Genomic DNA, 60948 nt, shown 5'->3' with positions numbered 1-60948 from the left:
TAGTGGTTGTCAACCCAACAATCTCCACGATTATCTTTAAAGTTTTAAATCATACTTAGTTAAGCATATTTTACTAAAAAAACTACCTAACTCTTCATGATCTCAATCAAAAACTTAATAATCTCCACAACCCCTATACTAGTAATCTTCTAAATAATACAATCTAACATTCAGTACAATTCTCTGTTTAAATTGATTTTAACTAATCAATGACTTGATTAGTAAATAATACAAGTAAAAGGCAGAAACAATAAACGACCAAATTATATTTACAATGAAATACTACATTTTGCATTAGGACAGTGGAAATAAATAAAACTTACTGAAGGAACTTAGAATAAGCTCTATACAAAAAAAAAGACGTATTACAAGTACTATTTACATATTCACATAAAATGTTGGTAGTTGGGCAGCGGGATGAAAAACAATTCTATAGTTGACTAATAAGAAATCAAAATCCATATTTAGCTCGATTTGAAGCCTTATTACGTCTTGCTTCCGCCCAACGTTTTTCTAATTCCATTTCATTTTCTTGAGCCTATTTGAATAGAATTGTAAAGAGAGTAAAGACTTAGGTGATAAAGTAGAATTTTGAAAAAAAACACGATGAAGTTTTCGAGTTGCAATGTTTCTTTTAACTTCACCATATGTCTAATATATGTAGGCTATTGCAAGTCATTAAATATAAATATCTTTTATGCTGTATTTATGCATTTGCACACAAAATGCGCTGGTACGGCCGAGAGTGGAGAGAGTCAACTCTCCCTCTCTAAATGTGTTCATATGGCTACGTGCATACAACCACTTTCAGGGAAGTCCTACTCACTTCCTTCTCGCGGCATTAATATTGTTTAGAAGGTTGACAGGACGAAAAGCGAATGTCCGTCGCTTTAACCGGGTCGGTGGACACGGAGAGTTAACCTACGGGAGTTGGAAAACCCTGACTTCAAACCAATGGTGCACATGGGCTCCAGGATTCTGAAAGAATGAATGGCGTATGAACCAATTGTTGGTCACCGGTTACCATGGGACTGAATCTCCGGACGTTATTTCACTCAATGCTTTGTGGGTCAGACCTTTATGTCAAAGGCTTGGGGTGTGGCCCCCTAAGAAAACCATCTGCTTCGGTTTGGGCACCTGGGCAGTATCCCAGCCCTCACACAAATTGAAAGATTTATGTGGCGCAAATCTATTTGGTGCCTCCTTGTACTCATGTTTGTGTTTAAATAAGTAAATAAATAAATAATAACGACTGAAGATGAGGAAAGTTCGCTTTATTTTTCGAAATACTCCCATATAGCCACGCATTTATAACCACCGTCTTCACGTGATGGTATTACATAAGAAAGAAGATAGAAAGCGAAAATTCAGTGTTTAAACCACGTTGGTGGATATGGAGCGTCTACCTAGGGGATTTGGAGAACTTTAATTCCATAACAATTGTGTATGTGTTCTATGATTCTGGTGAGACGTGAGACGTATGAACCCATTTCGGTCACCGGTGATCATGGTACTGCATCTCCTGACTTTGTTTCACTACCATATGGATTAGGACTAGAGAAAAATAACCTTAAGAAAACCACGTGCCTCACCTTGGGCGCCTGAGTAGTACCCCAAGCCATAAACAAGTCTTATTTTGTGCGGTACATACTACTTTCGATGCTGTGTTTTAACAACATTTCTGACTGACACTGGATAAAGTGGGTTCGAAATTTCATGGGAAGTATAGTTCCTTCAATGTATTCGTTATTGATAAGTGGCAACTAGCATGAAGCCTAAGTCTATAGCATCCAGCTGATACACTCCAAACAATTCACAGTCTATGTCCAAACAAACGTATATATTAACTACAAAAATAGTAATTAACAATTTCACCAAAATATATGACAAATAACCAAGTAACAACATACGAAATAATGCTGTTAAAAGAAAAAAATCATACTTGATGAGCTAGCCAAGTGATTTGATGCTTTCTATGTGCTAATTTGCCAGGATCATCATCTGTAGACTTTGGTCTATACTGTGAATCATCACTTGTAACAGATTTAATCAGTTCTAATTGAGCACCAGCTGTTAAATCAGATTGATTAATTGATATCACTTCTGTATTTGTTGATTGTAATAATTCATTTACAGCAATATTGTTAGATTTTGTACCAGGCATAACAAGACGTGCACGTTTACGCTAAAATCAAAGTAGAAAATTTATTACAATAACCTAATAGTAATTAAGACGTAATGTAAATAATCCCAATTATCAGTTAGAATTGAATAACATTCAGATCTATATATTTCACATAGAAATCGAAAATGAATATGATATGCCTGTTTTTACTCAGTAACTTTGTCTGATATGTTTATGTATGTTACATAATAATGAAAGTGTGTGGAAATAACTAGTTCCTGTATAGACTCATCAGCCCGATATACTTGCATCCCAAAGTTGATGTTCGTTCCGAGACTCGAACTAAGTACCTTTCGCTTCAAACGTTAACGCGCTCCTGGATTTAATTCTTAACCGCATTCCATCTAATCTATATAAACTAGTGTCGTAGTAGCTATATAGAAGCAATCCGCACATATACATATATCTTAGCTAAGACTGATTAAACTTCAGTCAAAATATCAACAATGGGACAATCCAAACAATCACAAATTAAAACAACTAGTTCTGGCTTCCAATACCTCTTAATTATTGAATAATTGTTAAGATGCGTTTCAACGGGTCTCCGGAAGTACGACACTGTTGTACTGAAATATGACTATTTTTTACAAGTATATTATTATTAAGTTCTGAACTGTGTAAGAACACTATCTCTAAAAGTATATACACATGAATACCTGCCTTAAATTTTGAGACACAAAGTAACAGTCCTAAATGTTGATATGAATCTCTAGTTTTTTAGACACTAATTCGTTTACTATGGGTCTGTTATTTGGAAATCCAGTTCGGGAGCCTATTTATTCCATCTAATCCGTCAAATGAATGTTTTTTTACCAATTACACGTTTTATACTAGGATTTGAGTTACTGATTTTGTAAGAGCTAACGACACCACTAGACTGTGCAAATCCAAAGTTGGAGTAGGTTTTGAACACGTGACTTATTGGTTGAAAGAATAATTTAACCACTACTTCTTACGCGTAAAGTAACTTTATATTTCACCTTTCGACGTTTGGAGGACAAATGCAATAGATCATTTCAGGATTCAAAGTAACCAAAACAGTGAACGGAAACTACTTATAAAATACATAGTAGTGTATAAACAAGCATAAATATTTACCCGATATAACAGACGATGAGAGCCCTGTATCAAAGTTGTCACACAATTCATATTAGTGAAATGAGAATGCAGTAACAGAAGGGAAGTTGAGCAAAGTGGAAATCACAAGACTAATAGCATTTTCAAAAAGTTTGCAAAATGTGAAAGAAAACAAGTGAAAACGTAAAATCAATCGCAAATGCTTAGAGTACGACGAGTTGATGTACTCCAGCTACTAAAATTCATTCAAAATGGAATCCCTGAAAATCTCGAAACGTCATTTATTGACCTATAGCCAAAAGGCTTACAGCTTTTTCATACGCCTAATGAACAAGTAATCCTATTCCAGTTAATATTAGCCACAATATTACCAAATACCCTTTTCTTTTTTACTTAAAACTCTTCTAAACACAGTTACAGATGCAGAATGTGGGGAGAAAACTCTAACGAAAACTACAATACCGTATACAACAGCTCTATTTGCTTTGAGCCTACCACTCCAACTACTCTAAACGACCGATTTACTTAAGAAGACTTCCTGGATGAGAACGTCGAGAATTGAGTCTGCAAGTCAATTCAACTACATATCAACTCGGTTACATAGTCCCTTTACTCGATTAATTTTTACTGGACAAAAAATCATAGTGAAATAACAAGGAAAATGCATTGAGAATCAAATAACTAATTACAACTGATAATTGATGAATGGAATTCACAACAATATGTTGAAGCTGATTGGACGAAAATTCTTGTATCTGAAAAAAAACTAAAGGAATGGCAACTGCCAGGATCAATTTATGGACTATTACTGGATAACTACTAAGTAGCTAGATTATATATACACATATGTATCAATTCATTTTATCATGAGTTTCCGTTCGACCCATTAACTACCATTATATGATTTACTATCCTTAATCTGTTGCCAGCTTGTTATTTGCAGTCTTCCCTACCCACAACCACGCTTTGGGTTGATCATATATAGTTCGTAATTTTTATTTTATGGTATTATGTGGTTGGATAAATCCGTATATAAACGACGTATGTTTAAAATACAATATTTGTATGGTGCAGGTTAATTACTGTGTTCTGGGTTCAACAGCTATGAGAGGGAGAAAAGCTACCGAATCGAGGACCAATAAAGACTTAACAAAGGGTCAAGGCTACTGGTGCTATCTGGCGTATTATTGTTCATCCTAAGAACATAAACTTAGTGGGCGGATATAAGTCATAATAAAAATCACCTCAAGCCGATATACAAATTGTAAGACTCAATTTCTCTCTCGTACTTTGTATTTTGGGGATATAGCAACTCCAACAAGCATATACTTTCAAATACAAGTGAAACTGATTGATATTCACAAGTCACCTTATTAGTGCTTAAATGACCATAACATGTTAATCATGGATGCAAACTGCGTGGTAGTAGAAATACACTAAAATTTTCTTTGGAGAACTAATGATTTGTAAGAACCATGTAGAAAAATCATTTTTAATTAGATAGTGGCGAATTGGGTAATATGTTACACAAGATAACCGAATCGTTGACAGCAAATTTCTACTGATCAATCGATTAAATAATGCACTGATTTATCAATCTATATACTAAGTGATTTATTTAGTCATCAACTAATTGACTACCACACTTAACTAACACCTATTATCCTCGTTTTACTGCTACCCACAGATTGGATGAATTTAGATGCTCACAGCCATCAGTGACCTTGATCACAATTAGAGAGCCGCCCACTGTTTATGTTCTATATGGATTTCGAATAAACGGTGAAGTTGTCGACATGTTCGACTACTTCACTCCCTATCCTTAGTTCAGGTGTTGACGCAGGCCAATCGTGTAGCAACAATTTACATTTAGAAGGGGCGAAACGCATCCCAAACATTGTGGTATTGTTGCTCAGTGCTACCAGAAGACTGTACTTTATCAGCGTCTTCACCAAACAGGACTATGTTATCCGCGTATTCCAAGTCAGCAATATCCTATTGGGAATGTATGAACACAAGTTTAACAAAATAAAACAGATATACGGGATAGAAGTTCTAGTAACGCACATCGTTTATAAGTAGTGTCAAAGTGTAAGCAATGATTTTGTGTAAATTATAAGGTTTGGAATTTTCAAAACGGATTGAACCCTTGACTCTAGGGTAATCTTATTCGCTTAATCGTAAAACAGACATATTTACAAAAAGACGGCTGGTTTCGAAGATCGAATTAGATCAAATTATCACCTTGAATAAATTCGTTGATTGCACCTTTATACTAAACTTGTGTCTTAATTAAGTTATCCAAATGAAACATTTATCTTCATAATGACCTGTAGACTACGATAATTGTTCCAAAATTAGAAACAATGCCAATAATGGTTAATATCAGCGAATTCGGAAAGTTAATATGATTATTATTAGCTGGAAGATTATAAGACCATTTAAAAAGAATTTAAAATACCTCTGGACCTGGAACGAAATTCTCTTCTGTCCAAAAGACCTTTTCTTCAACATCCTCTTTGTCATCTTCTTCTTGTTCAGCGATTTCTTTTTTAACAGAAGACATTTGACGTAGAATTTCCGGATCACTTATAGTAACCCTTGGTAAACACTCTTCCCATGATTTTGCAGTGAGTCGACTAGTAGTTGAGTTTTCATCATGTGACAACTTAACTGTTATGAATGAATTACTATCATCATTGTTTACAGTTAATGGTTTGCTAGACAACTCAGCTTTTTTTCGAGTTGCTTGTAGTGCCGATAGTGCGGCTGCTCTTTCTGAAGCGACAGCTTCATGATTATTAGGTGTAGGTTTGTAAAATGAAAAGAAACTAACTTCTTCAGCATCTTCATCAGCTATCTCTAAAGTGTCTTTATCAGAATCTTGTTTGCTGGTTATGTCAGCATCCCAAACGTCATCGTCATCGTTGTTATTCTGAAAGCCTGGTTTCTGTCCAACATTTTCAGGTTTGGTTTTCATAGTCAATGTCTCTTTAACAGTATGACTTGTATTCTTTTTAGATATTAGTTGATGTGGTATCATTGGTCTGTTCCCTTCTCGGACAATAAGTGCACGTGTTGGTGGAAGGACAGAAAGAAGGCTAACTTTATCTGTTCCAGGTTTAGAATTTCGATAGGACTGCAAATAGAATACAATCATAAATGACTTAGACATTTATAACTCTCAATAAAATCAAAACCATGTAGAAATCTAATTGAAGAAGCAACGTCATGAAATTTAGTCTAATTTATACCACTTATAGCCATGTCAATGGGCTAGCTATTACCAAAAGTTTAATCGTGACTAGTAATTGATGGGAGCTCGAATAATTTTAATATATTGTGAGTCTTGTGTAAATTCAAGTAGTGTGTCTCTTTGGTGTAAAAGCACAGCTTATCGACAATGATTATCGATGTGTAAATACTAATCTCAGGGTATCACCTCATTAACCAATGAAATAAGTTGACTCTTAGGGGATATAAAGCCATTTACTATAACAAGACAATTCTAAGCTTAGACCTGACAAACTGCAATAAACTTATTTATACATGTAAAATAAGCCATGATATAGTCTCTAAATCTATACGCTTCCTTTCTTCAATATATCGCCTTCTAGTTATGTGCTGAACTACAATATGTTTATGAAAAATAGGGATTGAAAATACGAGACATTCATAGACCATAGGTATTTAAACATGGATGTCTTCTTAACTTGGCTCGTATACATTGAAGTAATTGGGCGTCAAACGTTGATACCATGCTCTAGGTAAATTAGCTAAACCACTTGATAGAATTGTGAACTTTCACAAATTTGAGTAGTAAGGCGTACTAAAAATTCTACGGGTTTAGTGATAGTTATATTTTACCGGATGGGACAAGACTGGGCTGGAAAAAATCAAGTGACCAAATAAGGATATAGTTATTCATTCTATTTTTGATATTAAACGATCTACTGAGTATATCTAAACAGCTTTAGTATGTCATTAGAAATCAGGAGTATTAGGTAATATACTTTAAGATATATTCATATAATTAATAGGGGCAGGATTAAGCATATGACTCATCCAATGTCATTTTTTAACCGCAACGTTTTTAAGGTCACGTAGTAGTGAGTTCGACATAAGTCGCAAGTGCTGGTGCCGTTAAAAATGCAACGGGAAACGAGTTAGAGAGAATCAGGATAGGTCTTCTCGTATCGAACAGAAAGCAAGTATAAGCACTGTTTGTAGACTCATAAACTAATTCTTCATTCTTCTAGAGGCATGAATAACACAAAGTACATAAACTTACAGAAAGCTATTTACTATAATGCTATTGGTTTAGTTAGGGTTTATCGAGGATTTTTATCAGAACCAGCTACATCACATGGTTTCTCAAGTGCATTTCCATGGTAGCCGATGACCGTTAATTGGTCCATACGCCATTTGTTTGCTCATGATCCTGGAGCTCATGTGCACCACTGGTTTAGAACCAGGGTTTTCCAACTTCCCTAGGTGAATCCTCCATATTCACAAACCCGCTTAAAGAACCGGACATCGCTTTTCGTCCACTCAATTTCGTAAATAACGCCCCCGCTACGAGAAGGTAGTGAGTAGGACTTTCCTGGCAGTGGCTGTATACGCGTGGCCATATAAGAGCGTTTCGAGAGGGAGCTGACTCTCCTCACCGTCGGTCGTACCAGGGCATTTAGGGGTGAAGGTAAATAGACAACAAAGTAAACTATCTCACTAATGATCGCTTTAAGAACAAATATATTAATGAAGCAGTATTACTGTGGTTTCTTGCAATATGAAATATACACTTAAGTTTTACGCCTGATTTACCGAATAATGGGTTAAGATTTCAGAATAATGTACACCTCTCTTCCGAATTAGGATCCTATTGCCATTCTCAAATGTATTTTCACTGCAAAATGAAGAGTCAATAACCCACATTTTTAAAACACGTGGCAGGCGGTATACTTTTCTCCATAGTTTTAACACCAGATAATAACGATTCGGATAATAGCCTTCTTGAAGCCAACATTTTGTCAAGGATTTGTCAAGTTTTAATAGAAAATACCATAACGTTAAGCTAAACCATAAGCACAAATCGTTAAATACTAGGACTAACACATCAAACTTAGAAACAAGCCTTACTTGTGTGGTAGGATTACGAACATCCAATGTGATTATTAACTTGTCTAATCACGTGGTTGTGATGTTTTATTTGGGAAACAACAAATCAAAGTAAAGTGATATATTAGATTAATCGAAGGTGGGAACTTTTGAGACCTATCTCAATTAGGTACTCATCTATAAATAAACAACAATAAACTTGAGCTATGTTGGGGAACAAAGATTCACCACATATAACGAAGTTTTAAAGCCATTAAGTAGATGCTAAGAACTGCTCTGTTTCAATGTGTCAGCGAATTTACTCTTTACTGAGACGTTCCCTCAAAAGTCTACCACTTGGGGAAAAAGTAGACTTTTCCCTAAAATTATCAAGATTTTCACCATTACCCCCCCTGTTCTGATTGCCTGGGTAAGACATTGTTTAAAGCAAAATGGACTTTGTTGTTTTACAACCTGACTGTAAGGTGCTTGATCTCTGGGCTTCGTAAGATTCCCTAATAATAAACTAAGAAAACTACTACCTATTTTGTCTGGCCAAGTATTCGATGTCTAATGTTGGGCGAAAAAAAAACAAAGCTCTAGAGACATTGTAACCAACATTCTTAGGTGAAACAAAATCACATAACTCATAGATTCATTAAAACTGCCACAAAGCAACATCTCATGTGACTACACAAAATAAACATAACACAACGGATGGCATCAAAATTCATTTGGAGGAAAACTGGCACGTAACGTACGTACCTTGTTATTCTTAGCTGAACGACTGCTTTCATCGTCACTGTCATCTGACGAATCCAACTGCAAATAAATTAAAAGTATGCACGATATTGTACAGTAAATATGTACTTACCGCTTCCAAATCGGGGACGGAAAGCAAAACCTTACCGTCTTTTGTTTTGACAATAGGAATGTTTGGGACAAGGTTAGGTAGCTTAGCACTTTTAGGGACTCTCATTTTAAACTCAGGTTCAACTCGATCTTTCAATATGCTGTTAGCTGTTGTAGTACTCTCATTGCTGACAACTAAATCCTCTTCATCATCTTGTTGATAAAACCGTGACTTTTACACTAAACCTACCATTAGATTCCTCCCCCGAACTCCCATAGGAAACCAAAGCCATCACACGGACCTGTGACGTAAATTTCAAAAATGACGGGAGTTTTTTATATCTAAAATGATGCAAATGGTTGTGGCTGAAGCTTTAGCTTAATGGGATTCCGTATCCAGTAGCCGTGAGTAACCGATACCTTAAGATACGGACCTACGTAAGGTTAATGGTGAAAAAGAGAAATGATATCAAATCGTAGCGAAATATTGTCCTGAGTCCCTAATAATATGTCAAGCTTACTCCTGGGAAGTGAGGGGGAGGACGCTATATTCCCATTTTCTAAATGAGGTATATATAAAACTGTAAAGGATTAAGTGGAAAGTTCTCCTATCAAACTGACTAAAGATGCGCTTCATCATTATCAGTGCAAGGTTTGCTTGAAAAGCATTTTTGTCGCAGCTAGTGTAAGACGTTAGACTTTATGGTACCACGATCCCTCGATCATTTTTAACTTAAGACACTTCTAGAGGAGAGTTGTACGCATAGTCTACGACGTGTCTCAGATTACCTCACACTTTGAAGTGTTAAAAGTAAGTCTGTCGTTACTTGTCCAACATTGAGGTCGAACCAAATCCTCCTTAATTGCTGCCTTAGTTGCGAACTTCTCTCTGAAGTTCCACGTCATCAGCGAAAAGTAATAAATCGGATCATACTTCCTGAGGAAAGTCATTTATATAAATTAAAAGGAGAAGAGATCCTAGTACTGAGTCTTGGGTGGCCCCACAAGGACATTCTGTAGCCTAAGGAAATGTGAACGTTCATTTCTGTTTAAAGCAACCCAGTTCATTAACGGTGACCCGATGCCTACGATTTTGAGCTTATTGATGAGAAATATATGACTGACCGTGTCAAAAGCTTCTAAGAAGTGGAACTTTGTGACATCAACTTTCCCCTTGAGATCATAAATGGTTGTTTATCTACCAACCGCATTCACTAGGTTGGTTTATAGTAGTAACTCTTCGTGAAAACGTGTTGTTGGGATGAAGAAAGTTTATGGATAATGAGCAGTCACACAGACCGTCGTGTATCTAGCACTCTAAGCTTATAGTGTAACGGCAGAAGTGCTACTGTCCGGCAGTCTGAAGGTTCACTGAGTTTGCCTCCTCTGAAAATTAGTGTAATGTGAGCCAAGTTCCAATTTTCTGGGGCTGTGCCTCAGCTCAGAAAATCTGCGAGTCACACATAGAACGGTGTGCCAAGATTGCAGACGATTTTTTCAGTATAGCAGAATGAATCGAAAGACATATATTTATTTTGTAACATTTAACTTGTATATATTAATATTATTATTGATTGTTATTAACTTTGTTCATACCTTTTGCGTTTATATATTGTCTGGTCCACCACAATTTCAATGCTGTCTCTGATAAACCGTTCCAACGTACAGGATCACTTCTCAGACTGAATTCAGGTTGTATGTAAAGCTCTCATCGACGTATTTTGCATGTGACTGTTGAAATGTCTGAAAATATTAGTCTCCCAGGAGCTTTCTGGCATCTCTGTTGATCGTGCCATCAGGTCCTAACAACTAGGAAACTCCAGCTCAGAATTTTGAATAGATGTTGAATGACGGGATAACCTTTTCGGGTTGGAGAAAAATTTATAGATTTGCTTTATCTGGTACTGAAGTCTATCCTATTTTATCGGTTTTTAGCACTGATTCCTTGCTTGTTTGAACTTTTTTATGTGCCGTCTTTACTAGTTCCTTTGTATTCTGCTCGTTAGTATCTCTCTAGTCTTATCTTTTGAAGAGTGTGACTCGTTATGACTGCACGTTGCTCATAATTTTTAGTGGCCGTTTACGAAACGGATTAATTTGTAGCACGTACGATCGTATGCAGTAAAATATCATGGTGAATGCTCACATCAAGTCGATGTTGGAGATCCAAATCCACTTGCTGTAGATCGCTTTGTAAAGCTGACATACCCAGCCGCTTGAAATACCAACGCTCTCCATCGATGTCCAGGAGAGATCATTATTACTACGGAGTAAGTAGATAATCTGATATTCTTCTGTGTTATAGAAGAGCATCATTTAATAATTTACGACGTTGAGTTTCAAACCATAATTTTCTGTGCATTTTTGAGGTAATGCTAAATATCTTTTGTTTCTTGTGAATCTTCTCCACACCTTGTGGCTCTCTGAAAAGCGCAGGTGAACCTGGGCATTCTAGTAGGTCTTTGATATATATGAGAAGCAGCTGAGAGCCCAGGATGGTTTCTTGCAAAACACTAGACACTGAAGCCCTTCAATTTGAATGGAATAGTGGTGAACGATAATTCTCAATATCACGAATGTCAAACATAAGAGATAATATCATAAAACAACTCTTTACTACTGGGTGTAAATTTAGAGCGACTGTTTTTACTGTTTTAATTCTCAATTTTCTTATGGCTGACCGTAATAATGTTTCAGGACAACATTTGGGGTCACCGTAATTGCAGATTCCATTGAGCTTGAGAAACTACGGACATGAATGGTCAACAAAAAGTCTGTCATATTGATCGGACTATAGTAATACAGATTTAACACATTGCTATGTGGAAATACCTTACTATCATTACTAGACAGTACGATAGCGAAAATTTTATCAAGATAACACGTCACTTACTCTGCTTAGTGAAGACCATTATTTACAATGACCACCATACCTTTATCAATATTCCTGAGCAACTAGTTTCGGGATTTTTTTTCTCTCGTCACTTGGGTATAGCACTAGGGAGAGAAATCTGGGGTTTAGATGTGATCCTGATTGTCTAATGATGTACTGGGTCCAGGTGTTTGAGTCGTGAGAATGTGTATTAGCCTGATACCCATTATCTAATGTCAATTTGATGTTTTGGCAGCTTTCTTTAAAATTTGGGGTTCTTCACCTATTATCAGTGGCAGAATTTCTAAGAGTCCTCTTCGTTTGCAAGGTTAAAAGCTATAAAGAACGATAGAATGCGGAGGTATTAGGGGGTAAGTCAGAAATTAGAATATGCAGGAAATTAGGATGCATATTAACAATATATCATAGTTGTTAATCCATTGCTTCAGTTCTTGAAGAATAGTCCTACATTTCACTTAAGCCCTATTTTAATTAGCTCTTATGAGAAGTAGATCACACTTGGCTGTGCGTCTTTTGGTAGTCAGAACCGTGGAGGCTTTTTTTCAGATCCTCATGATAGTCCAGACATAAAAACATGCTTTTTAAGCGACCCAAGCTAAGTCGTAAGCTGTAAACTTCGATCACGTTGCTACTTGTCGAACTGTTGCAAAGAGCGAACAACTAACCACAACGTTAATCAGCTTACAGTTTAACACCCTCATTCATAAGGCCCTTATAGTGGGACACTTACCATTTTCTGAAATTTAACCTTCTCTTTTTGTAGGAACGTGTATGGGTTTTAAGAGACCATTTATACATTTGGAATGCCACTGATCATACTCAAATGTCTGTGAATATACGTTTATGTTGTTTCGCCTGAGTAGCCAACGCTAGTGTTTAAGGCATCTATTTGCAGATAGCACTGGTAAGACTTTTTCTAGATAATAAAATGTTGATGACAACGGATGGAGTAGTCACTACATAGTATTTTAAGAGTGAGGACGTTTATGATCTTGTTCTGGGTCATGAATCAATAAAGACAAATCAGGTAACCTTAAAATATGTTAATTAGTTGTAATTAACCATGATTTCTAGTTTCAAATATATTGGCTTGATCGTGGCCCCTAAAAGCTAGCCGAATAAAATTCCATGAGAACTTAAACCTGGATCCCCTCTTTGGTATACCTTACAGCAAAAATCAGTCATTTTGTATTGTGATAAGCTGTGGCTTGGATGTTGTTTACTGACTCATTCATGAGAGTACAAGTCGTATTGGCTTTGAGGATAAATTAATTTCACTTATTATCAATGATTATGATTCAGATACAAGATCCATTTTAGTCTGCAGTGCTTCCTGATAGTCTGATGGTTTAACATGGCTAAATCTCACAAGTTTAATACGGACAACAAAAGCTGGTATTTGGATGCGTTTAATAGATGCATAGTTTTTTTAGGTAGCCAGTGGAATTTTTGATGAATGGCTACGATGATTTGGTTAGATCGTGAAAATAATGCCGCGGAAGCCACTTGAAGTAGTTGGTGTTTACACCATACCACATATATAAGACAATACACCCCACTCATTAGACATTTGGTGTTATTTTCACCTGTCTCTAGACATTCAGTTAACGAAATACGAATGGACATTTTAACTGTCATATGCTTCCTGATATGAGCGACTGCCCTCGGTTTTATTGTAGTTCATCCCTCGTCGCCAAAAAGGTTGATTCTACGGTGCACGAAAAATGCTAATAATATGACATGTTGACTCTCCTAGTCCGACATCACCTCGATGACCTCTTAACAATAACGGGAACCATCCAGCTTCCACTACCAAAGTGAAACATCACGTCATTTCTAAGGACACGAACTGCGTCCCTCTTTGTTGGTTGATGACCATCATAACATATATGACAATCATAACCATACTAATATTGAAACTCTAAGCAATAAGTTCTAGCTGTCTTGATCAAATGCTCTCTTCCTAGTTGTTTTAACTGCAGAGTGCAGATACTCATTCACTGGCAAACACCGGATTTGTAGAAAAGTTGCTTAGATCCACATAGGGTTGCATGCGACGACGGTTAAATGCAAAGTTCCATTTTTCAGCGTCTTTCAGGTCCTATTCTTGTGTGGCATATACTCCCTTATTTTTATTATTTTTCTCCTTCGAAATAAAAATGTTGTGTATTCTCTTCTTCAGTTGTCCTACTTTCTACCATTTAATCTAGTGAGAAACATGCACAGTAATGTCTTCGTCACCAGTAATTACACCATAACTACAAGGACGACTAGTAGAGGTTTTGATTTGGGGTTTGATAATATGTCAACAATCTCTATATATGACGGAAGTGTTATGAGAAATCTCGAAATGACACTAGATGGTAGGCCTCAGAATAATGTATACGTGAATCACTAGCCCCAAACGCCAAAATTAAGTATCCAGTTAAGTAATCAGGGTCACATTACCACCAAAATTTCCACTCCTGGTAAGATTGGCAGTCAGCAAATAAATGATAGGAAAGGTCGTCCCAAATTGTCAGTAACGCAGCCTCAGTGGGAGAAAGGACACAATAACGATGGTCGTGTTGCACGTTGTCATTCGTTAAATTCATAAACCAAGAATTCGAATGATATTTCTGCAGTGGTTGAATCCATTGTCTCTGTGATACTGCAGCATGTGCGCACAGATTTAGAAAAATTTACCGATCTAACTACAAAATGAAGTGTAAGACTCCGTCGAAAATAACCGTATCAAGCTATACTGGTATGCCCGATTCGTTCAACACAGGCCCAACTATACACGCGACCATAAAAGCCACAACCCAAGCCCGTATATTAAAGAAATTACCAACTGCTTCAAACACCCCAGTAGTTGTTAAAGGTAAGGCGCAGCGGGTGGCAATTACGCAAGAAAGTTGCATCACCATAGCTCCCAAAACGCTAGAAAACTGGGAATAACGACGCAGAGCGAAAATCTCTGGTTTTGTTTCGTGGTTCAGCGTCGGGAGTAGCTTACCGGGAAGTAGAGCAGCCTTTCAAAAGGAACAATGGGGCAAGTATTGTACAATGATGAAACTAGTACCACATCAGAAAAAGTGTGGTGTCTGAAAAGAGGTCACAATTCAGCGAAAAGTAAACCTACCCCATTCAGAGTAACTCTAAATTCAGCAAACTTCACAGAATAAATCGTAGAGGCATATCAGAAACCATCGATAAAACGGTCTCCTCAAATCTGAGCTGCACACAAGACGTGTTTCGTAAGGGATACCTCTAGAAGATCAGCAAACACCCATGAACTAACGGGCATGGTGGTGATCGGAGTTGATAGATGGTAGTCGGAATGAGGCTCACGAACACCATGTCACATAGTGGCTGTGAATTCAAAAAACGAGGAGGACCTAACTGAGGCCCTTCAGACCTGATACAGCCGGAAGAATTTTGAATAATACCAGTTCACGTAATATTCTTTAACTTGGCAGTAGCTTCAGACACAATATAGCAAGCACTCCTCATATAGAAGGTTTGAAAGATGAGTTTCACTAACTCGTTCCCTTCTTGCCCACAAAACTACCTGGAGAATAGGATTTACCGTACCAAGGTAAATAGAGTGCACGCGAGCTAGATGATCTTGATATTAGAATTTTCACGGAGGACCATCTTAGGTTCGCTCCTATTCCTGATTCTTACCAACAACCTTCTAGATAGATGTAGCTCGGAAGAACCAGTTTATACAAATGATAAGAAGATCTTGAGACAGTCAACCTGTAATTGCTTCTTACTCCTCTTAAGACGTGCAAACTGCCTTATCTTAAAGTCTGCAATATTCTCACGTCCCCTTTCTCTAGAAGAGGCATAAATCTCTTAGACCAATTATTGAGACGGGCAGCTAGGTGACTGATTAGTCTAAAACATAAATCATACAAAAGCAGACTCGAACACTTGGGATTATTCTCGCTGAGCTATTCAGGAATAATAGGTAATACAACGTACTAAGTACATCAAATCACCACAACATGTGAATCCTACCCTAACTTCACCACCACACTCCTCGAAGCAACATGCCAAAGAGAAAAAACCCAGGTGCGCCCCTACATTTTCTCATTAAGAGTTGCCCCTACTCGGGATAGCTTCAAGAGGAAATCTGACAAACACATGCTCATCAATGGATTACAATCTCCTGCTTCGACCAGCTGTGCCTGATGCAGGTTTCGCAACTTACCCAATATTACCATCATCGTATATCAGTAAGTTGTAGGATAGAAGTTAATCTTCCAATAGTGTTCTTATTTTATTTTGAATATCAGGGAAGCGAATGTGGGAAGCTGGACCTTAGATCAAAAAAAAGTTAAATACTAATTTCATTTTATTATCACACTGTCATTAAGTTATTGGTCAAAGGAAGCTGACAGAAGTTCATTGATTTCATACATTCAAACTAAGTGAATTATTCACTAATCCCATTAAATAATACAATTATTTTCATAAACAAAACCCCAGCAACAACTCCATAACTGACTTGTAATAAGAAAGATCATTTAAACAATCATTTACTACAAAACACTAGGTATACGTATATATTAATAAAACCAATATTACTGATATTATCAATAATAGTACTATTGTTATTAGTAGTAGTAGTTGTAGTAGTAGTAATGGTAGTAGTAGTAGTATAGACTAATAAATTAAAGACGTGAAGTAAATGGTATACTGTAGTTTTCTAATACCAGTTTTATTAAAAAGTTTTCTTTTTCTCAAAATCAGTCAATTGTTCGTTAAGAAAAAACAAAACAAAACAAAAAGGATCGAACAGAAAATTGACTAACTGAATGAATGTATAATAATCACAGGTTTAATTCATTGAGCCTATAAAATAATATATTCTTTCCTTTAACTCCCCTCCCTTTCCTGTCTCTTCACCCCTCTCTCTCAAATACACCAATAAAACACAATCAAACAAACTATTCAACATTCAATCTGTCAAATTCACAATGACACTATAATGAGGTAATTAACAAGAGAAAAAATTTTTTTTCTTTCTTGGTTTACTTTGCTGGTCGGATAATTTTCTTTGATGTAAAAAAGAAAAACGGCAACAACAACCATAGCAACCAAAAAACAAGAGAAACAAAAGAGTAAAGTGAAAATATAAAATTCCCTGAGACTAATATGCTGCCCCCCTTTCAACATGTATTACATAATTGAAAAAATTGAATAATCAATAAATTTTTTTTCTTTTTGTAAATAGTGAATATTAAATAAAACTCTGAATTCTTTTTTTCTCTTTTTTTCTTGAAATAAAAAAAAACTTGTGAAAAGACTTAACACCGAAATCAAAATTGATTTTGGTTTATCACACACATTCATTCATTCATTTATTAAAGTATTTTATATGAAGAAGACTAAATGGATAAAGAAATAAACAATGAAAAATGAAGTGTGACGGGGGAGGGGGCTCTTTTTTTTCCTTTTTTCCCTTTTCTCTTTTTTTCTTCGTCTTCTTCCTCTTATTTAAATGTATGTAAAAAGTTTTGTTGATGTGTAGTTTTTGCTTGATAAGGTCAAAAAAGAAATAAAGTTTTACTGGGTTTATGTCATGACAGTCTTTCTTTTTTAGTAAGTACATTAGATACCCGTATAGAACCTTTGAAGGGGATAAGAATGAGTTCCTTTCATGATTAGTATTTACTTTGACACAATATACATTTCATGAATAGAATGTTAAATAGGATTAGAAATATAAAATATGAATTAATGCAATACTTCACAAATGCATAATAGATTTCTTTGCTTCAATATCATTTATTCTACAGTGTTTATGACTTCATCAGCTAAAAATAATTCATGAAGATACCATGGTAACTGATTATTATTATCAGTAGTATTATTATTAGTAGTAGTACCAGATGTTTGTGAAAATAAATCTTGTGCACACATTGTAACTGAACGTAATTCAGTTAATGTCATAATAATTCTTGGCCAACATTGTGAACTAGGTATTGGATAAGTATTAGATTGTTTTATTTGACCACGTGTACGATTCACATAACGATTAAATGTTTCTAAAAGATTATTTTGATTATTCTCTATAGTTTCTACATCCAATAAATCATTACGATCTAATTGTTATACAAAAATATGAAGGAAAAAAAGATATTTAATTTAATTGATAATGAGAAGTATACAGATATTGAGTAACAATGAGTATATTAAAAAACGGCTATGAGAAACCTAACCAAAATATAACATTGGTATACGAAGTATCAGCAACAGTATACTATGGGAGAGAACAAATTAGATTCCAGTGGAGGAAAGAAATTAGGAAGAAGCGTTGGAAGTGGATAGGCCACACATTGAAGAAAGTACCCAACTGCGTCACAAGCAGGCTCTCACACGGACTCCTCAAGACCTACGGCAAACAAGAAGGTCAAAGGACATATTACGCTGAGAAATGGAGACAGACATGAGAAGAATGAAGAACAATTGGATAGAACTAGAAAGGAAGACCGAGGAAAGAGTTGGTTGGAGAATGCTGGTCAGCGGCCTATGCTCCATTGGGAGTAACAAGCGTAAGTAAGTAAGTAAGTAATACGAAATCAACGATTATTGGTCTTGGCCACGTAAGTAGATGTATATAACCTGGTGGTTGAAGGCATTGAGCAAAGTGGCTTAGAATGGATGACAACAATGCGGATACATTTATTCTTTATCCTTTTTTACCCTGAGTTTCATTATTCCTTCATACGTATCTTCTTTTCACTCCGTCTTTTAAAGCAGTGTTCTTAATGTATGGCAGTTCTTAAAAATGATAACTGCTGTGCTGTTTTAGTTCCTATGTTACTCATGCATTTAAACTCATATCGCAGCGTTAATGTGGTACAGCATTTTGTGCTAACATCCGTTTATGACAAGCCCTGCTTTGAACAACACCAACTGGCTGACAGATAAGATTTTAGCTAGATGGAACGAACTTGCCATTATATAATTAATTTACATTATCTTAATTCAATCATTGTTCTTACTCTATTCAAAACTAATTAAACATGTGTTTGGTGTGATGGATTAGTGATTAAATCAATTGGATTTATAACCATTGAATGAAAACATTGACGACTATTCGTTTTACACTACCTGCCTTGATAAGTGAAATACATTACTAAGTCTGGATGAATCATATGATGTTCCGAGACCACATGGTAGGTAAGAGATATAAGTGTGGAAGGGGACGGATAACTAACATGAGTAAGTGATTGTACAGCTAACAAAAGACAATAATAATGATAAAAATCACTGCAGAACTAGTCGAAATTGATGTTTTAATCCCAATGTTGTGTGTAATAGTGTAAATTAAATGTTTTTAGCCTCATCTTTACTGCAAATGTTAATCTTTATCTCATATGGATTGATCGCTTAGTGAGTGTCAGGGTTCGAGTTCCAAATATCAACTCCAAATTCTGAAACCTATCCCACCTATCTCACTTTGAATAGCTGCGTAATATCATGATATATGCTACTTATGTCTGAAGACATAAGTACTATGCAACACCAATCGGAAGTGAAAAAAATATGGCAGCAGAAGGCTAAGAAGATTGTAAGGAGAGAAAGGAATTGTGAACTGGAAGAATCATACAGAATGGAGAGGACAAATGATTCAATTTTACAAATGAAGTATTCAGTGTATGGTTTTGTATCAAAACACAACCGGTTGTTCTCACATGTGTTCTCGTTCACAACAATGTCACTAACTGTAATGTTGTGGTTCGAAATATTTAAGACTATAAATTATACTACTAATAATTTGAGAAAGTAGAAAAATGACTACTTGAAATAAAACCACTATATATATATATATACCTTGCACAATTTTTAACATACCAATTCAACAGAAAATATAAAAGGATACACTGTTAAGCAAATATGGATAGTGGCTAGCAGTGGAGTCCAGATCGCGCGTTTCATCCTATTTAGGACTCGTCAGGTGGATGTACCCGCATCTATGAGTTCACTTTGGGACTCGAATCCAGTACCATTCGCTTCAAATGCCATCGCGTTACCCACTCAGCTACAGAGTCATGATAGACATTTGCTTTTCGAGTCCTAGAGTGCACGTCAACTCTGAGATGCAAGCACATCCTGATGACGAGTCCCGAATAGGACGAAACGCGCGTCAAACTGGATTCCACTGCTAGCCACTATCTATCTTTGCTTATAATGCTTGTGAATCAAGGCAATACCGAGGCAATACACACAGTATGCACATATGCCAATACACGACTGACCAATTGCAGTCTTAAACTTCATTCGGAAGATTCAAGCAAAACAATACTAAGGTCACTGTTAATTCCCCCCTCTGTCAAGTTGATTAAGCTATACACAATACTATGCCAAGTAATATAAACGATATTAGATAAATAACCGTCATATGTTACTTACAAATGGATATATCAATTTACATGTAAAATGTATATACATTGGAAAGGCATAAAGATGAAATTATAATCAGAGAAGAGTTTTTGTGGATATTATAGTAATTTCAGTGGTTGAGATCATGAATCATTTGAGGCTAGATCACCATGGGAAACCTGAAAGCACTGCATGGGCGTTTCGTCCTAGTATGGGTCTCCTCAGCAATGTGTGTCTACGATCCCACCCCGCGAGATTCGAACCCAGAACTTATCAGTCTCGTGCGCGAACGCTTAACTTCTAGACCACTGATCCGGCATCCAACGGTGTTAAAGTCCTAACTCCAACCAATCCACGAAGTTGCGCCACTGTCCACCGTTGTTATCAATGAGTTACTATCTGACAACAGACCCAGTTGAACTCCACTGGTCTTGAGAGTTTTAATATTCATCTTGCAAAACAGTTATACCTTTGAAGTAAAAGTTGTTTATGAAGTTCAGTAGTAAACCACTTATTAAACATGGGACACAATATGAATTTAAAGAACTTATTCAAAGCCATTAATAAACAACCCAAATTCCAAATTATTAAAATTAATGGAAACTGTGGCAACTAGAAGGCTTATACTTGACCTTTGGGTTAATAGTTAACATTTGAATGCCTTGGTAACATCTTGACCTTTTTTTGTTCAGTTAAACGTAATCATAATTTAGTGATTTGACCTAATATTTCCAAACTTTTTTCTATTCACCAATAAAAATTTCTAGAACTATCATCCTAACTAACTATTTAAGGACCTGCCTTCCTTCAAGTCCTAAGTTTTCTTTCACACTGCGTACAATTTATTTACTATTTTGATTGAAATCATGAACCGATGGATGTTAGACCACCATGTCTAACACCGTTGGATGCCGACTAGCCCAGAGGTTAATCGTTAATGCACGAGACTGACAGCCCTGGGTCCGAATCCCGCGAGGCAGGATCGTCGATGCTCATTGCCAAAGAGTCCCACAATAGGACGAAACGACCATACAGTGCTTCCAGGTTTTCCATGATGATCTAACTTCAATTTTAACCATTGAAATTACTATAATATCCACAAAAACCCCTCTTGAGATAGTTTATTATTCGTTAGATTAATCAATATAATTGATTATCCTAATCCTTAAAAGAAATTAATATCTCTGTCTAACTAAACAATCCTAAAATGATACAAACATTTGATAATAATGTAAAATTAACCAATGAATATATAGATGATTCAAAACATTGAACTCATTGATAACTTAACATTGATCAAAAAGGAATGTCCTTAAATTGACCTCGTTTTTTTAAAGCTAAAAATGGAATTGACAGAAAGAAAGAAAGAAATAATAATCTAAATACATCAATTTACAATGATCTAAATGGAAACATTCATCCGAAAATTTGATAAATTACAAACTAAGCATTTTACTTACCAGGAGACATTAATAAAATAGCTGCCATCATAGCTATATCAGTTTGATCAATGTTTAAACGTGCCATTTTTAATGCTACACCACGAATTAATTGTGCATATTTCTCATCAGATATACCAAGTTTTGGATAATGATGATTAGGTATATGTGGTATGGTTGTATTATATTGATTAGATAAATTTGATGATGATGTTGCTGTTGTTATGGAACCTCGAATCAATAATGCATTATCAACTAATCCTTGAACTTTAGCTGATTTACTGATATAATAAGCTGCTCTTAAAGTGATCAGATCAATACAACAACCACATAATAAACGGATTTGATCATCTACTTCAAGCTTTCATAATAAGTAAATAAAAGGAAAGGTTTTAATTTTTTTTTTGTAATTTGGTTTACTACTGAAAATCATTTGATTGTAAGTAGTAAAGAAATTGAGAGTGAGAAAATTTTTTTATCTCAAATTTCGCCACATTTCAATGATAATTAAGGTTTTTGTTAAGTAGTTAGTGATAAATAATTCCTTAAAATGAATAGTTCATCATGTGATCAACACTAGATGTCAGTATCGTTAGTTTTCATGGACTGTATTAGACAGAACGACATAGTCATTAAATAGATATCATACTAGTATCCGATCGTATAGGTCTTGTCATTGATATACATCCACACTTACTTATGCATATGGCGTCCCATCTGAACGAAAAGCATGTTTAGATAAAATGATGGTTAGAGGTAGTCAACAGGAAACCTGGACCTAGGTTTCATGCTACTTGGCATTTGTCAACAAGGTGCACTTGTAATCACGAGGGAACTGATGCTCCCTGACGGATTCGATTTTGTGTCACCCAGCCTCATAGTCAGAGACGTTACCACTGAGCTATCCGGGTCACGGCCGATTAAGCATTAACTCTTTTGTTAGGCACTTAGATATGAGCCAAACTTGAAATGTGACGGCTAATGATACTACCCAGTTGCCCAAATCTGAATAGGTAGTGTGAACTACGAGCCTGATAATTAATAGATTAGATACTCAGAGTTGGGCTTATATCACAAATTAAGGTTAAGAGTGATAGAGTTAGAAGGGTCACAGTACTTTTATCTACACAAACACTCTCGAGTATGTACTGAATCAAGTGCTTTAAGAAACAATCCTCATCACTGCTAGATACTCCATGTAATTTAACTGACACACACTATGTTACACTCACTTTATGGTTGTACATAAAGATTTTCTTATTAATTTTAAGCATTTTATGAACTAGATATTTAGTTCTTAATATAGAATATTTTATCCTTTAAAGAATTTTGAATTTCCCGAGAAAAACTTAAGAGGAGACATCTTAAATCTGATTGGTTCATTCATTTTTTCCCAATCAGGGTATTGAATTCAAATTTTCTGTTACAATAACAGTAAACAAATATCAATAACAAAAAATTCTAAGCATAATTCGACATATAAAGTTAATAATGAATTAGACAAAAAAGTTGGATCTATCTTTCTTGTCTGATCTTTCCTTAGTTATCTATGTAACATAATCCATAAACTGAGACTTATGACATTCAATTTTAATATACTTATTTATTTATTTAGTTGAACACATAAATATTGGTAAAAGGAGGCATCGAATACATATGCATCACATAAATCATTCGATTTGTGTGAGGGCTATGATACTGCTCGTGTGCCCAAACCGAAACAGGTGGTTTTCTTAGTAAGTCACAAACGGATCCTTTGACCTAAAGGTCTAATCCACAAGACAGTGAAACAACATTGGGTAATGCAATCCCATGGTAGCCGGTGACGAACAACAGGTATGTATGCCATTTGTTCCTTCATGATCCAGGAGCCCATGTGCACCATTAGTTTGGAATCAAGGATTTACAACTCCCCTATATGGATCCTACATATCCACCAACTTCGTCAAAGCACCAGACATTCACTTTTCGTCCTCTCGATTTCGTAAACAACACCCTTGGTGAGAGAATGTAGTGAGTAGAACTTTCCTGACAGTGGTTATATGCACGTGCATATGTGAGAATATTTGGAGATGGAAAGCTGACTCCCTCCTCTCGGTCGTACCAGGGCATTTGGGGGCAACTAGTATTGTGGTTATGGATTACTGGTGAGTCCTATATATGAAAGATGATTTATGCCGTTATCGATATTATAAACTGAATTTTGGTCAGTTTATATTGGCATATCAGTATCCTGTGTGGTTTGCCTCAATATAGCCATTTTGTCACATGTTATTTTGGATAGATATAGTTTAGTTAGCACTAGAATCCAGGACCTGTGTTTCTTCTATTTGGGATTCATTAACTAGATATAACTGTATCCATCTATTCAAAATAACTCTTGACAAATTGTCTAGACCGAAGTAATCCACACGAGACACACATAAACCAATAGAGACTGATCACATTTCCATCCTAAATATTAACAAATAGTTCAATCAAACTTTTACTAATAATTACATGAATACCATAGTCATTGAACAAGTTAATGGCTATCTAGACCTAGTAATTCATTGAATAACGCATTGCATGTTTAATGAAAAATATACTTGGTTCGAATCTCAACGCTAAAATCAACAATGGAATGCAGATACATCCAAATGCTGAATCTCAAAGAGGCCAAAAAGTATATCCTGGATTCTATTGCTAACTACAACCCATCTGTGATCATAAACAGTTGGATACTTTTCTCTGATTTTCATTGATTCTTTTGCTGATGTCAATACGAATGAAATCAGTAAATCATATTCATTTAACGACACACTTTCTAAAAGTAGGTTCATGTTGTATTTATTTATTTAAACACATAAATATTGGTACAAGGAGGCATCTAATACATATACACCACATAAATCATTCAATTTGTGTGAGGGATGGAATATTGCCTGGGTGCCCAGACAGAAACAGGTGGTTTTCTTAGAGGGCCACAAATGGAGTCTTCAACTTAAGGGTCTAATCCACAAGGCAGTGGAACAACATTGGGAGATGCAGTCTCATGGTAGCCGGTGACCTGTAATTGGTTCATATGCCATTTGTTCCTTCAGGATACTGGGGCCCATGTGCACCATTGATTTGGAATCAGGATTTCCCAATTCCCTTACGTGGATCCCCGGTTAAAGCGTTGAACATTCACTTTTCTTTTGTTTCAATTTCGTAAACAACAGTAATGCCGCGAGAATGCAGTGAGTAGGACTTCCCTGGTAGTGGTTATATGCACGTGGCCATGTGAGAGCATTTGGAGTGGGAGAGATCTGACTCACTATAATCTTGGACGTACCAGAGCATTTGAGGGTGTTTTAATATACGAAAATAAACTGAAACTGGGATGGAAATATTTCCAGTCACTTCTAGTTCATAGTCAACTATAATGTCTTGATTATATTGCAAAAGTATTTGGAAAAGAAAAGAATTTAATCTTCGAATATCATCCATATTGAACAACGGTTTCAATATAGATGATCCAATGTTAGAAGTAGATACTTTATTGAATCGAAATAATGAATATTTTGAAATAGGTTAGAATATGTTTGGTTGATCAGTTTCACAATAAAACTCAATTTGAAATTGTGCTTCCAATTTCATTACAATGAAACGAGTACAATATTAAGGGATAGCATTTATTAGTGAACGAAATCATTGTACAAACTATTAATTTGATAAATAACTAATACATCTATATCTACAGAGCTTAATCCTAAAAATGACAGATACTCAGTCAGTTACAATGTACGACCAGGCACATATATACATCGGTCCAAGTTACCAAACCTCATTAGCACAAAACCAAATTCATAGAAGTAGTCACTTCGATGGTAGTAATGTATAAAAGAAATATTGTGTATAAGGATATAGTACAGGAAAAAAGAATTAGTTCGTAGAAAAAAAGATATAAATTAGTTCTAATCTCACAGTTTAAGAAAAAACAGAGTGTATACACCGACTCCATTGTGACCAATTCTGAGACATGTCACCCAAAGCCTCCAACTATTGGTTACGAATGTCATGCGGACCTCAATCAAGTAGTCTGCATCTACCAACACGGCTCATACCAGAATTTGGTGACTTTATGGATTGATGCCACGTTTTCGTTTGACCGCCTCTAACTTTCTTCCGTCTATCTACAACACTAGTCAACATTGCGCACCGTGGTAATCGGTGGTTGCGTATGCGTAATGCGTGGCCCAACCATCTTAGTCGATTTACAACGTCATCAACTGATTTACCATCATTCCCTAATACTCTAACTCTAACCTCACTATTACTTACGCGGTGATCCCAGAAGATTCACGTAATATCTCTAGGAAATTTGTAAGCAAATACTAGTAACTTACGAGCATCCTCCTCCTCCTGAATGGCCACGTTTCACAGCCATAAAATAGAACAGAACGAACTACTGCGCAGTATACTCGGCCCCTAATTGACAGGTGGATAGCTCGCCTTCGTCATAGGTGACGTAAGCTGGCAAAAGCCAAACGAACTTTCTGAATAGGTGCAGAGATTTTGTTAGAAACCAACCCGTTAAGACTGATCAGGCTTACAAGATAAGTGAAGTTGTCGATGTGTTCGACTACTTCACTTCCAATCCTTAGTTCAGGTGTTGATGCAGGCCAGTCGTGAAGCAACAATTTACATTTAGAAGGGGAGAAACACATTCCAGACATCCTGGAATTGTTGCTCAGCGCTACCGAAAGACTCTGCAATTTTATCTGCGAATTTGATTCCTGAAAATTCAGTATACGAGAACGTTATTTCCATCAGTGTGTCTATGATGAAGTTTAACAAAAATGGAGATAGCGGACTACCTTGACGGACACAATTTGAGGTTGCAAAATCAGATGACAGTTCGCTATAAGTTCTGACTCGTCTGGTATTGTTTGAGTAAAGAGCCTAGGTGATACTAATTTATATTCCGTCGGTAGCATCGATTCCTTCAAGATTACAGATATTTCTTACTGATGAGTATCAATTAACAAAAAGCCTAGGTTTAGGGCTTCTTTTCAACTATCTTCAGTCATCTACTATTTTAATGAACACAATTTTAAAAACCTATTAATAAGTTGAGATACGAAGGTGAATTCATTTTTCCTGTAAGTTGGTGCAACACTTTAGAGCATTACTTGTATTCCTAATGACCCATCTTGACATTGGTTTTATTCTCAGTGTAACATTTTGTTCAGTACAATATTGAGGGTGGCGTATGTACCAATTACTGATCACCAGCTACCATTGGATTGCATCTCCTTACGATGCTCCACTGCCTTGTGGATCAGACCTTTATGTCGAAAGCTGTGGGTGTGACCCCCTAAGAAAACCATCTGTTTCAGTCTGGGCACCCGGGCAGTATCACAGCCCACAAACAAATCAAGTGACTTGTGTGGCACATATACTATCGGTGCCCCTTTTTACCAATATTTATGTGTTCAGATAAATAAAATAAAAAGCGTAAAATTAGTATATAAATAAGTGTCCTTGGTTTATTGATGAAGTGGTTTTAGACTTATTTTGAGGATGTATTTTTGAAGAGTCAATAAATATTGATTTGTACCAGTAATTATGTTTTCATTTCACGACGTGGGAATTTTAGGGGTTCCTATCTCCAAGTATAAGAAGTGGGATCATGGATACAACATAACCGACACACATATAACGGAGGCAATACATCAGACATAAAACCTTTGCAATACTCTCAAATATCATTCTATAAGGTTCAACATTCAAGTAAATTTCTTCTGACAATCAATTAAAACTTACTGTATCAAATCCTTGAATTTGTTTAGCAAATTTCACTAAACGTGTTATTGCTGGTTCAATAAGATAAGCTAAATCATGAAATGTTGTCATATAAAATGATCTAGCATGCTGAATATCTTCTTGTTCAACTTCATCTAACTAAAACAATAGAGATAATTAAGAATTAAACAATAAATAATAGTGATAATAAAAGAATATTTAAAATTAATATAACTATAAGCAAAGGTAGAGATAGTGACTAGAAGTGGAATCCAGGACCCACGTTTCATCTTATTTGAGACTCGTCAGCTGGATGTACCTGCGTCTTAGAGTTATTAACCAAATTCTTCTATTTTCTATAAGTACTGTAGTGAACGAGATCACATGTAAGGATAATCGAATGTAATTCAATACGAAATTATAGAACATCTTAGTCAAATTTGAGAACTATACAGTACATACTTTATTTGCAAAATATCAATCGATTGTTTCAAACTTGACTGTTTCTTCGTTTCCATAACAATCACTTTCTGTTCTCAATCTCTTTTCTTTGATTTTCTTAACCTTCTACTTCTAGACATTTCACTTTCAATTGATGATACATACTACTTATATCTGCCGGCATCAGTAGCATAAAGCATAGTACTCTAATATTATGTTTTATCATATTTTTACGTTATTTGATGGTGTTTGTTATTTCCCAAATGAATTCATGAATGTTTATATTTACATTAGGCTATTTCAAACTATATTGAAAGCTTACACGCATGAATAAGTGGCTTAGGAAAAACTTAGTGTATTCTGAACTAATGGTTGCGAATAGAACTATACTTTTGGTTACGTTTACATATTGTTAGTCACACTCTAGTGGGGGTGGGGCAGTTTATGTAAAGAACTTCCGGAGAAACTGAAACAAATACCTGTAGTCACAGCAAACTTTATGATTCAAAGAGGACTAGACCATTTTCTTTTACTTAAGCTTTCATAATAGTGATACTAGTTCATATTTCTGAAGAGTTATCACATCATCATCATAACACTAAGAATGCATTACATCTATTTAAAAAAACGGAATAGATTTATTTTGGTTTATAATTGAGACGATTATTAAACGGTTAAGGTGTCCAACATCCAGTCACTACGTCCTAGCTTCGAACCTTGTCAGATCTACTTCGGTTTGGGCAACTGACACAGTATCATTAACTTTTCCCTAAGCTTACAGTATGGCTGACACTCAAGTGCCTGATAAATGAACTGATATTTTTAACAACAACAACAACAACGAAAACTTTTTAAATACTGAATTAGATTAATGGTATACTTTGTGAACTTTAATCCATAGATTATGGTCAGTAATAAGAAAACCCTAGGATACAATTATAGTTAATATTGTACATTTAACGTACAATTGATTATATCCACAACATATGGTTATATAGATTTGATTATTATTTTAAATGAATTATGATTTATAACTTGTTAGTATAATCAGATATACTATAAGGTTTCAAACAATGAGAACAGTCTATTGTCAATTTAGATTAATCTAAAATAACATTCACAAGACATAAAGTCACATGTTTAACTAACCTAAAAATACATTATTAACTGTATAAGTAGATCAGTCAGTCAGTTAGTCAGCTACAACGTAGGACCAAGCACATATAGGCATCGGTCCAAGTTAACACACCTCATTGCCCCCAAATGCCCTGGTATGGCCGAGAGTGGGGTGGACCCGCCCTCCCACTCGAAATGCTCTCACACGGCCACGCGTATACAGCCTCTGCCAGGAAAGTCCTACTCACTGCCTTCTCGCTGCATTACTGTTGTTTACGAAAATGAGAGAACGTAAAGCGAATGTCCGGCGCTTTAACCGGATTCCAAACCAATGTTACACATGGGCTCCAGTATCCTGAAGGAACAAATGGCGTATGAACCAATCGTTGGTCACCGGCTACAATGGGACTGCATCTCCTTACGATGCTTCACTGCCTTGTGGATCAGACCTTTAGGTTGAAGACTAGGGGTATGGCCCCCTAAGAAAACCATCTGTTTCAGTCTGGGCACCCGGGCAGTTTCACAGCCCACACACACACACAAATATGGTGTGGCGCATATATATTTGGTGCCCACTTGTACCAATATATATGTGTTGAAATAAATAAATGAATGAATAAACCACACCTCATTATCACAACAAGATGAGCACCAAATTCATAGAAGTAGTCACTTCAATGGTGGCAATATATAAAAGAAAGATTGTGTATAAGGATACAGTACAGGAAGAAAGAATTAGTTCACAGAAAGATATGAAGCGATTTTAATCTCATCGTTTGAGGGAAGATAGAGAGTTTATACACCTACGCCATTATAATTGATTCCCAGCTATGTCACCCAAAGTCTCCAACTATTGGTTTTGATAGTCGCATCGCACCCCAACCAAGTAGTCTGCATCTACCAAAATGGCTCAGACCAAAAGTTAGTGACTTTATGGATTGATGCCACGTTTTCATTTGACCGCCTCTAACTTTCTTCCAACCATCTCCAACACCGGTTGGCATCGCGCTTCGTGGTAATTGGTGTTCAAGCATACTCAACACGTGGTTCAACCATCTCAGTCAATGGAGATTTATAACCTCATCAACTGATTTACCATCATTCCCTAATACCCTAACTCTAACCTCACTATTACTTATCCGGTGGTCCCAGCATATCCAAGTAATATCTATAAGACATCTGTATAAGTAGATAATAAGTTCCAATTTAAAATCTTATGTTAGATAATTGGAGATGTTGACGTATTATCTAAGCTAAAGTCAAGAAAGATCACGAAGCTACCTAAGTCGGTCAGTCAGTCAGTCACAACGTAGAACCTGAATTTATGAACATCGGTTCTAGTTTCTATACTTGATTAGCACAGTAAATAAAGGTCAAACTCTATAATAGTAGAGGTAGTAACAATATCAGTGATAATGGGAAAGATTAATCATCGAAGGTGTAAACTTAAGTTGAAGAACCAGTGAAAATCAGAAAGTACTGTCCAGCTGTTTTATTCTAGTGTGTAACTCCTCAGAAGTGAAAATCCATGACTACAGCTAGGATCGAACTCAGGACCTTCAGGTATTACAGGTAGCTAGTTTCCTATATAAGTTTATATCAGGCCTTAATCTTTAGACCACTGAACTGGTATGGTCTGTATGTCTAACTTCAATCGATTCATCATACTTTCCAACTATCTAACATAGCTGAACTCTAATAGTCACATTTTCTCACTAAAACTATTGAGATTTTCTGTCAGAATTAACTACTACTGCTACACACTACTAATGAGTTCCGTACTAGAATGAAACGGCTGTATAGTACTTACTTATTTTCAATAGTTGGTTCATGATCTCAATAACATAACTCTATAAACCTTTCAAATTGAAATAAATGAATTGTTATTTAGATAACTAACCCAATGATTAGGAGTCAATTTCTTTTATCATTAAGTGGTAATTTGTTTTAATTGTTATTCGTTTTATTATTATTATTATTATCGTAATACTATCATAGTAAGCTAATTTAGTCAACCTAACAGCACATTACCTTGTATTACATACAGTCGTCAGTTAACCCTAATTACTTATTCAAAAAACTAAATAAATGTTGAAGATTGAATCTGTGTTTTATGTGATTGCCACAACGCTCAATGCTGACTAGTGTTGGAGACGGCTGGAAGAAAGTTAAAGGCGGTCAAATGAAAACGTGGCATCAATCTATAAAGTCACTAACTTTTGGTCTGAGCCATGTTGGTAGATTGGGGTCCGCGTCACTATCGTAACCAATGGTTAAAGGCTCTGGATGACATGGCTGGGAATCGATCATAATGGCGTAGGTGTATAAACTCTCTATCTTTCCTTAAACGATGAGATGAAAATCGCTTTATATCTTTCTTTCAACAAACTAATTCTTTCCCCCTGTATTATATCTCTATATGCAGTCTTTCTTTTATACATTACTATCACTGAAGTAACTACTTCTATGAATTTGGTGTTCATCTTGTTGTGATAATGAGGTGTGGTAACTTGGACCGATGCCTGTATGTGCCTGGTCCTATGTTGTAGCTGACTGACTGACTGTATTTTCTGTGACTAGTATCGAATAGTTGAATGATCATAAGTCAATAAAACAGTTTACTTTATGGAATTTATTCAGGAGTTAAGGGTCATAATTTCACATTGAATCCTATCAACAGTGGTTAAATAAGAGACAGATAGTAGTATTTCAGTAAACAAGAAGTTAGGTAGGGACAATCAATTTATTATTTCATACAAAATTATAGAGTTTGTTCATAAAATGTGAAAACTATACAGTTCAATATGTCACTTGTAAATTCTCCATCAATTGTCTCAAAGTTCATTGTTCCTTCATTACTGTAATAATTACTCTGTGTTCCCGTTCTCTTCGATTGAATCTTCCCAACCTTCTACTACTAGGTATTCCACTACTTATTGGTGTTACATAATACTTATATCTGTCGATATAAGTAGTTTACACCATAGTATTACAATTCTTTATACAAGGATCTGTGTATTAAGTTTGAGTTTACACTATGATTAATGAACTTATAGATTACATATAGTTGATTTTACAAGTACAGATTTATGTACTTAACTCTTCGGGTACATTTTTTTCGCATAAAAACTAATTATATTACTCGGCTATTCACATCAAAGCAAGCGGGGATAGGGTTCGAACCAGTGATCTATTGATTGAAAATCTAGTCATTTAACCAACTGATTTTCAATCTTGGTAACCAATTAGTTGGTTGATTCATCTTTTCCGCATCAAACGAAAAACAGAAAAGCAGGCAATTCCACTTTACATCATTACCATAAAAATCATTATAATTATTACCAATACTACTACTACTACTACTACTACCACTACTACTACTACTACTACTATTATTATTATTATTATTATTATTATTATTATTACTACTACTACTACTACTATTACTACTACTACTACTACTATTACTACTACTATTACTATTACTATTATTACTACTACTACTACTACTACTACTACTACTACTACTACTACTACTACTACTACTACTACTACTACTACTACTACTACTACTACTACTACTACTACTAACATTAATTAAATTTACCTTTGTGAGAAATCCGGTCACATGTGAATCCACAATACTTTTAATTACAAATTCACCTGAATTCAATTGAGAATTATCACCTGATTGAGTAATATCTTTATTATTTGTACCAGATAATTGATTTTGCATTGTTTTATTATCAGGCTTAAAAAAGATACATGAAAAGATTTATGTAAATTTCTTATTTAACAATAAATAATGATACTTATAATTGATAGATATAATAATACATATTACATTACTTTCATTAAGGAAATAGCATGTAACCAATGTATGGGGAGAGATATAATGGCCAGATAGAATGTAGCGACAAGATGATAAACACATGGGATTGGTCGGGATTTACATTTTATTTTTAGGGAATGAAATACACACATATAGTGGAGATATGTGACTTAAATTTCTAAGGGATATATATCAGAAGGGGTTTTGTGGAGATTTTAATAATTTCAATAGTTGAAATCATCACAAAACCCCTTCTGATAATAATCATCTGCTCACTAGTGACTGACTTCAAGAGACACTCCTGGAGTTCTAGTAAGAAGCTGTGACCAGTGGAGTTCAACCAGGTCTGTTGTGAGGTATCAACTCACTGAAGACAATGGTGTACGGTGGCTCAATTTCGTTGAAGTTAGATATTAACACCGTTGGATGCTGGCTCAGTGATCTAATCGTTAAGTGTTCTCGCGCGAGACTGATATTTTCTGGGTTCGAATCTCGCTAGCGGGTTCGTGGATGAGCACTACTAAGGAGTCCCATACTAGGACGAAACGGCCGTCCAGTGCTTCCAGGTTTTCCATGGTGGTCTAGCATCAATTGACTCATGGTTTCAACTATATATATATATATATGTTTCCCCACTCAGGTGGTTGGTTGGGTTGCGCTTAGAAAGTTGGTATGAGTCGGAGACAACAGAATACAACAGACAGATGACCAAACGTACCTATAGAGAACCTAGTTCAATCAAATTTCAGACATGTTTCATTTATGACTATACGTATGTAAGACAGGGATACTAGCTAGCTTCTCAAATTTATAAAAACGAAGTAGGGTTGGAATTATCAACTAAGTGGTTACAAATCAAGTGCTTTGATCTCTAATCCACCTAACCGTTAAAGATACATCATTTCGAAGTGATCACATTTGACTAACGTATAGAAACAGACAATTAACAGAATTGAAATAACAATAAAAATATAAGACGTGAGCGAAGAAAAGAACGAACGTAAACGATAATTAATAAGACACTTGAGACTGAAGAGAAATTTCATGTGATGAATCGTGAACAATTCTGATGAATATAATATCCAGCTTCTTCATTCAGTTATTGCTTTCATCGCTAAGATATTACTTAGATAGTCTAAACCTGTCAAATTCTTCAGCTGTGTTGCATAACTAAGCACCAATATATACCTATCCTAAAGTAACACTTCGAGTATGAAGAGAAGGAGATATATTGCAAACACTATAAAATTACTAATCAAGGCTCTTAGAAAACTACATTTTGTTAGCATCTTCTTAAAAAAATGTGTTGTTTGATGAAATAGCCTCCTTTTAGGGCATCAATACTTAGAGTTCTAAATGGAAATGTATATATGTGTGGCCATGTGAGAGCATTTGAAGAAGGAGAGCGGACTCTCCCCACCCTCGGCCGTACATCCAGATCCTATAACCTAACTATTCTAATCTAAATTGATCTAATTGATAATTTGTTAACAACATCATCTTTAAACACTTCCGGAACTCATTCATTATGAACTGATCGGAATTTAGCTATACTATTTGTTCTCTACTCCGTTAAGCGTAGAGGGCACAATCATGCTCTCTAATTCAAGTTGGTTGTTTCTCTATTAGTTTTCCCAAATAGATTTCAAGGATAGATAATCCTCTACCAATCATATTCAGAGCTGGTGGATAGAGATGAGACACTTCTATTCTCGCTGTTGATTTAATTTCAGGGACTGACAGGTTATCTGTTTGCTGGATTTTTATATAAAATCCTTCATTACTGCATATTTATTCACGGTTTAACCCGCCTACTTTAGAGTTAATGTCAACCATCACAATTCCTACATTTCATCTTCTTGGGTTCGGAGTAATTTAAATGTCTAGTGGTACAGTATGCCTTTTGTTATGTCACATAAACACCAGTTTATATCTTAATTTCTCTAAGTTCACGATGATTAGACGATATGCTGACTTGAGATCATGAACCGATTGATGTTAGACCACCATTGAAAACCTGGGAGCACTGGAAGGCCGTTTCGTCCTAATATGGGACTCCTCAGCAGTGAGCATCCATGATCACGCTCGCCGGATTCGAACCCGGGGCCATCAGTCTCGCGCGCGAACACTTAACCTACTGGACCACTGAGCCGGCATCCAATGGTGTTAATGTCTAACCTCAACCAATCCGCGAAGTTGCTGTCCAGTGCTTTCAGGTTTTCAATGGTGGTCTAACATCAATCGGTTAATGATCTCAATAAAAAAACTCAACCATCTCCACAACCCCTAAACTGATATATGCTGACTTATTTGATATTTCGGTCTACATAACCTTTAAAGTGAAATCCAGGATACATATTTCATCCCATTTAAAACTCACCATCTAAATATGACTGTATCTTAATATTGGTATTCACACTGGAATCTGAACCCAGTACCTTTTCGTTTCAAACATCCAAGGCTTAACCCATTGAGTTACCAACAAACAAACAAAAAAAACTTAAGATTTACTTAAAACTCTTTTAGAACTCCATTCTTTTGAGACAAATCAATTAAACTTACTGAATCTTTATCAAAATATGTAGATTCATATGCATTACATACTGAATTCATTAGATTTTGATCATCAGTTGTCCATACAAATAACTCATCTGTTGCATTTAAAACATCATCGTTTTTTAAATTTAATTGTAATTGATCTTCAGTGTTTTTTGTCAAAGTTACCGATGATGATGATGAAGATAATGATAATGATGATGCTGACGACGATGACAAGGAACAAGATGATGATGATGAAGAAGAGGAAGATGATGATGATGATGATGACGACGACGACGTTGATGATGAATAGTCAGTAATAGAAAATGGATTAATAATAGAAGGTGTATTTATAGAAGTAATTGGTACAGTAAATTTTCTTTCATCTAATTTAGCAATTTTCATTTCACTAACATCATCATTATTCTTTGTTAAATTATTCTTTATAAGTGGATCATAATGTAAGATATTTATGGGATTAGTTTGTTTCATCACTAAATTAAGATCATGATTTTGATGTGACATTGATGACGGTTGTTGTTGTTGTTGTTGCTGCTGTTGTTGTTGCTGATGGTTATGATGTTGATGTTGATGATCAGGGTGATGATGATGTTGTTGATGATGATTTCGTTGATGTTGATCATATGATAAAGTATCATTCATTAAACTAACTGGACAATATTGTGTAATATTATTTCCATTAGTTATTAATGATTGTGTAAATTGTTCATTATTCCAATTGGAATCAGTTACAATTGGTTGAATAAAATTATTCTGATGTTGTTGTAATGGTAATTGATGATGTTGATGTATTGTAGTTAAAGGATGATGAAATGTATTGTCAATTGTTTCATTAATAGTTGAATTATTTGTCCAATATATTTGATTGGATTCATCTAATGGAATATTAGATGATATATTCACTAATGAATTTGAATGAAGTGTATTATTTGACATTAAATCGGTTGTTGATACTTGAAGTGAATGACCAGAAGGATGTTGAGGATGATGAGGATGATGTTGTTGTTGATGGTGATGTTGATGTTGATGATGATGATGTGGTGGTGGTGGATGATGATTAGTACTTACGTAATGACCATGTTGATTTATAGGAGAACTTCCATCTGAATAGATAAGATTATTTCTTGTTGGTGATGTTTGTAATAATGGAAGCATAGCACAATTTGGATCATATATTGTTGGCTGAATTGATGTCGAATTATGCTGATCAAGATTATTAGTAGAAGATTGTACTGTTGGACTAAGATTTGTAGATACATGTAGCTGAGTTGAATTACCATCAGTTGGTGATAAATTAGTAAAATTCATTACACCTGTTTGAGCTGTTATCGATGGATAATTATGTAATACTGAACGTGGTTGATTAGTGGTTACCATTGGTGGTTTAATTTGTGATTGTCTAATTTGTGCTGGAATTACATTCTGTTGAGATATTAAAGGAGAACGATGAAGTGGTGAAACAGCAGTTGAAAGAGGTGTTGGAGGAAGGTAACTAGTTTGTTTAGGTGGACTTGGACCAGAATTCATTTGACTTTGTTGTATTGCATTGTCAGATTCAGCACGTTTACGTGCACGATTTGCTTCAATTAAACGACGTTTTGCTAAACGTTTTTCTTCATCCAAAACCACTTTTTAGAAAAAAAGAAATTCAGAAGTCAATCTATTGGTTAGTGTTTCATTCTAAAGTACATTTATTTAAAGAAACTTGAAACTTTGTTATTGTTATAAACACTCTTATCATTTGACTCATCAGGACCTACTTCGGTTTGGGCACCCGGGCAGTATCACAGCACTCACACATATCAAATGAGATCTGAGTGGCGCATATGTATTTGGTGCCTCCTTGTACTAATATCTATGTGTTAAAATAAATAAATAATGATTTATCAGGAATCAATCTATCAGGAGATTCTTTTATCAACCTAGAATACTCAAATGATGTAACTTTGTTTGGCAAAGACTTTCAAGAACTTCATTTTTTTTAACTGCCTTAAGCAACAATATTAGCATGTTTGAGATTCATTTCTCTTCATTTAAATGTAAAATTTTGCATCAAGACTAATGTGTACCAATGCCTTAACTAGTAATAGGGACTGAAGCAGTTGAGCACATCGACCACTTTATTTATCCTAGGGGTTTCCTCAGTCCTGATGGATAGGTGTCTGACGAAATTTCGTCAGGAATTCAGAAATCCCTTTTAGTTTTCGCCAACTTAAGCAATTTGTGATATAGGTGAGATATCCGTCTGTCAACTAAAGGATGACTCTATTGCCCAACAACTTGCCCTGTTTATCTTTATGAGTGTGAAACATGGTCTTTAAAAATAGAGGACCTTTTTAGATTATCAGTGCTCAATTATAGATGTCCTCATATATTTTGGGATCATTGTGTTAGCAATTCTGAGTTTAAACACAGAGTGCAAGGTAAGGATGACAAATTAATTGATGAGTGGATTGTTATTGACTGAGATAGTTGGGATATGTATTACGTATGTCCAACCACCTCGACGCGTGATCATTTTCTATGTAGCAGTATAGGAGACTAAACCAGGTTGCGGCATCAGTCCATGAAAACGCTGACTGTTGGGATGAGCCATGTAGTCAGGTGCGAACTATTTGATTAGGATCTGCATGATTATTGTAACTAATGGTTAGAGGCTTTCAGTGACATGTTTCAAAATCGTTCTGAATGGCATAGGTTCATTCCCATTAGATCTTCGGTTTCTAAAATCCTCATACATTTCTTTTTATTATTCTATTAATTTATATTTTCTTCTTGAATCATATATTTGACTCCTAGTCTTCTCTATTAACATTAATACTGTTGCTATCTCTACTACTAAGGGATTTTCCCTGACAATTTTATCTTCTTGTACTAATGGTGTATAGCAACGTGAACCTATGTGCTCATTTGCCAGAATCTACATTGAGTCTAAATGACCAACATCTGTCTTTATATCATAATTTTGGATCATTCAGCATCACCAATCGCTGACGTTCACTATTTTAGGAATCACATTCTGCTTCCTATACCTTAAGTCGACTGGAGATCTAGCTGATTAACTCGATGAATATTTTCACGTTTTATTCCACTCTACTCTGTCTTTGATTAATAAAGTATGTTGATTAAGTTACAGTTTTGCTATACGTTCTAGTTACTTCAATCACCAAAATTTAGTCACCTTATCAACGTAGTGACCTACTTTATGTTATATTTAACAATGGGATATTATCTATCAAAAACTTAACAACTACATACAAAGTCATTTACTAGGCTGAGAAATTATGCTACTGTAGTCGACGAGAACATAAGTGGGGACAGTTGAATGCATTCGAATACAAAATTACAGAATATCATGATAAAATCTGAGAACCATACAGTAAATTTATCATTTGCAAAATGTCAATCAATCGTCTCAGTCTTCATTGTTCTTTCGTTACAACACCAATTAATCTTTATTCTCGTTCTCTTTTCTTCGGTTTTCTTAACCTTCTGTATCCAGATATCAGCAGCACACACCACAGTACTACTCATTGATTAGAGCTTTAACAAGTGAAAAGAGACATTAACTGATAACCCGTTGGTTAGAACATTCCCTCCTAACCTAAAGAAGCTTATTTTCAGAATGTTATATATAAATGTTAATAAAAATAAGTGTTAAACCAAGAAGAACTGAGATAGTTGCTCGTTTACAGAAATATATTAGTAATAGAATTTGAACTTTCAAGCTTCATTTCTCCTTTGTTTCATATGTGAAACAAAATCATGGCCCTTTGACCAAAAATTTCTATCAGAGTTATCAGTTTATAAAAAGATATGATTACTTGTCGGATGTAAAGTAGTATAAGTCTTAATTTGGAATTTCATAGCAAAGTGAACTCTTTGAGTAGTTGAGATTATGAGACCACCATAGAAAACCTGAGAGCACTGTATGACCGTTTCGTCCTGTTGCAGAACTCGTCAGCAGTGAGCATCCACAATCCCGTTCAAGGGATTCAAGCTCAGGACCTTCGGTTTCGCTTGCGAACGCTTAACCTCTAGACCAGTGAGCCAGCGTCCAATAAAGTTAATGTTTAAATTCAACTAATCCACGAAATTGAGTGTCACACTCACCACTGTCTTCGGTGAGTTACTATCTCACAACAGACCAGATTGGATTCCACTGGTCACTGGTTCTTACTAGAACTCCAGAAAATATCTCTTGAAGCCAGTCACTAATGATACTAATAATAATACTAATCAACACTGTTGATAGGTTTCTTCAAGTGAATGAAAGATAAGTTAACTGAAAGAAGACTCTATTCACAGTGAATATGATACAGAGAGACCCATCAAGCATTCATTTCATCTCATCTAATGAATACTTATTTATATCAGATAAATGAAATTCAATGAGGTATTTGTAACAAAACACAAGTTTCATCCATTTATTCCAGTTGTACCACATCAAAATACTCGAAGACTGACCCAATACTAAATACATAACTTTAAGATACAGTTAACTCAAATGTGAATATAGTTTAGACTAACTAAGGTTATATCATATATTACAGCCAAAAATCACTATCAATTAGTGGCAACGTAGATACTGAGACATATGTAGATTGGTCCTATTTACCATATACCATTAGCACAGAGAGATGTCAGACAAAATCCCAGAATAGTAGAGGTAGTAACAATGTCAGAAGTAGTGGGAACGATTAAGCATCGAAGATATGACTTGAAAAGCGTACGAATTAGCGAAATAAAAATAAGAGAAGAGTTATGAAGAACTTCAAGTCTCAGGATTCGAAGGAACACAATGAATAGATACACCACAGACAATGAAGATATTTTAGATCCATATCATCTAAAGTTCCTAACCATTGGTTCCGATAATCATGAGGACCCCAACCAATTAGTTTACACCTATTAACATGACTCATTCCAATTGTCAGCGACTTCATGAACTGATGAAATTTATTGGTTCGACCACCGCTAACTTTCTTACAACCTACCCCCACACATAAATAATATTGGTTATTAGAGTAGGTGATATTTTGGGATGCATAATACATGTCCGAACCGCCTGATTTGTGAAGATTTACTACTGCATCAGTCGATTTGTCATCCTTACACTGTGCCCTTTTCTTAACCCAGTATATGTATAGATTACTGATAATTAGAAAAAGTTTACCAATGAATCATTATTAATGGGGTATAATTGAAACCTAATGATATTGCGACAATACTCGTTCATACGAAAAACAGTTTACTCAAGTACAACAGCGTGAAAGGATCAGCAATAGGGACAAGAAAAGCTTAGCCTCTAGAAAACACTACGGGTTGTAGAGACTGCTGAATGTTATTGAGAACACGGACAGTCATGCTCACTAGTGACTAGCTCCCACAGGAAATTTCCGTAGTTCTAGTGAGGAGCATTGAACAGTGGATTTCAAGTGTTAGATGTGAAGAGACTTTCCATCGAAGGGAGCAGATGATTGCGCGCTATTACTGATTGACTAAATTTACACTTGTACACAGTTGAATCTCGGATCAGTGGTATGAATGTTAAGCGACTGCACATGAGATCGGAGGTCCTGTGTTCGATCTCAGGTAGAGGATTATGAATGGATATTGCTAGGAAGTTTGATACTCAGTTATTCACTCAATTCCACCTCTCAGTATTAGTCTAATTTAATTCGGTTTATGGTTTAAATAACAGACTTAAATAATAATAGTAGCAATCGGTTCAAAGTAAAGTCCAAGACCATAGTTACACAAACAAAATAATTATTTTCAACTTACAATCTTTGGCCATACCACCTTTAATACACCGATCAAAACGACATTTTTGACAACTATTTCGATTTTGTTTATCCGATACAGAACATCGTCCATTATATTTACAAGTATAAACTAGTTTCTTCTGTACTGAACGTCGAAAAAATCCTTTACAACCTTCACATGTCATAGCACGATAATGAAATCCAGTTGCATTATCACCACATACAACACAAGGTTCAGGACCATTAGCTGGATCCATATAACTAGGAATATATGGATCTTCTGGTAAACAGAAAAAGAAATACATTAAAATGGATAAATAAACAATTACTAATTTATTTTCACAGAAAGGGGTTTTTGTGGGTATTATAGTAATTTTAATAGTCAATTGAGCCAATTGAAGCTAGACCACCATGGAAAACTTGGAAGTACTAGGCGTCCATTTCGTCCTACTGTAGGACTCCTCAGCAGTGTACACCCAATTGTGTTTTATATCATTTTAGCGACTAGAATTTAAAGAATTCCGACGTTTTATCCAGCTATGTTGTCTGAACTTATTTAAAGTTATAATAGTCAAAATCAAAATTATCAAAGATTGTAGAACCTTTAATAATCAAATCTGTATTAAAAGCTTATCAGTAGTTGTAATCTCATTACAAAGAAAAGAGATGGACAGATGAAATGAACTTTTCTTTATTCAGTGTAAATAACTATCTTAAAGGGATATAAAAGAAGATTGTTAAAATGAAAGAAAGACTAATTTGGATTGTATACTGAACCAAACCAAAACGTGGCATCAGTGCTTAAAGTCACTAACTTCTAGTTTGAGCCATGTTGGTAGATGCAGACTACTTGGTTGGGGTCCGCGTGAGACTATCGTAACCAATGGTTGGAGACTCTTGATGACATGGCTCAGAATCGATCACAATGGCGTCGGCGTGTACACCCACTGTCTCCCCTTAAACGATGAGATTAAACTCACTTCATATCTTTCTTTCTACGAACTAATTCTTTCTTCCTGTACTATATCCTTATTGCAATCTTTCTTTTATATATTACCACCTCTGAAGTAACTACTTTTATGAATCCGGCGTTTATCTTGTTGTTGTGTTAAGGAGGTATGGTAACTTGGACCGATGCATATATATGCCTGGTCCTACGTTGTAGCTGACTGACTGACTGATACTGAGAGCATGGAAGAACGTTGTTGTCACCTCATACCATACAGAAACATCAGAGGAAATGAACATGATTCTAAATAAACACAGTATAAGAGTCTATTTCCGTGCAAACGATACCATATGATCGACATTAGCTAAAGTTATGGATAAAATTTTAAGTGAAGAATAATAAGATTTTATCTATGAGATCAAATTTCATGGATGTAACGGTGAAACAGTGTTTGAAACATGTTCATTAATCCTCGATTGATCTCAAGAAACTTGAGTATAGATTGACAATAGTGTTACGTTCGTTAAAAACAGAATATAAGATCAACTTTGAAAGGATTAAAATACTTCAAGAAAAAGGTTTAACACGTACGAAGAAAGATCCTAGAGCCATGTGCACCATGCGTTTGGAATCAAGGTTTTCCAACCAATCTAGGTGGATCCTCTATATTCACCAACCCAGTTAAAGCGCCGAACATTTACTTTTCGTTCTCTCAATTTCGTAAACAACACCCTCGTCACGAGAAGACAATGAGTAGAAGTTCCCTGATAGTTGCTATATACGCGTGGTCATATGAGAGCATTTGGAGAGGGAGACTGGACTCTACCCACTCCCTGCCGTAACAAGGCATTTACAAATTAGTTGAAAGTAATTTTTACATGTAATGTCTTCTAAATAATCAGGACTTAACTTCAGTCAAGTTATTGGAGAATATTAATTTAAATTAATAACATGTACACAAGCACAAAAGTTTACGTAAAAAACAGTATTTTTTATTTGGTAGCCTGAATTTTACCTAAAATGGTAGTAATCTTAGGAAGCACTAAAGCATTCTAATGATAAGTAAGCAGGAGAAAACTAGGAACTTCAGTAATTTATTTTAATAAACAGAGTTGAATAGCGGGTAGCGATCCAATCCAGGACGTGCGTCTCGTCCTATACGGGACTCATCAACAGGATGTATCTGGCCTTTAGAGTTTATGGTCTCATCGAAACTCTAACCCAATAACTCTCGTTTCAAACGCTTAATAGATTATCCACTGAGCTACTAAGTTCAAATAACTAAGGATTTGTCCAACCAGATGAATTTTCCTTAAATTTGTATTGGTTGTCTGAATCAAAACTGAAGTGCAGGTACGCTTAGCCGACGAGTTCCAAATTGGTTTGGATTCCATTGCTATTTGATGGCAATATAGAGGCAATCAATGCAGGATGCATATGTCCTAAAAGGGACTGATCAATTTCACTCCATAATATCAACGGGACAATTCACAAAGCCAATATAAATGTATTTCAGTAATCTATGTTAAATGAATTAGGATTCATGTTTATGCATAGAAATCACTGAATTATTTAGTGTGAAATGTATTCAAAATTGTTGACTTCTCATATGAGAGTCAAAGTTTCATGGATCACATTATGGAGTGGTCTTAGTTAGATAACCGTTGAAAACCAGTAGGCACTAAACAACTCTTTTTAAATATGTGACACCGCAGCAGTAAACATCCATGACCAATGGAAATTGAAGCTAGAACCTTCAGGTCTCAAAGCAAGAACTTTATTTTAATCCAATTTGCAATATTAGGCAACTATCTTCTAATGCCACAGATGGCTAACTGCACCACACATAACATGGTTAGACTCCACTGGTTACAGCTTCAAACTAGAACTTCGAAACTCACTACTGGATGTTGGCTCAGCGATTTACAGGTTAAGCGATAATGGCCCATTCCTGACGAATCTCATTTTAAGGTGAAATAAGGGCCTTCGCATTTCGCGGTAAACGCTTAACTATTAAAAGCGGGTTGGTATTCGGTTGTGCAATTGTAACTTTAATCAGTGTGGTGATTATTTAATACCACTGGTAGCAAATGTTTCATTTCTAACGTACTTGAGCTCTACGTTTCACAACACACTAATAGGACTTCGCAAACATCTTGAAATAAGTCACTATTGAGCTGATCAAATACTTTTCTTAAATTTTCAAAGGTGGATAATCAGTCTCACTTTATTATTATTATCATCGAATTCTCTGATAAACATTCGTTCGAGACGAGTACTAAATGATATCATTTGAATCGGGTTTAGTTGCTTTGAAATTCATACTCGGTTTCCAATCACACTTGGTACATGAGAACTAGTGATAATCGTTGAGAAGGACTTCGAAAGTACGACTTAGTTGAACACCTTGACCACCTCAATTACCAGTTTACCAAGTAGTTGGTGTTATAAGTTGGGTGAATGATTCTTAGTAATTAGAACACAATAATCTTTTAGTTATTTGGTCAAAGGGGTCTTTCTACCTAACTCAAATCATCAAGTCTCACATAAAAATATGGTTGAATATGGTTTAATCAACGAAACGCGTTTTATATGTGAAGTCTTTATGATCGAAGAGGTGGGTATTGATGGTTAATCTTCAAAGAAACATTATTTAATCATGGACATATATTTACATTAAGATTATTAATCTCAATTAAACAATAAATGTCAGTATGGGCTTGTGGATTGGTTGAAGTTAGTCACTAACAACGTTGAATGCAGGCGCAGTGGTCTAGAAGTTAAGCGTTCGTGCGCGAGACCGAAGGTCCTGGGTTCGGACCCTGTGTGCAGGACCATGGATGCGCAATGTTGAAGAGTCTCATACTAGAACGAAGTGGTTGTCTAGTGCTTCCAGGTTTTCAATGGTGGTGTAACATCTATCGATTCATGGTCTCAAAACAATAAATAGTCTTAATTTTAATGTTAATATTTGAATATGCCTTAACTTTTGATTATACCGTATGATATAGGGAATTTCTGAGGGCAAACAAGAATAAAGATTTTCATAGTTAAGATCATGAGTCAAATGAATCTAGACCACCATGAAAAACCTGGAAGCAATGGACGGCCAGTTCGTCCTATTTTGGGACTCCTCAGCAGTGCGCATCCACAATCCCACCTCACAAGATTCGAACCCAGGACCTTTCGGTTCTACTCAATACATTATAATTATAGTATATTTATTTTTCCAAAGCATTTGAACGTTCAGCATTGAAGATTAATTTAAATACAAATGTTTTATGCCCCTAACTGATATCTCAATAAAATAAAACCATACTGCGAATTGATTATTTAAAGTGAATTTATTATATCTGTAGTGAACGGGAGCACCAGTAGGAACAGCCAAATGTGTTTAAACACAAAGTTACAGAATCTTTTAGTAAAATCTGAGAACTATACAGTAAATTTCGCACTTGTAAAATGTCAGTCGATTGTCTCAGACTTCATTGTTTCGTTGTTTCCCCACTAATCACCCTCTGTTCTCGTTCTCTTTACCTCGATTTTCTTAACCTTGTGCTACCAGACATTTCACTTTCGATTGATGCTACATACTACTTATATCTGTCTACATCAGTAGCATACACCACATATCTACTTCATTTTCCATGTCCAGTAAGTGGCGTGCAATTGTACTACGATTATTATTTGTACACTAGAGATAATAGTTCGTTGGAATCTATACAATAAAGCATATAGATGCATGTGTTTAAATTAACCTATGTAAATTCTTACATATAACTAGAGGCAAGACAAAAAGAGTAGTTTCCTACTATTAAATATATTGTGGAACTAGTTGTGCCAAGGGAAATCTACTTTTAAGTTTCCTCTTAAGTTGTTTTTCAATCAATCTTTCTAGCATTTTAAAGATGATTACATAACACCTGGGTGAATAAACACTTCGTTACGAATTTATTTAATTTAGGCCCCCAAGTGCCCTGGTACGACCGAGAGTGGGGAGAGTCAACTCTCTCAAAAGGCTCTCAAGTGGCCATGTGCATACAACCACTGTCAGGGAAGCCCTACTTACTGCATTCTCTCACCAAGGGTGTTTTTTACGAAATCGAGGGGACAAAAAACGAATGTCCGGCGACTTAACCGGGCCGGTGGACACAGTGAGTCCACCTAGGGGAGTTGGAAAACCCTCATTCCAAACCAATGGTGCACATGGGCTCCAGTATCCTGAAGGAACAAATGGAGTATGAACCAATCGTTGGTCACCGGCTACAATGGGACTGCATCTCCTCACGATGCTCCACTGCCTTGTGGGTCAGATGCTTATGTCAAAGCCTCGGTGTGCGGCCCCCTAAGAAAACCACCTGTTTCGGTTTGGACACCTGGGTAGTATCTCATCCCTTACACAAATCAAATGAGATTTATGTGGCGCATATGTATTTGGTGCCTCCTTGTACCAATATCTATGTGTTCAAATAAATAAATAAATAATATTCAGTTTAGACATTCTTTCATTATTTCACAATTTTTTCTAAGATGCTGAAGAAGATTTATAGCTCAAGTAGATGATTTTGATGGTGCTTTGTTCTCTGAACTAATCAAACCATTCAGCTCAGAGAACAAAACTCTACCAAAAAACAGTTTTTTCTCAACATCTTTGTCGAGTATAACGGTTTAGTTATTTTTCCGAATGATTTCTTTTCATCATCATCCGTTTGTGAAATTGATTATTGTAATATACCCTCATTTCAAGAGTAGTCAGTGTTTTGCGCACTAGAGTCGTTGACTATGGTGACACTTGAGGGGGAAACCGAAAGACGAAGTTTAGTGTTAAAAGTCAGTGTAGGAGGAATAATAGGAACTGAAGAGGGAGGTTGATTATGAGTAGATTAAAATTTGAATGAACACATGTGTACATCATTAATGAATCTTAGTGTTATTGGTATTTATTACAGTTATGATCAGATAGAGGTTTTGTGGATAATATAGTAATTTAATAGTTGAGTTCATGAATCATTTGAAGCTAGACCACTATGGAAAATCTGAAAGCACTAAATGGCAGATTTGTCCTAGTATGGGACTCCTCAGCAATACACATTCACGACCCCCCCCCACGAGATTCGAACCCAAGATTGATTTGCATGAAAATACAGTATGAAAATGAAAATATCACATAATGCGAATTTGGGATTACATAAACTTAACTGTAAGCCACAATTATTGTTCTTGTGGTGGTTTTATAGATTTAAAGAAGTTGGATGATCTTGGAACTTTTTCAGTCAACTGTTTTAAATTATTTGTACGAAAGTTTGTGGAGATTGTTGAGTCAGTCATTTAGTCAGTCAGTCAGTCAGTCACAACGTAAAATCTGTACTGATGTACATCAGTTCAAGTTGTCATAGTCTATTAGCAAAGAGAAAAGGAATTGTCAGATCAAATACCATATTAGTAGAAGTAGTAACAGTTCCAGAAGTAATAAGAAAGATTAGTCATCAAAGATAGGACTCGAAAAAGGTACGAATTGACGAAATAAAAATAAGAGAAGAGTTATAAATAATTTCGAGTCTCAGGATTCGAAGGAACACAAAGAATAGATACACCTGAAACATTGTAGATATTTAGATCTATATCATTCAAAGTTCCTAACCATTAGTTTTAGAAATCATGAACACCTCAACAGGTATATTTCTAGCCAAAAGTAATTTCGACAAGTGTTCCAGTGAACATTACTGAAATAGTAAATATTACTAATCACTGTGTTTTTGTTTACGATTATAGTATTATTAGAATGATAATAATAATAATAATAATAATAATAATAATAATAATAAGCAGTATCCTTAGTTATGTACAACTGTTTGTTCATTCATTGCCCATTAAGTTTCAACGGGATCCATTTTGTCGACTATCATGAATATTTCATTTTTATGTTAGTATGAAGTTCACATAGTTCACAAACTTATACATGCATCAAACCAAGTTTCTTTTGTAATTGTGTAACACTTCATTGATTAAATCTCTGAATGAAACTGAGTGAAGCGGGATCGAATTCACCAGATAATATCAGTTCTTCTAAAGATTACAAGTATACCATGTTGACGAGTGCTAAATAACACGGAACGTAAGTCAATAGTAGAATCTTGTCGACTACCTTCAATCATAGCCTTACATCTGAATATAGTAAATGTAGCATCGAGCTAATCTCATTTGATATGTGTGTGAGATGAAATGAGATTTGTGTGGCGCATATGTATTTGGTGCCTCCTTGTACCAATATATATATGTTCAAATAGATAAATTACTAAATAAATATCGAGTTAATTAGACTAGTGAACACATTACAGCTTGATTAATATAATCTGATCAGCACTAAAAAGGACTTGACATACATGACTATCCAGTGATCAGTTAACTGTTAAGTTAATAATAACGTTTGATTATTATATAATAATATACAAACAAAACAACAACAAAATCTATTGACTTACTTTTACGTTGTCGTGGTACTTTAGTAGCTCCATTCCCTGTAGTACTTGATACATTTCCTGATGAAGATGATGAAGAGGATCCATGTAATGAATTCAATGTATTTGGATAATTCATTGTACAATTAGTAATTGATGTTGTTTGAGAAACAATAGGTGAATTAATAATAGGACATAATATTGATGAACCAACTGAATTTGAATAATAACCAGGTATTGTTTCTCTAAGTAATGTAATTCCATTCCAATATGATTGTGGATCATTGATTCTTCGACCTGATGATGATGATGATGACGATGACGACGATGATGAAGATGATGATGACGAAGATGATGATGATGATGATGATGATGGTGATGAAGAAGAAGCTGACGATGAAGAGGAAGACGATGGTATTGGTATTAAATTTACTAATTCAGTAACTGAAGGATTATTATTACTACTTGTCTGACACTGATTATTATTATAATTTCCAATAAATGTTTGTTGCATATCAATGGTTTGTTGTCGTACAGATAATTGAGATAAACTTGTAGTAGCAGTAGTCGTAGTAGCAGTCGTAGAAGTAGTAGTAACTAATGCCCAATTACTTGATAAGTTTAAAGTAATCGGTACATTCATATCAATTCATTTTGATGATGATGATGATGTATACATCATTACACTGTTTGTAACTTGGAGAACATTTAACAATATTCAATTCATTTCAATAAAGTAATATCATACATTATATACATTGTATAATAAGTAACATATTAATAAAGGTTAAATAATGATAAGATTTACATTACTATTAGTTTTGGACATGTTTTAATAAATATTGAAATAAGCTAAGACTGATTATGGCTAGAATCAGGTCATGACCTAACTTCAATGAATATATATATATATATAGCTAGATAGTTAGATAGATAGATAAATAGAGAGATAGATAGATGGATATACAACTAATTGTTGATTGGTTCACATTATAAAAACTCATTTAAATGTGCGGTTAATTTTTGTAATAAAAGAAGAAAAAAAAGAAAAAAAATTTTTTTATCTACTCTTTATTTTCTTTTTATTTCAATGAAAAAAATTTTTCATAACTATTTTATTAGAAAACTTTATTCTGATTGGTTCATTTTTTTCTTTTTGTTTTTGGTTGAAAGGGGTCAACTAGGGGTCAATATATAGTGATCAATCAATAGAACAGGTGTGTAATCTTCATTCTGTTATGACCACAACAACAACGAGAACAACAACAACAAAAAGAAAAATATTCTTGAATAAATCTGCACAAAGTTTTATATTGACTTGATGTTGTTTTATTGGTATCTTCCCATTGTTATTTAGATCTGCAATTGATCAGTCTCTTATTGGCATATGTGCATCTTGTGAGGATTGCCTCGATCTATAGTCTTAAGTCATAAGCGTTTTAAGCGAAGATCGATAGTGACTAGTAGTGGAATCTAGGTTGACAAGCGTTTCGGTCTATTTGGGACTCATCGCCTGGATGTACCTGCATCACAGAATTGATGTTCACTTCGGAACTCCAACCCAGAACCGTTTGCTTCAATCGTCATCATGTTATCCACTTATCTACTAATTACTGATAGCCACCTGGTTGTGCAATGGGGTGAAGTTTAAATCCATTTGGTGTTGTTTTACTTGTATCTTTCCATTGTTATTTTGGTCTGCAATTGATTAGTCTTTTGTTGATAGATGTGCATCCTGTATGGATTATTGCGATATTGCCTGTATTCTACTGCTAGCCACTAACCATGTTTGCGTATAAAGCTTGTGAATTAAGGCAATATCACACAGGATTCATATATGCCAATAAGAGACTGATCAATTGCAGTTCTAAATAACAATGGGAAGAAAACAATATCAAGTAGATTTAAACTTCACCCCATAGCACAAGCAGGTGACTATCAGACTCAGTAGGTAAGTGGATAACACGATGTCATTTGAAGTGAACGACATTTAGTTCGAGATCCAGAATGAACATCAACTTTGAGATGCATGAACATCCATCTGACGAGTCCCAAATAGGCCGAAACATGTTTCAGACTAGATTCCACTGCTAGCCACTATCCGAACTTTTATATTGTATAAAGAAAATTGAGATATTTTTCTTTCCGTAGATTCGTACTAAGAAAGAGATTGGAATATTCTCAATGATAACATTCACACTGTTGGATGACAGCTCAGTGGTCTTGTGGCTAAGCATTCGCGCACAAGACTGATAGGTGCTGAGTTCGAATCTCACGTGGTGAGATCGTGGATGCGCACTGCTGAGGATTTCCAAAATAGGACGAAATGGCCGTCCAATGCTTTCAGGTTTTCCATGGTGGTCTAGTTATAATCGACTCGTGAATTCAATTACTCGGTAAAAAAAATTGTTAACTTGAGGTTAGGAGAGCTGCCTCGTCCTGTTGTGAAGCTTATTAGCAGTATGTTTGTACAATAACTCCTTGGGATCGAACCCAATACCTTCTCGTAATGTGGCGAGATTATCTTTCTTATGAAGTGGTATTTTCTGGAGAATTGCTGAAAATTCAGAAGTACTAAAAAGAAGTGTTTTACGTTATTTGGAGCCACTTGGCAATCTGCACCCGTGGTAATACACTAGATCGAAATCATATAATTAATATTTCACATTCAACATGCTATCACCAGGCAATTGAGTCAGAGTCCAACCTTCACATTGCCAACTTTATTTTAATTCGCGATAATATTACTTACGCCTGTTACCCCTCATAGAGGAGCATAGACCGCTCACCAGCATCCTCCATCCAACTCTGCCCTGGGCAATCCTTTCTTATTCATCCTTCTCATGTCTGCTTAAAGTACCGACTCAATGTGTTATTTCGTCTTCCGCTTGTCATTTTCCCTTCAGGATGCAGTTTGGTGATTTCCGTAATTTATGTCCTGTCCACTTCCATCGTCTTTTCCTAATTTCCTCTCCAGCTGGAAGTTGAGTTGTTCTCTCCCGCAGCAGGTTGTTGCTGATCGTAACCGGTCAGCGAACATTGACTATCTCGTGTAGACAATTTTTTTATAAATATGGTTGAAATAATTCTTGAAGTTTCAACTCCATACATTAGAACTTTTTTGGCGTTCATATTGAAGGTTGTGTCTTTGGTGTTGGTTGAGAGTTGTTTTGAATTCCATATATTCTTGAACTTTAAAAATGCTGTTGTTGCTTTGCCAATCTTTGTCTTTACATTTGTATTAGATCCTTCTTGTTCATTGACGATACTTCCCAGATACGTGAACGTTTTCACCTCTTCCAGAGTTTCTTCATCAAATGTGATTGATTTGATGCTCTCTGTGTTGTATTTGAAGATCTCGCTTTTTTCTTTGTGATAATATAGCATGACAATAATTCAGTATCATCGGTTATTTATAATCCAATGCTACCTAACATTTCATTATTATTCTTCAAATAATCTTCAAATTGAATTAATTTTTTACAGGATACAGTAGTAAACTTATACTAAAGACTTGAAAAATATAACAGATCATAAACATCATCAGTAATACAAATGATTGTTGAAGCATTTTCATTGTGAATGAATGAACTTGTTTAGCACCTGTTGCCTTTTTCAAGATGAAAATATGGTACTCAACCAGTAATCTATAGGTGAAGTGTTAGTTGAATGTATTATTATGATGACTAGGAGTATTTGAATTACTGTACGAATTAGGAATCCGAGAAATAACTCAAGTTAACCAAGAAGAACTATATAATCACGAACAATCGTATTGTATTTGGAATTCGAAACCAGGCAGTCATCAAGTACAAAGGAATCATTATTATTATTACAAACACCACGACTAAATTAATAAACTTACTTACTTACTCCTGTTACTTCCAACGGGGCATAGACCATCGACCAGTATTCTCCAACCTACTCTGTCCTCGACCTTCCTTTCTAGTTATATCCAGTTGTTGTTCATTCTCCTCATGTCTGTCTCCGTTTCTTGGCGTAATGTGTTCTTTAGTCTTTCTCCTCTCCTGTGGCCTTGAAGATTCCAAGCCGGAGCTTGCTCTGTGACACAGTTGGGTGGTTTCCTCAATTTGTGTCTTATCCACTTCCAGCACTTCTTTCTCATTTCTTCCTACACTGGAATCTGGTTTGTTCTCTCACACAATAGGTTGTTGTTGTTGTTGTTGATAGTTTATGGCCAACGAATCCGAAATATTTTCAATAGACAACGTTAATAAACACTTGTATGTTCTAGATGATGATTTTTGTAGTTGGCCAAGTTTCCTCTCCATACAGTAGAACTGTGTTGACATTTGTATTGGAAATTGTGACCTTTGTGTTGGTTGACAAACAGTTGTTTTGAATTCCAGATGTTCTTCAGTTGTAGATATGCTACTCTTGCTTTGCAGATCTGCGCCTTCACATCTTCATCAGATCCACCGCGTTTATCAATGATGCTGCTGAGATATGTAAAGGTTTTTACATCTTCCAAATTTTCTCCGTTAAATGTGATTTAATTGTTGCATACTGTGTTGTACCGGAGAATCTTGCTTTTACCTTTGTGTATGTTGAGACCTACTGCTACTGAGGCTGCAAATTAATAACCTTACCCACAATAAACTATTGCCGAACATTACTCAGAATTTTTATAATCTGATTCTTTTAAGAAATGTATAAGTCAAGAAATCGATTTCAAGTATATTCCAATTCTAAAGATGCTTAGAATGGAATAGAAATAGTCACATCAGTGTTTTCATACTACTTGTTAATTTAAGTATTAATTCACAATTCAACTCATTATTTAAATATTTTCATGAATCTATTATCTAGATACTCATGCAAAGAATGTACTATACTTCCAAGTGATTTAATATATTTGAATTCATGAGTCGATCTAAGCTGGATTACCATTGAAATACCTAGAAGCATTGGACGACCGTTTCGTCCTACTATGAGACTTCTCAGTAGTTCGCATACATGATCCTGCCTCGCGAGATTCGAACCCAGGACCTATCGATCTCACGAGCGAACGCTTAACCCCTAGACCATTGAAACATAATCATCATGTGCTCACTAGTGATTGGCTTCAAGTGGTATTCCTTGCAGTTCTGGTGAGAAGCGGTGATTAATGAAGTTCAACCAGGTCTGTTGTGAGATAGTAACTCACTGAAAATAATGGTGGGTGTGTCGCTCAATTTCGTGGATTAGTTGAAGTTAGACATTAACATCGTTGGATGCCTGATCAGTGGTCTAGAGGTTATGCATTCTCACGATATCGATATGTCCTGAATTCGAATCTCCCGAAGCGGGATCATGGATGCGCATTGCTGAGGAGTCCCATACTAGGACGAAGCGGACATCCAGTGCTTCCCCCCTTTGTTTCTAATATCAGTAATTTCCAAAATTACATCTATCTTCATAATATTCTTCTTCAGTAGTCAATTCAGTCATTTTCGCCTTTTTCTTTTAAGCCTTAACACAACATGATTAACCTTCATTAATAACAACAAACCATCTGGTTATTTGTCAATTTCCTTTAAAAAAAAAGTTAAAAGTTCATTTGTTTCATTCAAATTAACCAACATATAACTGATGTAATTGTTCTGATTTTAATGTCTTTGTCAATTGTTAGTTTGTTATTGTTTTCTCATATAGGAACAAAGAAAATTCAATTGATGACGATGATCATCATCATCTGACCGACCTTGAAACCATTTTTTTTTTCAGATCTGTGTCAAGAGTGGAATTATTGTTAATCTCTTTCTTCTCTTATTCTTCATCTTCATCATCATCATCTTCTTCTTCCTAACCCCCTTTAAAATGGATTCAGATCAAGTCAGTATGCATGTATGTATGTATATATGTATGTAGGCATGTATTTGTAAGTGTGCATTGTGCTTTGTATGAATTGTTCTCCACTTATATATATGTATGTGTGTGCATGTGCATATGTCCACGTGTGTTTATCTACATTATATCATCTACATTAGTGATATACAACATTGGTATATATGTATCAACAACTGATATCTTTGATCAAATCTTTTACCTTTTACTGTATATTCATTTAAGATATTAAAATGTATGGTCAAAAATGTTTAACCTAGAAAATAGTTACTACGGTAATATAAAAATTAAACTTTATTTAACCTTTATTTTCATGAATGTAAGTTTACAATAATCATTTATTATGAGATAAAACAAATATTAATATCAGATGGGTTTTTGTGGAGATTGTAGTAATTTCAATGGTTAACACCGTTGGATACCGGCTCAGTGGTCTAGTGGTTAAGTGTTCGGGCGCGAAATCAGTAGGTCCTAGGTTCGAATCTCGCGGAGGGGCGAGGTCGTGGATGCGCACTGCTGAGGAGTCACATGATAGGACGAGACGGCCGTCCAGTGCTTCCAGGTGTTCCATGGTATTCTAGCTTCAAATGATTCATGATCTCAACTATTAAAATTCTACTTTAATTGAGATTGAATATTTTCTAAAAAATAAGCGAATTATTGAAAGGACAGATTGTTTTCTTAATGGTTCATGTTATTCATTGTTTGTATGCCTGGTTATCTTCACAGTTATCATTTAAATGACTTCTGATAGAAAGTTTTCAAATTGCGGAAAATAAACAAGATTTTTTTTCATAGTGCTATTATTCTAAAATTGATGGCTTGTCAACACGAAAATATTTTGATTTTTTCTTCACAGAGTGGAATCAATTAAGGAACTGTTACTAACGAAAAAGTCTGCGATATTGAACTCATTAGATGGTGGTTGGAGGTATTCGACAGGAAACCCTGGACCTGGGTTTCGTGCTACTTGGCACTCGTCAGCAAGGTGTACCTGTAATCTTGAGGGAACTGGTGCTCCCTGGCGACCACCTCCAATCACCATCTAATTTCAATATATAGTGCACGCAGTGTCGAGTCACCTAGACTGGTGGCCACATTGCAACGTTGTTGATAGCATTCGATCTGCACTAAACGAGGACTTCACACGCATGACATTGATTATCACCCAGTGATCAATCAATTGTGATATTGAACTCATCTCCATAATTAGTTCAGCTAAATTATTAATTGTATGCTCACAAGTAAATGACTTTAATATAAACTTTCTATTGTTCTATAAACAGTCATAACTGGTAAAATGAGTCAATTACTTACAAATGATACTAATTAATTATTGTGTGATATTCCAAAATGATTGATGTTAGGAGTTATTCCACTGGATGATAATTCAGTGATTTGAATTTTATTCCCAAACCATAAAACCTGGATGTTTTAGGTTCAATCCACTTTGAAGGGTAAGTAGATGGGTACTTCTGAAGAATGAAACGACTATTCAATTCATTTTGGAAATTTCCTAGTTATCCGACTAAATTTACTTAGTGATTAAAACTCTCTTGAAATTGTATTTCCCTTGAATTAATTATCATTATTGGAAAAATTCCAGTGACAATCGATAATTACATAATATTAATCATTCACTTCTTTGTAATAGTGTAAACAGAGCATAGCTTTGCCTTGTGACACAGTTGGGTGCTTTCTTCAGTGTGTGTCCGATCCACTTCCAGCACTTCTTTCTCATTTCTTCCTACACTGGAATCTGGTTTGTTCTCTCACACAATAGGTTGTTGTTGTTGTTGTTGATAGTTTATGGCCAACGAATCCGAAATATTTTCAATAGACAACGTTAATAAACACTTGTATGTTCTAGATGATGATTTTTGTAGTTGGCCAAGTTTCCTCTCCATACAGTAGAACTGTGTTGACATTTGTATTGGAAATTGTGACCTTTGTGTTGGTTGACAAACAGTTGTTTTGAATTCCAGATGTTCTTCAGTTGTAAATATGCTGAATTTACTTTGCCTGGAATCCCTCTGGGGCTACTGCCGTTCCCAAGCCCGGATAAAGTAGGAGTGTCGGTCATAGGGTTAATGACCTCACCCCGTAGACAACTAACTCACTTAAAAAACGTTAACTAGAAGAAAAATAATTCAAACCATTTAAACTATGCCCTTGGAGTGTTATTGATGAAATCATTTCGTAATCAGATTTGTACAACTCACCTCTTATGTTGATCCGATCATGTTTTTAAATTAACATACCTTCTATGATTTCTATTATTAAAATCTTAACACACACACACACACAACCATTTTACGTGATTTATTTTCAAAACTATTGAGAAGTACAACATGATCAGTAATGATAAGCAGATCAAAAGTATTGACTGAAGAATAATTAAAACGTAACAATCACATGTCATTAGCTGGTTAAATAATCCATTCTGTATGTTCACAAAATGTGATCATCAAAAGTTTATTTCATAGACTTATGGCAAAATCAGTTTTGTTCTCCTTCAAATTACATCTGTCCTGGATACATTTTTTATCGTTTAATACATTATTGAAAGTCTTCAGAAATTAGGATCTTCAAATATTTTTTTTCATTTTACTGGTTATTTCAGCTGGGATTTGTAACATTAGAACAGTGATTCAATGACGTAAGGCTATATCGAGGCAATCCACATAGGATACACATCTATCAACAAAAGACTAATCAATTGCAGACCAAAATAACAATGGAAAGATACAAGTAAAACAACACCAAATGGATTTAAACTTCACCCCATTGCACAACCAGGTGGCTATCAGTAATTAGTAGATAAGTGGATAACATGATGACGATTGAAGCAAACGGTTCTGGGTTGGAGTTCCGAAGTGAACATCAATTCTGTGATGCAGGTACATCCAGGCGATGAGTCCCAAATAGACCGAAACGCTTGTCAACCTAGATTCCACTACTAGTCACTATCGATCTTCGCTTAAAACGCTTATGACTTAAGACTATAGATCGAGGCAATCCTCACAAGATGCACATATGCCAATAAGAGACTGATCAATTGCAGATCTAAATAACAATGGGAAGATACAAATAGAACAACACTAAATGAATTTGATGATTCAGTAATTTATAGTTTCTAGTCATGTACCAGTAATTTTTAGGTGATTTTTACAAATAGTATTCTCAACCTAAATGTTTCACTCAATTTTTTTTGCCCAAATTTAATAACCTCAATTTCAGTTTGTCAATATTCATTAGGATCATGAATAGGAGATCAGAAAACTAATAAAGCCTCTCAAGTTCGATTTACTGATCAACAAAAAAGTTTGATGGTTTTCTTGACCTTGTACTATTCTCTCAACCTTCACTTATGTCGCTGAAGTATTCGGTTCACTTGAAGTAAATAGATTTCTTTATCGTGTTGTCTCTATATTATCCCTGAAGGTTTCATGAGTTTTTAAAAGGTATGCCATTCGTTTTTATTGGATAAATCATTAACGAACTAGTTAACTACAACAATGCTTATTCGTGTTTCTGGAAAAAAACTGTTCTTTAAACGTTTCTTCCCTCAGTAGATATCGGAGAGTAAAATGATCAAGAAAATTTACAAGAATGATAATGAAACTGATGTTAATGGTTGTATTGGCGAGATTATAATTTATGGACGAAGCAATCAGGTATAATAAGCAAAGATGGATAGTGGCTAGCAGTGGAATCCAGGACGCGCGTTTCGTCCTGTTTGGGACTCGTCAGCTGGATGTACCTGCATCACAGAGTTTATGTTCACTCTGGGACTCGAACTCAGTACCGTTCGCTTCAAACACCATCGCGTTATCCACTTATCTACTTAGTCCTGATAGCCACCTGCTTGTGAAATGGGGTGAAGATTAATTCACTTGATATTGTTTTACTTGAATCTTCCCATTGATGTTTTAGGACTGAAATTGATCAGTCTCTTATTAGCATATGTGCACACTGTGCGTATGCCTCAATATTGCCTTAATTTACAAGCCAATAAGAGACTGATCAATTTCAGTCCTAAAACATCAATGGGAAGATTCAAGTAAAACAATATCAAGTGAATCAATCAGTTATAAGATAACAGGGATCGGATTTTGGCACGAAATTCACTCAACCATTTGGCTAAATAGAGTTGATATCAGTTCATGATGAAAACCCGAAATCTAATTCCTAACCTTAATCATCAACTATAAATCACAATTCGAATTCCTCACACTAATTTATAAACCTCAATTTTGTCCTAGTTATTAGGTGCACATTCTGAAGGTCAGTCTAGGGTTTCTCGAAGGTCTTCCATAAATTAAGATCTCACTGTATGAAGCATATCTAAATTCAATGTTATAACCTTCCAGAGAATATGAAGTTATTTTTTTAACTTCTCGTAATTTCAAAGTTAGTTTTTATCACTAACTATTATCCTTACTAAAGAATATTACCTGGTACTTATAAACGGTGATATATACCATCGAACTCAGAACTTATATTTCACACTGAGAACATAATTCCTTTAAATCATTCGATCAGAATACTGTGGTGTACATTGTCAACTGTCTATTGAGTAACCAATGTAATTGTAGGCATCAGTTTCAGTCCTGATGTGTCTGATTTATCACTGGAATACAAGGAATCAATTTAGAAGTCAGCTGCTACGTATTACATCAATAAAGCGCAGTTTTATTATATATAAAGTCAATACATCTATCATAATCTTAATTCAGCTTCTGGATTTCTTATTTTACGAACTGTACCTTATGTTTCTTTAATAACTCTGAAAGTGAAACTCCCGAGGGGATTACGTCATTTTTCTATTTATCCGTCATGTTTTATGTGAGAGTTATAATGCTGCTTGGACTCCCAAATAAAATCAGGTAGTTGTTTTTGAAGGAAAATCCTACAGCTATTTATTCTAAAAGATTAATTTACAAGTCAATAGTTTTAGACTTATAGCATCCAGTGACTAATTTATTTTTATTCATTGTTCATTTTTATATCCGTCTATGAATTAAGGGACGAGTATACTGCGCAGCAGTTTGTTCAGTTCTACATTACAGCTGTGAAATGTGGCCATTCAGGGTACAGAATGCTCGTAAGTTACTAGTATTTGATCACAGATGTCTTAGAGATATTACTTGGATCTGCTGGGATCACGGCGTAAGTAATAGTGAGGTTAGAGTTAGGGTATTAGAGAATGATGATAAATCAATTGATGAGGTTATAAATCTCCATCGACTGGGATAGTCGGGCAACGTGTTACGTATGCCTGAACACCAATTACCACGACACGTGATCCTAACCGGTGTTGGGGATGGTTGGAAGAAAGTTAGAGGCGGTCAAACGAAAACGTGGCATCGATCCATAAAGTCACTAACTTATAGTATGAGCCATGTTGGTAGATGCAGACTACTTGGTTGGGGTGCGATGCGACTATCAAAACCAATAGTTGGAGACTTTGGGTGACATAACTGGGAATCAATTATAATGGCGTAGGTGTATAAACTCTCTATCTTCCCTCAAACGATGAGATTAAAATCGCTTCATATCTTTCTGCGAACTAATTTTTTTTCCTGTACTATGTCCTTATATACAATCTACCTTTTATATATTACTACCACTGAAGTGACTACTTCTATGAATTTGGTGTTCACCCTGTGCTAATGAGGTGTGGTAACTTGGACCGATGCCTATATGTGCTTGGTCCTACGTTGTAACTGACTGACTGACTCATTTTAATAAGATACTATATCGGTTTGTAATCACAGCTCTCAAACACCTCAACATAAATTCACTCAATTAACCAAAATACTCCTTCATAATTTTATTTACGTGAAATCATCAAGATCATGCAATGATCAATATTGTCCCTGGAATAGTCTATAAACTACCCAGAATATATAAGAATAATTTAAATAGGAACACATTACGTCTGGAAATAGAATCAGATATGAAGAGAAAGTAATAAAGTAATTTAAAGAAGCCAAATGTAATTTCAATAATTGAAATCATGAGTCAATTGAAGCTAGAGCACCATGGGAAACGTGGAAGCAAGTGGGTGAGTTGTGAGATAGTAACTCACAGAAGACAATAGTGGATGTGTCGCTCAATTTCGTGGCTTAGTTGAAGTTAGATATTAACACCGTTGGATGCCGGATCAGTGGTCTAGAGATTAAGCGCTCGCGCTTTAGACTGACAGATCCTGGATCCAAAAATGTAGTTTTCAAATATTTATACAATTTTGTTTTAATGGTTGAATTCATAAGTCAATT

General features: G+C 35.3%; 2 protein-coding genes across 5 annotated transcripts; both read right to left on the bottom strand.

Moving 5' to 3' along the window:
- Positions 1–248: 248 nt before the first annotated feature.
- On the bottom strand, positions 249–9548 carry MS3_00009627 (uncharacterized protein; the record flags this gene model as incomplete). 4 transcript variants are annotated; one of them, XM_012938111.3, is made up of 6 exons in its annotated part: positions 249–538; positions 1943–2185; positions 5724–6401; positions 9125–9181; positions 9234–9424; positions 9462–9504. In XM_012938111.3, 6 exons carry the CDS (start codon positions 9502–9504, stop codon positions 452–454), a joined length of 1299 nt encoding a protein of 432 aa, XP_012793565.1. In that variant the 3' UTR covers positions 249–451. The 4 variants fall into 4 exon arrangements, with proteins under 4 accessions (XP_012793565.1, XP_051064456.1, XP_051064457.1 ...); XM_051218021.1 differs by having other exon boundaries at positions 9125–9424; positions 9462–9548; XM_051218019.1 differs by having other exon boundaries at positions 1943–6401.
- An 8337-nt stretch (positions 9549–17885) lies between these two features.
- MS3_00011184 (uncharacterized protein) lies at positions 17886–49460 on the bottom strand (the record flags this gene model as incomplete). Its single annotated transcript, XM_051219590.1, has 7 exons — positions 17886–18202; positions 21947–22286; positions 27716–27853; positions 32859–33002; positions 35646–37270; positions 41430–41690; positions 48842–49460. The coding sequence occupies 7 exons, from the start codon at positions 49458–49460 to the stop codon at positions 17886–17888; spliced, it is 3444 nt and encodes a 1147-aa protein (XP_051064455.1).
- Positions 49461–60948: the final 11488 nt, after the last annotated feature.

This window comes from Schistosoma haematobium, chromosome 7 (genome assembly GCF_000699445.3).
Source record: "Schistosoma haematobium chromosome 7, whole genome shotgun sequence".
NCBI classification, from domain to species: Eukaryota; Metazoa; Platyhelminthes; class Trematoda; order Strigeidida; family Schistosomatidae; genus Schistosoma; species Schistosoma haematobium.
This window is presented reverse-complemented; position numbering and strand designations above follow the sequence as displayed.